This window comes from Acanthochromis polyacanthus, chromosome 9 (genome assembly GCF_021347895.1).
Source record: "Acanthochromis polyacanthus isolate Apoly-LR-REF ecotype Palm Island chromosome 9, KAUST_Apoly_ChrSc, whole genome shotgun sequence".
NCBI classification, from domain to species: domain Eukaryota; kingdom Metazoa; phylum Chordata; class Actinopteri; family Pomacentridae; genus Acanthochromis; species Acanthochromis polyacanthus.
Genome location: NC_067121.1, coordinates 1,198,019 through 1,270,107, shown reverse-complemented (window position 1 = coordinate 1,270,107; position 72,089 = coordinate 1,198,019). Strand labels below are relative to the sequence as shown.

General features: G+C 39.6%; 2 long non-coding RNA genes across 2 annotated transcripts; both read right to left on the bottom strand.

Annotated features, from left to right (window-relative positions):
* Window positions 1-20,087: 20,087 nt before the first annotated feature.
* On the bottom strand, window positions 20,088-61,349 carry LOC127535569 (uncharacterized). Its single transcript, XR_007944421.1, has 2 exons — window positions 59,168-61,349; window positions 20,088-20,263 (listed from the first exon to the last, which is right to left on the bottom strand). It is a non-coding gene; the product is annotated as an uncharacterized LOC127535569 (long non-coding RNA).
* A 9,338-nt stretch (window positions 61,350-70,687) lies between these two features.
* On the bottom strand, window positions 70,688-71,231 carry LOC127535587 (uncharacterized). The gene is made up of 3 exons (XR_007944457.1): window positions 71,129-71,231; window positions 70,964-71,038; window positions 70,688-70,847 (listed from the first exon to the last, which is right to left on the bottom strand). It is a non-coding gene; the product is annotated as an uncharacterized LOC127535587 (long non-coding RNA).
* Window positions 71,232-72,089: the final 858 nt, after the last annotated feature.

Here is a 72,089-nt window from a genome sequence, read left to right as displayed (position 1 = left end):
TCCTTCATATATTCACTGGTAAGTCACATTTTAACTCATCTCTTTCAGTCTGTTTGTCATTTTATTTCTGTTCACAATAAGAGGTAGGTGACATATTTAACATGAACAGAGTTTCACTGAGAAAAACTAGCAGATCACAAAGTTCCATCTATTCTACATGGAATAAAACTCTTAACAGCTGCTGGTTGTTCTCATTTAATCAATCATCTTTATTGATTCATGTTTTTCTCTGCATGTTGTGTTCTTCTCCAGAGTGTAAAGGAGAAGACAAAGTGATGCAGCCATCAGGAGATGTCATTGCTGCTGAAGGAGACACAGTTACACTGGATTGTACTTTTGAGAGCAGTTACACAGCAACACAACTTAATTTCTACTGGTACAAACAAGAAGTAAATGACTTTCCAAAGTACATTTTAAGACGTGGTGCTTATGGAAGCAATGCTCCAGAGTTCCAGAAAGACAGATTTGATGCTACAGTCAACAACAAAAAAGTTCCTCTGAAGATCCAGAAGCTTCAGCTGTCAGACTCTGCTGTGTACTACTGTGCTGTGAGGCCCACAGTGACAGGAAACAGTAAAACTCTGTACAAAAACCTTTGGAGCAAAGACAACAGAAAACTCCACAACATCCACTAGAGGGAGACACACTCTGTTACACTTCAGGTGTTTTTAGGATTCAGTTTAGATTTTTCTGTACAGCTCAGAATAAAGTCAATAATGTCTTCTTGTGTTGTTGCTGCTTCATTTAACTCTATGATTACTGTGAAATCAATTTTAAACTGAAATTTGATGTATATGTAATTGGTGGCTTACAAAGTATTTTCATTCATTTTCATCAACTGGTGGCTTTGGATGGGCTGCACAGTGGAGTAGTGCTTCGTACTTTCGCCTTGCAGCAAGAAGATTGCCGGTTCAAATCCTGGCCTGAGCCTGGGATCTTTCTACATAGAGTTTGCATGTTCTCCCTGTGCATGCGTGGGTTTTCTCCGGGTACTCTGGCTTCTGTATATGTAGCCCTGTGACACGCAACCTGTCCAGGGTGTCCCCTGCCTTCGCCTGAGTCAGCTGGGATAGGCTCCAGCACCCCCGCGACCCTAGTGAGGATAAAGCGGTGTATAGAGGATGGATGGATTATAGTTGGTGATCAATTCAAAAGTTGGCAAATTAATCAATTAATACAATATTACATATATAATTAACAGTAAATGACTGATACCTTGTCTCACATAAGGTTGAAAAAATACTTATTTTTAAATGGAAATTGCAAATTGGGGAAAAAAATGTGATTAGAAAATCACAATGTCTGCAGTTTAAGATGTCTGAGGTTTGGCTGCTAATTGATAAGTATAAAGCTGTTGATCTTTCAGAGGTTGTTTATGTCCATTGATTCATGTTTACAACGTGGCTTAAGCTGCACAGTATGGTTCAACTGGGTCTCAGTGGTTTTATAAAATCAGTGTTTTCTTTCTGTCATTGTAACACCTTTAATTGTGTCTCACATGGTGAAACTCCATCATGTTTTTGCACTATCTTTAAGATTTCCTGGGACTGAAAAGGATAAACTCTGCAATCTCATTATGCATTGTATTGTATCATGACAATAAAGAATATTCTATTCTATTCTATTCTATTCTATTCTATTCTATTCTATTCTATATTTTCAACATACAAGTGAACATTGACTTTAAACAGGATCTGTCAGAACACTCACCATCAGATATTTGATTCAAATCATTCAGTGTTGGACACAAGGTGAAATTCAGGAACAGTCAGAAGGTTTCTGCAAGAGAATCTCAAGCAATCAACAGGTTGACAAAGAGCTAAAAAAAATCTCAAATGTGTAGCGTACTAAGGAGCAGAACATTACACAGTAACAGACAAAGATCCAACGACCCTCTCCCAAAGCTGTAAATTTGGTAAGACACCATTTCAGGAGACAACTAACCCAAAATTCACTTCCAAATGGAATACGTAGTATCTGATCTAAGAGGTGCATTACTTAATAAGTTAGCAGAATAGAATTTGTTTGTTTGTTCTCGGATCTGATCTGAGTTGTGTGTCATAATGTCATCTGACCACAAATGGAACCTGAACTACATGTGTTACTATTTTTACCAATATCATCGGAATGTGTTTTTCAGTCTCAGAAACCCGATGAATTGTTAATTTGGGGGCTCCTATGTCTAGCTAGAAGATAGATGTGGTCCTTTGGGATGCAGAGCCGAGGAGCTCCATTCAAGGGTGGTCTTGTTTTTGAGCAAGGGGTCTTCAAACATGAACCAGATGTTGTAATTCTATCCTTCACCAGAAGGTATAAAGTGACCTGATTTCTTTGTTCGGGGTGAGATTCTTATTGGCTTTTGAATCCTCCATCGGGCAGACCATGGCCCTGATTAGATGCTGTCTTTTTATAATAAAATTATATTATATTGAAGCAATGGTGTCACCGGACATTTTATTCAACATCTACAACTTTGATGTATAAGAGAAACCACAACAAACATCTGCTGATCCGATGTTTTCTACAAAAGAACCAATCATGGCACTCTGAGAGACAACACAATGCCTCCTACCTCCACTAGAATCTGATAAGGGTCATAAAGTGTCAACTGTGAGGAAAACCACGCCTCTGAAGGACTGGCATTCTGACCTTCTGATCTCTCAACCTAACACACAGAACTCCCTACACCGGAATGAAGTGAACAGTTTGAATCAGAACAGTTAAAGAAATGCACCATCATCGGAATGATGATTTGGACCAGATTGATCAGGACCAATATGGAAGAAGAACACATGGAATCTGCAGTGTTTGTGGAAGAAGCACACATATGATCCACAAACACTACCCCCCCCCCCCCCCCCCCCCCCCCGTCTCTCTGTCACAGACCACAGCCATAAAGAGACACAGAGAGACTTTTCACTCTAAGCATATATTCTCCCTGTGCTTTCTTTTTCTTCTTATTACTGAATGTATATGCTTTTATGCTTAACCATGTTATAAGTTTATCTTTATGTAGTCTAAAGTCTACGATTTGTCAGTTTATTCTATCTTTACACATTTTATTATTCTCTCTGGAACCATATGAGAAAAACAGACTGTGCTTGGTGTCATTTTAATCATTTATTTGATGTTATTTCAGATCTGTGATCATCATAAATATTGAACAATTGGAATTCTACATCTAAGAAATGAACTAAGAGTAAGTTCTAAATGGTATTTGGCCTCTGACCTCTCCTGGACAGTGAAGCCAACGCCACCCCTTCGGAGGAACTCATCCATGATTGGTCAGGTGCTGATTTGATTTTTGGCTCCAAAGTTTTCTATGTAGAGGAAAGTAACTGGAATGCAACTTAGTTTAGCTTTGGGCTTTTTCAGAGTTTTGAGTTTTGGGTTTTGGTTTTGTTTTTGACCTTTTTGAATGTAACTTGGGCTTGTAAGAATGGGCTTAAAAGAAACGATCTTAGAAGAATGGAATTTTAGAAGAATCAACTCAACCTAAGAATTACTTAAGAACTACAACAGCACAAATATTTTCTTGATAACTATGAGCTTTGGCTCTTAGTGTTTTTACTTTAGCACACTTTTGCAATCCAAACCTGCCAAAGTGCTTCTTTTCTGTGTTCCTGAACCATCTCATCCAGCAGATCATCACAGCTCCACATTCTGCAGCATCCTCTCTCTCACTGCTTCAAAGGCTACACAAGTATCACTTTCATTCTGCTACATGAAATTTTTTAAATTTGTTTTCCTTTTCTAATGTAATTCTAAATTCATCACCTTTTCTACCAACTGCTTCCAGTGACAATCACGGTTTATCAGTTTATTTATCTGCATTTATTCATTCATTTATTCACTGTCTGTTGTTGTCATGTCATTGTTGTTTGTTGTTTGTTTGTAGTATTAGTTAATAAATGTTTGTATATAATTATCATCGGTTCTACCGTGTATTTCTTTGTTTTGGGTACTGGAGGTCAATGAAATCAGAGTTTATGACTTGCAGAATGAGACTGATCAACTTAATTTTAATCAGTCTCTTTGAAACTGAGGTTAAATTGATATTTTCCTCAGATAAGCTGAAGTGGTGCCCCGAAATTAACGAGTGCAGTTTTAATCATGAAGTATAGTTTCTACCATTTCTACATGTTCCACTACAAATGTCAAAGAGAAACAAGAGTTTAAGGCTTTAAAAACAAGCAATAAAATCTTCAAATCACTTCTAAAACAAATTGGTCAACAGTGAAGTCCAGTAGAAATTGGAGCATTGTTCTTCTAACTCCTGTTATCAAAAATTCATAAAAACAACCTCCATCACAGTTAGTCAAGATGCTGCTACCAGTCTGTAACCAGCAGGAAGAGGAACAGAGAGAAGAAACTACAGATCAAAGAGGAGACGGAGAGATTCAGGGAGGAGCTGAGCTGTTACTGAACTATAGAAGAGACACAAACTTCCACATTCAACTCACTATCAACAAACATTACTTTGTTCAACATGGTTCTGTTGGAGAATTGTGGGTTTTGTGTGTTGCTTCTCTACATTTTAACAGGTATGTGACCTCATACAATAAGAGAAAATTGTGATTAATTTACATCATCTAATAAGATCAGATAAACTTTATAATGAACTTTATTGTTCCCTCTGTGGAGAAATTTTCAAAAACAACAACATTTATGTCTTCCTTTAGGTGTCAACTGTCAACAACTCACTTCAGAAAAGGATGAAGAGTCCAGTTTAGAAGGCAGCACTGTGACTCTGACCTGCAAATACACCAAAGGAGCTGCTGATTATTTCTTCTGGTATCGACAACATCCAGGAAAAGGACCAGAGTTCCTGATCTCTCATTCGGAGTCTGGAGAAATATTATTAAATCCAGTCCCTAGACTGTCTGTTACAGTGAGAAAAGAAGAAACAAAAATGGATCTGAAGATCTCCTCTGCTGCAGTGACAGACTCTGCTGTGTACTACTGTGCTGTGAAGCCCACAGTGACAGGAAACAGTAAAACTCTGTACAAAAACCTTTGGAGCAAAGACAACAGAAAACTTCACAACATCCACTAGAGGGAGACACACTCTGTTCCACTTCTATGATCTGATTCTTCACCATCATCTAAAACTCTGATTTGTGACTTGTTGGACTGATGACAAAGACAACAGAGAAATGAAGCAGTAAAGATCAGAGACAGAGCTGCTGTGGAAACACAAAACACTTTGATTGGCTGAGCTGACCTGAAAAAATGATGTCAAGAGGTAATGGCCCCGCCCACTGAACTTCAACTCATCCACTCACATTATTTCTTCCTCATTGTGCTGCAGTGGAAGAACATTGTTCATCTGATGTGTGTCTGACTTTAATAACTCCAAAGACATGTTGCTTTACCTCTTTTTGTTTTCATCTCACTTCATAGGTGAGTTTATGAACACATGAATTTCTCTTTAACCTGCTGTGTTCATGTTCACAGTTGAAATCACTCAATATTCTGTCTTTGTCATCAAGTTGTGTACAATCTAGTTGTGATCTGAGCTCCAGTTGAGCTGTTTGTGTCCACAGAGTAACACTGTACAGGTGACATTTTCCACTGTCTTCTCCTCTCAGCCTCATGGACAATGTGAGTCTGATGGCTTCATTTTCTCTACTTTTTCCAGGACTAAAAGCTGAAGACAGAATCTCTCCTGAACGCGATGAAGTCAGTGGAACAGAAGGAGAATCTGTCACACTCAGGTGCAACTATCAGACAGACAGTGGTTATGCTAGACTTTACTGGTACAAACATCATTCTGACCTTCAGGCTCCTCAGTTTATTCTCTGGAAAGAAGCAAAAGGATACACAGATGAACATATTCCTGATAAGCGATATAGATCCCAAACAACAGCTACATCAACTACATTGACCATCAATCAGCTAACCCTGGCAGACACAGCTCTCTACTACTGTGCTCTAGAGACACAGTGATACAAAGTGTAGCAGAGGCTGTACAAAAACCTGAACACAGATATGAGACTCCTCTTCAAAGAGGAGGGAAGTGGTATTGAGAGCACAGCTTCATATCAGATGGATTGAGGTAAATTCCTGTTTTCTCACAGTCACTGTGGTTACAGCTGGTGTGGTGACGCTTCAGGATCCTGAACTTGATGACTTTGTAACTTCCACGCTGCTTGGATTTTTTTATACCTTAAATATTTTATAATTATTGATGTTCTGTTTCAACTTCAAAGTTATTCAAAAGGTAAAAATGGAGTTAGATGAAGCTGAGCTGTCTAGAAAGATCCAAGCACATTTTGATACACAGATTCCAGTCAAACATAACTGTACTGACGACATTACATCAAACTTTTCTTAAATTACCTTTTTTTTGGCTACAGGCAAAAATGTAGGCAACATGAGCATGTTTGGATTTTAATAAATCGGCTCAGAACAATAACTCTGGAAAAGTTCATGGTACAAAATGTCATTCTTCTTAAGACATCACTGGTTGAAATGACAGACGGAGACACAAGACAGTTTGATAATGAAACAAATTGGTGTCATCAGGTTAAAACACTGGGATCCACAGACCTTCTGGGTAGAAAACATTTGACATTTTAACATGTAAAGTGTTAAAACTGGTGTTTATCCAAGATCTGGAATAAAGGCTTTCCAACAAAACTGTCATCATTGTCGATGGGGACAAGAATGAATAATGTGAAAAAAAGAGAAAAACTATAAACCTTAGAAATAAAACAGAAATAACTGATTGCTGACTGTTTCATTTTGTTTATATTTAAAATCAGTTTTAATATTTACATTCCTTTTTTAAATTGACTTAATGTCACATTTTACTGGAATTCCAAAAATATTTGACACTGAAATAATAAACTAATAAATAACGCGACAATGAAATGAGCAAATTATGCAAAATGATAAAAGATTTGAATTTACTTTATTGAAGAAAAATTCAGTTTCTTTGAATCAACACAATGTACTCATGTTTGTTGAAAATAAATTATTTTTGTTGATTGAACATAATTTTATAAGTTGCTGCTAAAACAACTAATCAGTGTCCAACCAATATTCATGATGGTTGTGGTTTTCAGCTAAAGGAGAGTTTCAGTGAGAAGCTGAGCTGTTCCTGAACCACAGAAAAGACATAAACTTCCAGATGCAACACAATTTTGTTGTGTGACTTTTCAATGAGGGAAGGTCACTAAATTTATTTTTCCACAGGTGTTACAAATCAAATCAAATCAAATCAACTTTATTTATGTGGCACTTTTCATACAAAACAGTAACACAAAGTGCCTCACAGAGGATAAAAACAAGAATACCACAATATAAAACACTATGAAAAACCCGAAACCTCCCACCCCCCACAAATATACACACAGATACACAATCACATATACATTCACACACATACATAGACATACGAACAGACATACAGACCCACACACACAAACATACCAACATACACACACCCACATACACCATCTGTCCGTAAGAGATATAGAGGAGACATGGCTGGGCACCGACATCCGAAGTGAGGAAGAGCCACCTTTGGGGGCCACACACACCGAATGTAGTCCTGGACCATGACTGCAGGACACAAGGACCACCCCAGCCCAGGCAGACAAGAGGCTCCACACGAAGGTGTGAAGCTCTCCAGCCACCCGGGCCAGGGCCATCCACGGGCCAGCACCCCCATCAGTGGACCAGAATCAACTCCAGGTGTGGTAGGCCCCCAGGAGGAAACACTGGAAAATTGAGGGACTAAAACAGTAAAACAAATAAATGAATAAAAAATAAATAAATAAATAAATAAATAAAAGGTGCTAAAACTGAGGATAAAAGAATAAGATGTATAAAGTAAAAATGTATATATAAAATAGTAATAAAAATGTAAGAATAGAGGTCAGCTTAAGAAGTTATAAAAAGTTAAAATGAGTCAGTTAAAAGCCTGATTAAAAAGATGGGTCTTGAATCCATCCATTCTCTATACACTGCTTTATCCTCACTAGGGTCATGGGGGGTGCTGGAGCCTATCCCAGCTGACTCGGGCGAAGGCAGGGGACACCCTGGACAGGTCGCCAGTCTGTCACAGGGCTACATATACAGACAAACACTCACATTCACACCTACAGGCAATTTAGAGTAACCAATTCACCTCAGCGTATTTTTGGACTGTGGGAGGAAGCCGGAGTACTTGGAGAAAACCCACGCATGCACAGGGAGAACATGCGAACTCCATGCAGAAAGATCCCAGGCCCAGACTGGGATTTGAACCGGGGATCTTTTTGCTGCAAGGCGAAAGTGCTAACCACTACCCCACAGCCCCCAACAAATACACAAATAACAAAATAAAATGACTGCAGTAAAACAAAATGAGAGCAAATCTCATGATAAAAGACCATTTTCAGTCATTGTTGAACAGGAAACACTGATGATCTCATTCTTAGATCAGTCATGTCTGCAAATGATTTACACTCAAAGTTACACATGGAGGTTTTAGTCTACTTCTTCTACATCAGCCCAGTTATCTCATAAACTTTAAATGGACAGCATGTTCCACACAGTTGATGTAAACCTGCTCAGAGTCAGAGTGATGAAGAACAGAGAGAAGAAACTACAGATCAAGGAGGAGACAGAGAGATTCAGGGAGGAGCTGAGCTGTTACTGAACTATAGAAGAGGCACAAACTTCCACATTCAACACATTTCAACACTCAAACCAGAAACATTAACTTTGTTCAACATGCTGTCACTGGAATATTGTGATTTTTTTCTTTTATATCTCACCATTTTAACAGGTGTGTTACTTCATATGACAAAAAAAGGTTGAGGTTTACTTAGTTGGCTTTTAAAACATCTAATAACAGAATCCTCTCTTCATTTAGGCGTCAGCTGTCAACAAATGACTGCAGTGAAGGATGAAGAGTCCATTTTAGAAGGAAACACTGTGACTCTGACCTACAATAACTCTCAACTCTTATCTAGTGATTATTACTTCTGGTATCGACAACAACCAGGAAAACCTCCAGAGTTCCTGATCTCTCACTATGCTTCCGGAAAAGCAATATTAGAGCAAATATCTGGACTGAAGATTCAAGTGGAGGAAAAGCAAATCAGTATGGAGATCTCCTCTGCTGCAGTGACAGACTCTGCTGTGTACTACTGTGCTGTGAGGCCCACAGTGACAGGAAACAGTAAAACTCTGTACAAAAACCTTTGGAGCAAAGACAACAGAAAACTCCACAACATCCACTAGAGGGAGACACACTCTGTTACACTTCTATGCCATGTTTTCATGTTGGTAGTGTCTACAGATACGGACCCGTACCCGTAGCCTGTGGGCTACGGATACGGCACTTTCCATTTGCCAGACAGATACGGACCTGTACGCGAGTCTCGCGAGTCAGAAGCTGCTAACCACTGCAAACTGTTGAAAGGTAAGCAAAACTTCAGTGTACCGCCGGCGGTACACTTACTAATTTGCATAGGAATTTCAAGAATGTCCGACGGCTGCAAACGCGATTATACAAACACTACACGCCGATGGAAAGTATAGATTCTCATGAATCCGCCGGTATAAACCACTTTCAGATGCGATTACCACAGCGGGTGAGAAAAACACATTTGTCCGACAAAAACGAATATCCATCCATCCGTTCTCTATACACGGCTTCAACGTACACAGCGCGACTCACATTTCCGGGTTCATTATTACACACAGATGAAAATATTCCACAAAAAACGGCCATAATCCAACCTTTTACATCCAGACAAAACAAGCCAGTAAACTATTTTGTCCAAAACATGTCCTGAAGTCAGTATAAAATCCACGAATCGGTCGCTTTCAAGGAAATGCACCTCGCGATGCGCGTCCAATATTCCCTGTATTTTTCGTCATTTTTTTAAATTTAAAAATAGAATATTAGCGATTTTTTGTTCTGAAAATGGCTGGAATTGACTGCAGCTTAAAGGGTTAAGGTTAGGGTTAGTGTTAGGGTCAGGTTTCGGGTCCGTACCTGTAGTACCGATGCTACGGGTCCGTACCGCTAGCGTCTACCGGGAGTCACGTGACCAGATCTCGTGTATCTGTCTTCCAAATGGCAAGTGCCGTATCCGTAGTCCACAGGCTACGGGTACGGGTCCGTACCTCTAGCAACAACCTTTCATGTTTGTTCAGACTGGATTATGATGTACAACAAATTGAATCACTCATAGCGTACAATAAGGTTACCATAGTAACAATGAACAACATCTCAAACTCCAAAATCCAAGACTTAGATATGTTGATATATATATTTAACAAATGAGTCCATTTTATGTACAGATTATTTAGGTGTGATCATGAAACGTGTTATCATGGAAGCATACACGTTTAAACTGAAAGAGTGTCTCATATGTAGAACGAGGAGACAAATGACTGTTGCTGTTTATGTACATTTTAAATCTGAATGATTCAACCTGCTGAATCTGCAGGACATTCTGGTGATGTGAATAAATTCAATGAGAACAAATCAACCACAGTCACTGAATGATGCTGCTTATCAGAGTGATGTGACATCATGTAAAGTTCAATGATACTAAAGATGGATTCAGTTTTCTCTGAAAGGGTTTGATTCTTCAAGGCCAAAGGCAGGATTTGATATTAACATCCACTGACATTGAGCTCAGAAAAAACTTCAGGTTTTTTCACAGCAACTTCTTTCACTCCAGTGATATGAGAGGAGGAACATGTTGAGGGAGGAGCAACACTGTCAAAGAGCAGAACAGAAAAGGACTCCCACTGTCACATACATTCAGTCTGTGAACCAAACATAACAGATAGTGTGTGGAAGATGCTGTCACTGCATAACTGTGTCATGTTTCCTTTGTTTGTGATCACACTGAAAGGTAGGTTAAAGCAGGAAGAAGAAATGTCTTTAATGGATCTGTTTGCTGAAAGTCAACTGAAAAAGTACTCAAACATCAATATGGTATTTATCATTTCTCTCTTCTTTAGGTGTCAAAACATACTCCCAAGCTGCTACTTATAATGATAATTTCTTCTGGTATCAACAACATCCAGGAAAACCTCCACAGTTCCTCATCTATGATTTGGGAACACAAAATTAAACAAAAGCTGGACTGTCTGTTTCTGTGAGTTCCGATTAAAAAAAAACCTCTGATTTGTGACTTGTTAAACTGAAGGCAAAGACAACAAAGAAATGAAGCAGTAAAGATCAGAGACAGAGCTGCTGTGGAAACACAAAACAATCTGATTGGTTGAGCTGAACTGAAATAAATGATGTCAAGAGGTAATGGCCCCGCCCACTGAACTTCAGCTCATCCACTCACATTATTTCTTCCTCATTGTGCTGCAGTGGAAGAACATTGTTCATCTGATGTGTGTCTGACTTTAATAACTCCAAAGACATGTTGCTTTACCTCTTTTTGTTTTCATCTCACTTCATAGGTGAGTTTATGAACACATGAATTTCTCTTTAACCTGCTGTGTTCATGTTCACAGTTGAAATCACTCAATATTCTGTCTTTGTCATCAAGTTGTGTACAATCTAGTTGTGATCTGAGCTCCAGTTGAGCTGTTTGTGTCCACAGAGTAACACTGTACAGGTGACATTTTCCACTGTCTTCTCCTCTCAGCCTCATGGACAATATGAGTCTGATGGCTTCATTTTCTCTACTTTTTCCAGGACTAAAAGCTGAAGACACAATCTCTCCTGAACGAGATGAAGTCAGTGGAACAGAAGGAGAATCTGTCACACTCAGGTGTAACTATCAGACAACCAGCGGTTATGCTAACCTTTACTGGTACAAACATCATTCTGACCTTCAAGCTCCTCAGTTTATACAACATGGATCCCAAACAACATATACATCAACTACATTGACCATCAATCAGCTAACCCTGGCAGACACAGCTCTCTACTACTGTGCTCTAGAGACACAGTGATACAAAGTGTAGCAGAGGCTGTACAAAAACCTGAACACAGATATGAGACTCCTCTTCAAAGAGGAGGGAAGTGGTATTGAGAGCACAGCTTCATATCAGATGGATTGTGCTAATTCCTGTTTTCTCACAGTCACTGTGGTTACAGCTGCTGATGAAACACCGTGGGAGGATTGACAGGAGCAGAAGATGCAACATCAGCCACAATCACACCACAGGAAAGTTTAAACACAACATAGAAAATAAAGAAAAGAGAAAGATTGACAAAAACCAATAATGAGAAAAATTCATATTATATCTGAATAAGATTCACCAGGATAATTGTTGGTAAATTTTGAGCTTTGTGGGTCATATCAGACATTGTGTTCAGAGGATAGCAAACACTGCACATCATCACAAACACACCATCTCCTCTGTGCATGGTGGTGGCAGCATCATGTTGTGAGAATGCTTCTCAGCAGCAGGTTCATAATGCCTCATGAAAGTAAGAAGAGTAAAATGAAAACAGTAAAGTGAAGAAAATTTGCATGAACAACCAGCAACCTGGTTGTGATTCTGCTGAGTACCACAGCTCACAGAAACATGAAACACCAAATTCAACCTGACATACAAGTTTGATACGACTTAACTGTCATGTAAAAGCAGCTCTCTGCAAATGTTGGATTGAAACATTGACCTGCCTTGAAACTAACTGTAAGGATCATTCCAGAATTGGAGGACATTTTACATCCCACACATCAAATTTCAAATAATCCATGTACAAAATACTAAAACATGCAGTTTTTGTGGAAATTTACTTGTCTTGAGACCAAATATTAAAAATCTCTGAGAAAAGAATGTTTGAAAATATTTTATAAAATATCAAAGAAGTCTGGAGTCCGTCCTAAAAATCAACTTTTCTCTTGTCCCACCCTGCTGATGACCAACGTGAATCTCAACTAAAACAGTTAAAATGAAATTTAAATTTAGTTCTGGGAGAAATATTTTCATGAACATAATATTTTAAACCATTATTATTCTGTATGGAATGTGTTTCCCACAGAACCTTTTTAGCTGGCAGAAGAAGAAAAAGAAAACAGTAAATTACTTGAATTGATATCACCAAACAGTTTTCCTAAACAATGAATGGGTACAACAAAGCTACGTCCTCTCTTCTATTTTTCATATTTTCATGACATTATCAGCCTTTACTGAATGTTTTACTCTACCTCATACATCCCTGTTATGCATATTATCAGGATACAACTAATTCTTTTTACAGTTTTATTTGCTTTTTTTTTCATCAATGAGTTCGTCCTCTTGCTCAGCAGTAACAGCTAGTTAATAATGTTTAACTTCTACTCTCAAGAAAAAGTGAACAATAGCATGGATTAGCAACCCTGTTACTGTGATTAGGTCAGGGTTAGCAAACAACAAATAAAACATGGAACAAAAATGTTGCGATTGATGGTTAAGCTGAGCCATTCAAGCCTTTGACAGTTTATTACCTATTATTGATAAATATGCCGCAGAACATAGTAAAAGAGAAGGTGTATTTTTCAGAAATTTTAAAGCCCAAATGTCCTCCAGTTCTGAATGACTCATAAACCAATGAGTGTAAAAGAGAAATCAAGAGTCTCATGAAACAAGGGGTTGGACATCAACACACTCCATCATACAGTGACTTCATGAGGAGGAGGGTCTTCCTGTACAGATGTTGGAGCCCAGCTGTCTCCATCACAAACTCTGCAGACTCCACAAAGTTCAGTTTGAGGATCACTGAGTGTTTTTGTTAGAACATGATGCTCTTCATTCCAGTGCTGCTCCTTCATATATTCACTGGTAAGTCACATTTTAACTCATCTCTTTCAGTCTGTTTGTCATTTTATTTCTGTTCACAATAAGAGGTAGGTGACATATTTAACATGAACAGAGTTTCACTGAGAAAAACTAGCAGATCACAAGTTCCATCTATTCTACATGGAATAAAACTCTTAACAGCTGCTGGTTGTTCTCATTTAATCAATCATCTTTATTGATTCATGTTTTTCTCTGCATGTTGTGTTCTTCTCCAGAGTGTAAAGGAGAAGACAAAGTGATGCAGCCATCAGGAGATGTCATTGCTGCTGAAGGAGACACAGTTACACTGGATTGTACTTTTGAGAGCAGTTACACAGCAACACAACTTAATTTCTACTGGTACAAACAAGAAGTAAATGACTTTCCAAAGTACATTTTAAGACGTGGTGCTTATGGAAGCAATGCTCCAGAGTTCCAGAAAGACAGATTTGATGCTACAGTCAACAACAAAAAAGTTCCTCTGAAGATCCAGAAGCTTCAGCTGTCAGACTCTGCTGTGTACTACTGTGCTGTGAGGCCCACAGTGACAGGAAACAGTAAAACTCTGTACAAAAACCTTTGGAGCAAAGACAACAGAAAACTCCACAACATCCACTAGAGGGAGACACACTCTGTTACACTTCAGGTGTTTTTAGGATTCAGTTTAGATTTTTCTGTACAGCTCAGAATAAAGTCAATAATGTCTTCTTGTGTTGTTGCTGCTTCATTTAACTCTATGATTACTGTGAAATCAATTTTAAACTGAAATTTGATGTATATGTAATTGGTGGCTTACAAAGTATTTTCATTCATTTTCATCAACTGGTGGCTTTGGATGGGCTGCACAGTGGAGTAGTGCTTCGTACTTTCGCCTTGCAGCAAGAAGATTGCCGGTTCAAATCCTGGCCTGAGCCTGGGATCTTTCTACATAGAGTTTGCATGTTCTCCCTGTGCATGCGTGGGTTTCTCCGGGTACTCTGGCTTCTGTATATGTAGCCCTGTGACACGCAACCTGTCCAGGGTGTCCCCTGCCTTCGCCTGAGTCAGCTGGGATAGGCTCCAGCACCCCCCGCGACCCTAGTGAGGATAAAGCGGTGTATAGAGGATGGATGGATTATAGTTGGTGATCAATTCAAAAGTTGGCAAATTAATCAATTAATACAATATTACATATATAATTAACAGTAAATGACTGATACCTTGTCTCACATAAGGTTGAAAAAATACTTATTTTAAATGGAAATTGCAAATTGGGGAAAAAATGTGATTAGAAAATCACAATGTCTGCAGTTTAAGATGTCTGAGGTTTGGCTGCTAATTGATAAGTATAAAGCTGTTGATCTTTCAGAGGTTGTTTATGTCCATTGATTCATGTTTACAACGTGGCTTAAGCTGCACAGTATGGTTCAACTGGGTCTCAGTGGTTTTATAAAATCAGTGTTTTCTTTCTGTCATTGTAACACCTTTAATTGTGTCTCACATGGTGAAACTCCATCATGTTTTTGCACTATCTTTAAGATTTCCTGGGACTGAAAAGAATAAACTCTGCAATCTCATTATGCATTGTATTGTATCATGACAATAAAGAATATTCTATTCTATTCTATTCTATTCTATTCTATTCTATTCTATTCTATTCTATATTTTCAACATACAAGTGAACATTGACTTTAAACAGGATCTGTCAGAACACTCACCATCAGATATTTGATTCAAATCATTCAGTGTTGGACACAAGGTGAAATTCAGGAACAGTCAGAAGGTTTCTGCAAGAGAATCTCAAGCAATCAACAGGTTGACAAAGAGCTAAAAAAAAATCTCAAATGTGTAGCGTACTAAGGAGCAGAACATTACACAGTAACAGACAAAGATCCAACGACCCTCTCCCAAAGCTGTAAATTTGGTAAGACACCATTTCAGGAGACAACTAACCCAAAATTCACTTCCAAATGGAATACGTAGTATCTGATCTAAGAGGTGCATTACTTAATAAGTTAGCAGAATAGAATTTGTTTGTTTGTTCTCGGATCTGATCTGAGTTGTGTGTCATAATGTCATCTGACCACAAATGGAACCTGAACTACATGTGTTACTATTTTTACCAATATCATCGGAATGTGTTTTTCAGTCTCAGGAACCCGATGAATTGTTAATTTGGGGGCTCCTATGTCTAGCTAGAAGATAGATGTGGTCCTTTGGGATGCAGAGCCGAGGAGCTCCATTCAAGGGTGGTCTTGTTTTTGAGCAAGGGGTCTTCAAACATGAACCAGATGTTGTAATTCTATCCTTCACCAGAAGGTATAAAGTGACCTGATTTCTTTGTTCGGGGTGAGATTCTTATTGGCTTTTGAATCCTCCATCGGGCAGACCATGGCCCTGATTAGATGCTGTCTTTTTATAATAAAATTATATTATATTGAAGCAATGGTGTCACCGGACATTTTATTCAACATCTACAACTTTGATGTATAAGAGAAACCACAACAAACATCTGCTGATCCGATGTTTTCTACAAAAGAACCAATCATGGCACTCTGAGAGACAACACAATGCCTCCTACCTCCACTAGAATCTGATAAGGGTCATAAAGTGTCAACTGTGAGGAAAACCACGCCTCTGAAGGACTGGCATTCTGACCTTCTGATCTCTCAACCTAACACACAGAACTCCCTACACCGGAATGAAGTGAACAGTTTGAATCAGAACAGTTAAAGAAATGCACCATCATCGGAATGATGATTTGGACCAGATTGATCAGGACCAATATGGAAGAAGAACACATGGAATCTGCAGTGTTTGTGGAAGAAGCACACATAGGATCCACAAACACTCCCCCCCTCCTGTCTCTCTGTCACAGACCACAGCCATAAAGAGACACAGAGAGACTTTTCACTCTAAGCATATATTCTCCCTGTGCTTTCTTTTTCTTCTTATTACTGAATGTATATGCTTTTATGCTTAACCATGTTATAAGTTTATCTTTATGTAGTCTAAAGTCTACGATTTGTCAGTTTATTCTATCTTTACACATTTTATTATTCTCTCTGGAACCATATGAGAAAAACAGACTGTGCTTGGTGTCATTTTAATCATTTATTTGATGTTATTTCAGATCTGTGATCATCATAAATATTGAACAATTGGAATTCTACATCTAAGAAATGAACTAAGAGTAAGTTCTAAATGGTATTTGGCCTCTGACCTCTCCTGGACAGTGAAGCCAACGCCACCCCTTCGGAGGAACTCATCCATGATTGGTCAGGTGCTGATTTGATTTTTGGCTCCAAAGTTTTCTATGTAGAGGAAAGTAACTGGAATGCAACTTAGTTTAGCTTTGGGCTTTTTCAGAGTTTTGAGTTTTGGGTTTTGGTTTTGTTTTTGACCTTTTTGAATGTAACTTGGGCTTGTAAGAATGGGCTTAAAAGAAACGATCTTAGAAGAATGGAATTTTAGAAGAATCAACTCAACCTAAGAATTACTTAAGAACTACAACAGCACAAATATTTTCTTGATAACTATGAGCTTTGGCTCTTAGTGTTTTTACTTTAGCACACTTTTGCAATCCAAACCTGCCAAAGTGCTTCTTTTCTGTGTTCCTGAACCATCTCATCCAGCAGATCATCACAGCTCCACATTCTGCAGCATCCTCTCTCTCACTGCTTCAAAGGCTACACAAGTATCACTTTCATTCTGCTACATGAAATTTTTTAAATTTGTTTTCCTTTTCTAATGTAATTCTAAATTCATCACCTTTTCTAACCAACTGCTTCCAGTGACAATCACGGTTTATCAGTTTATTTATCTGCATTTATTCATTCATTTATTCACTGTCTGTTGTTGTCATGTCATTGTTGTTTGTTGTTTGTTTGTAGTATTAGTTAATAAATGTTTGTATATAATTATCATCGGTTCTACCGTGTATTTCTTTGTTTTGGGTACTGGAGGTCAATGAAATCAGAGTTTATGACTTGCAGAATGAGACTGATCAACTTAATTTTAATCAGTCTCTTTGAACTGAGGTTAAATTGATATTTCCTCAGATAAGCTGAAGTGGTGCCCCGAAATTAACGAGTGCAGTTTTAATCATGAAGTATAGTTTCTACCATTTCTACATGTTCCACTACAAATGTCAAAGAGAAACAAGAGTTTAAGGCTTTAAAAACAAGCAATAAAATCTTCAAATCACTTCTAAAACAAATTGGTCAACAGTGAAGTCCAGTAGAAATTGGAGCATTGTTCTTCTAACTCCTGTTATCAAAATTCATAAAAACAACCTCCATCACAGTTAGTCAAGATGCTGCTACCAGTCTGTAACCAGCAGGAAGAGGAACAGAGAGAAGAAACTACAGATCAAAGAGGAGACGGAGAGATTCAGGGAGGAGCTGAGCTGTTACTGAACTATAGAAGAGACACAAACTTCCACATTCAACTCACTATCAACAAACATTACTTTGTTCAACATGGTTCTGTTGGATAATTGTGGGTTTTGTGTGTTGCTTCTCTACATTTTAACAGGTATGTGACCTCATACACATAAGAGAAAATTGTGATTAATTTACATCATCTAATAAGATCAGATAAACTTTATAATGAACTTTATTGTTCCCTCTGTGGAGAAATTTTCAAAAACAACAACATTTATGTCTTCCTTTAGGTGTCAACTGTCAACAACTCACTTCAGAAAAGGATGAAGAGTCCAGTTTAGAAGGCAGCACTGTGACTCTGACCTGCAATACACCAAAGGAGCTTGCTGATTATTCTTCTGGTATCGACAACATCCAGGAAAAGGACCAGAGTTCCTGATCTCTCATTCGGAGTCTGGAGAAATATTATTAAATCCAGTCCCTAGACTGTCTGTTACAGTGAGAAAAGAAGAAACAAAAATGGATCTGAAGATCTCCTCTGCTGCAGTGACAGACTCTGCTGTGTACTACTGTGCTGTGAAGCCCACAGTGACAGGAAACAGTAAAACTCTGTACAAAAACCTTTGGAGCAAAGACAACAGAAAACTTCACAACATCCACTAGAGGGAGACACACTCTGTTCCACTTCTATGATCTGATTCTTCACCATCATACTAAAACTCTGATTTGTGACTTGTTGGACTGATGACAAAGACAACAGAGAAATGAAGCAGTAAAGATCAGAGACAGAGCTGCTGTGGAAACACAAAACACTTTGATTGGCTGAGCTGACCTGAAAAAATGATGTCAAGAGGTAATGGCCCCGCCCACTGAACTTCAACTCATCCACTCACATTATTTCTTCCTCATTGTGCTGCAGTGGAAGAACATTGTTCATTCTGATGTGTGTCTGACTTTAATAACTCCAAAGACATGTTGCTTTACCTCTTTTTGTTTCATCTCAACTTCATAGGTGAGTTTATGAACACATGAATTTCTCTTTAACCTGCTGTGTTCATGTTCACAGTTGAAATCACTCAATATTCTGTCTTTGTCATCAAGTTGTGTACAATCTAGTTGTGATCTGAGCTCCAGTTGAGCTGTTTGTGTCCACAGAGTAACACTGTACAGGTGACATTTCCACTGTCTTCTCCTCTCAGCCTCATGGACAATGTGAGTCTGATGGCTTCATTTCTCTACTTTTTCCAGGACTAAAAGCTGAAGACAGAATCTCTCCTGAACAAGATGTAGTCAGTGGAACAGAAGGAGAATCTGTCACACTCAGGTGCAACTATCAGACAGACAGTGGTTATGCTAGACTTACTGGTACAAACATCATTCTGACCTTCAGGCTCCTCAGTTTATTCTCTGGAAAGAAGCAAAAGGATACACAGATGAACATATTCCTGATAAGCGATATAGATCCCAAACAACAGCTACATCAACTACATTGACCATCATCAGCTAACCCTGGCAGACACAGCTCTCTACTACTGTGCTCTAGAGACACAGTGATACAAAGTGTAGCAGAGGCTGTACAAAAACCTGAACACAGATATGAGACTCCTCTTCAAAGAGGAGGGAAGTGGTATTGAGAGCACAGCTTCATATCAGATGGATTGAGGTAAATTCCTGTTTTCTCACAGTCACTGTGGTTACAGCTGGTGTGGTGACGCTTCAGGATCCTGAACTTGATGACTTTGTAACTTCCACGCTGCTTGGATTTTTTTATACCTTAAATATTTATAATTATTGATGTTCTGTTTCAACTTCAAAGTTATTCAAAAGGTAAAATGGAGTTAGATGAAGCTGAGCTGTCTAGAAAGATCCAAGCACATTTTGATACACAGATTCCAGTCAAACATAACTGTACTGACGACATTACATCAAACTTTTCTTAAATTACCTTTTTTTTGGCTACAGGCAAAAATGTAGGCAACATGAGCATGTTTGGATTTTAATAAATCGGCTCAGAACAATAACTCTGGAAAAGTTCATGGTACAAAATGTCATTCTTCTTAAGAACATCACTGGTTGAAATGACAGACGGAGACACAAGACAGTTTGATAATGAAACAAATTGGTGTCATCAGGTTAAAACACTGGGATCCACAGACCTTCTGGGTAGAAACATTTGACATTTTAACATGTAAAGAGTTAAAACTGGTGTTTATCCAAGATCTGGAATAAAGGCTTTCAAACAAAACTGTCATCATTGTCAATGGGGACAAGAATGAATAATGTGAAAAAAAGAGAAAACTAAAAACATTAGAAATAAAACAGAAATAACTGATTGCTGACTGTTTCATTTTGTTTATATTTAAAATCAGTTTTAATATTTACATTCCTTTTTTAAATTGACTTAATGTCACATTTTACGAGAATTCCAAAAATATTTGACACTGAAATAATAAACTAATAAATAACGCTACAATGAAATGAGCAAATTATGCAAAATGATGAAAGATTTGAATTTACTTTATTGAAGAAAAATTCAATTTCTTTGAATCAACACAATGTACTCATGTTTGTTGAAAATAGATTACTTTTGTTGATTGAACATAATTTTATAAGTTGCTGCTGAAACAACTAATCAGTGTCCCAACCAATATTCATGATGGTTGTGGTTTTCAGCTAAAGGAGAGTTTCAGTGAGAAGCTGAGCTGTTCCTGAACCACAGAAAAGACATAAACTTCCAGATTCAACACAGTTTTGTTGTGTGACTTTTAAATGCTGGAAGGTCACTAAATTTATTTTTCCACAGGTGTTACAAATGTATGGTTTGTCACCTGTGTGGATTCTCATGTGGAGTAATAAATGATCCCCACGACTAAAACCGTTTCCCACATATTTCACTAGAAAATGGCTTCTCCTCCTTTGTGGATTGCTGCATGCCTTTTAAACACTGATGTGTCAGAAAACCCTTTTCCAGGTGTTACAAACAAAAGGTTTATCACTGTGTGAATTGACATGTGCTTTCTCAGCCCATTATATTCCACTATATCTTCTGAAACAGATGTTACAAGGGTAAGGTCTCTCTCCTGTGTGAGTTCTCATGTGGACTTTCAAACTACCACTTTGACTGAAACTTTTCCCACAGGTTGTACAAGAGTACAAGCTTCTCACCTGTGTGAGTTGCTGAATGCTTTTTAAATGCTGAAACATCACTAAATCTCTTTCCACAGATGTTACAAAGGTACGGCTTCTCACCTGTGTGAGTTCTCATGTGGACTTTTAATTTACAACTTTGACTGAACACTTTTCCACATGTTTCACAATGAAATGGCTTCTCACCTGTGTGAATTCTGTGATGTTCCTTCAATTTGGACTTACCTTTAAAGGTTTTTCCACAGATATGACATGGTACTGACTTTTGCCTGTATCAGTATCACAGTGACTCTCTGACATGGGAGAGGTGTCCTCCACACGTGGACAAAATTGTTGGTACCCCTCAGTTAAAGAAGGAAAAACCCACAATTCTCACTGAAATCACTTGAAACTCACAAAAAGTAACAATAAATAAAATGTATTGAAAATTAAATAATCAAAAACAGCCATTACTTTTGAATTGTTGAATGAACATAATTATTTAAAAAAACAAACTAATAGAAACACGCCTGGACAAAATGATGGTACCCTCTATAAAATTGAAACTATTTGACCAGAGTGACATGATTAACTCAAGGTGTGTCATTTAATTGACATCACAGTGTTTCCAAACTCATAATCAGTCAGTCTGCCTATTTAAAGGGAGACAAAGCTACACCCTGCTGTTTGGTGAAAAGGTGTGTACACACTGAACATGGACAACAGAAAGCGAAGGAGAGAATTGTCCCAGGACATCCGAAAAAAAATTATAGACAAACATCTTAAAGGTAAGGCTATAAGACCATCCTCTAAACAGCTTGAAGTTCCTGTGACAACAGTGGCTCATATATTCAGAAGTTCAAGACCCACGGGACAGTAGCCAACCTCCCTGGACGAGGCCGCAAGAGGAAAATCGATGACAAATTGAAGAGACGGATCGTTGGAATTGTATCCAAAGAGCCCAGAGAACCTCCAAAGAATTAAAGGTGAACTCCAAGGCCAAGGTACATCAGTGTCAGATCGCAACCATTCGTCGTCGTTTGAGCCAAAGTGGACTTCATGGGAGACGACCAAGGAGGACACCACTGCTGAAAAAAACTCATAAAAAGCCAGACTGGAATTTGCAAAAATGCATGTTGACAAGCCACAAAGCTTCTGGAGAATGTCCTTTGGACAGATGAGACCAAACTGGAGCTTTTTGGTAAGGCACATCCAACTCTATGTTCATAGACTCAAAAACCAAGCATACGAAGAAAAGAACACTGTCCCTACGGTGAAACATGGAGGAGGCTCAGTAATGGTTTTGGGGACTGCTTTGCTGCATCTGGCACAGGGTGTCTTGAAAGTGTGCAAGGTACGATGAAATCTGAAGACTATCAAGGCATTCTGGAGAGAAATGTGCTGCCTAGTGTCAGAAAGCTTGGTCTCAGTCGCAGGTCATAGGTCTTCCAACAGGACAACGATCCAAAACACACAGCCAAAAACACCCAAGATGGCTGAGAGAAAGCGTTGGACTATTCTAAAGTGGCCTTCTATGAGCCCAGATCTGAATCCCATTGAACATATGTGGAAGGAGCTGAAAACATGCCATTTGGAGAAGACACCCATCAACCTGAGACAACTGGAGCTGTTTGCTCATGAGGAGTGGGCCAAAATACCTGTTGACAGCTGCAGAACGCTCATTGACAAATACAAGAAATCGTTTAATTGCAGTGATTGCCTCAAAAGGTTGTGCAACAAAATATTAAGTTATGGGTACCATCATTTTTGTCCAGCCTATTTCATTAGTTTGTTTTTTTTCAATAATTATGTTAATCAACAATTCAAAGTGATGGCTGATTTTGATTATTTATTTTCAATAAATTTTATTTATTGTTACTTGTTTGTGAGTTTCAAAGTGACTTTCAGTGAGATTGTGGGTTTTTTTTCCTTCTTTAACTGAGGGGGACCAACAATTTTGTCACGTGTGTACATTCTTACTGTGACTGCTGTTTCTGTCACGTCCTCTGTTGACCTTAGCACTGCATTTCTAGTTAATTGTGGGTCTGCCTGCTTGATTCCTTCCTGACTGGACTCTCAGCTACAGAGGAATTTGGAAGAGAGGAGCTGGTCACTGTTTGTTCTGGTTCACTGTGGTCACTTTCCTCATAAGTAACAGTCACAATAAAGGTATCAGTCTCCTGCTTCACAACAAGCTGCTCTCCCTCCTGATTAGTAACAGAATTCCTCCTGTTCCTACTGTAATCATTGGAGGCTCCAGGTCCTCCTGGTCCAGGCTGGTGCAGAGTTCTTCCTGTTCATCTGTAATCAGGGGAAGCTCTTGGTTGTCCATGATCCAGATTGGAGTTACTCTTCTGGTTACTGAGTTGCTGGTCAGACAAACCTCATGCTCCTTACAAACATGTTGCTGTGGGAGACCTGGAGGGACAAAGACACAAGAAAAAAGTCCAGTCATGTATGGTCTGCAGCTGAGCCGACACAAGTCTAGACTGTCCAAAGTATGAAAATCAGACTGCATCTGTGAGTGGCACTGACATTCTCTCAGCAACCTCGGAGTACAAAACATTTAACTTCTCATTTTAAGTCATTGTTTATATCACTGTTTTCAGTTGAAGTGACAAACGCAGGTCAGTCAGCTGTTTATTCATCTTACCATATATCCATGACATATTAATGACTGAACAAAATGAACCTTTGCTATTTTCAGGTTTGTGTCTCTGTAATTTGGCAGAGAACAAGACAGAGAATCAACACCAAATATTCTGCCCTCAACAATGGTTATTTAAGAGGCAGAACGAAGCAATCACTCTGTACATCACAGCACAATCAGAGTAGACCAAGTGTATCTGTAGTTCCAATGACTCCAACAGCATCTGCTCTCGTAAAATCATCTTGTCAGTTTTCAGCATTATAAACTTCAGTCAAAATTTACTTCAGATCTTACAAGCCCATTTCAAACAAAGTAAATGGAAGAAGTTGGGACGACCACAACTCTTCCTAGACCTGGCCGTCCAGCCAAACTGAGCAATGGTGGGAGAAGCCTTGGTGAGAAGTAAAGAAGAACCCAAAGATCACTGTGGCTGAGCTCCAGAGATGCAGTCAGAGATAGGAGAAAGTTCCACAAAGTCAACTATCACTGCAGCCCTCCACCAGTCGGGGCTTTATGGCAGAGTGGCCCGACGGAAGCCTCTCCTCAGTGCAAGACACATGAAAGCCCGCATAGAGTTTGCCAAAAAACACATGAAGGACTCCCAGACTATGAGAAATAAGATTCTCTGGTCTGATGAGACCAAGATTGAACTTTTTGGTGTTAATTCTAAGCGGTATGTGTGGAGAAAAGCAGGCACTGCTCATCACCTGCCCAATACAATCCCTACAGTGAAACATGGTGGTGGGAGCATCATGATGTGGGGGTGTTTTTCAGCTGCAGGGACAGGACGACTGGTTGCAATTGAAGGAAGGATGAATGCGGCCAAGTACAGAGATATCCTGGAGGAAAACCTCTTCCAGAGTGCTCAGGACCTCAGACTGGGCGAAGGTTCACCTTTCAACAGGACAATGACCCTAATCACACAAGGCTAAAATAACAAAGGAGTGGCCTTCAGAACAACTCTGGACCGTTCTTGACTGCGCCCAGCCAGAGCCCTCGCACCTAACCAATCAGCCATTACTTGCGAGAGACGCTCAAAATGTCATGCTGCCACCAACGTCTCACCCATTCCAAACCTGACAGAAAACTGGAGAGGATCTGCGAGGAAGAATGGCAGGAGGAATCCCCAAATCCAGGTGGTGAAAAACTTGTTGCATCATTCCCAAGAAGACTCATGGCTGTACGAGCTGAAAAGGGTGCTTCTACTCAATACTGAGGGTCTGAATACTTCTGACCATGTGATATTTCAGTTTTCTTTTTTAAAAATTTGCAAAAATTTCTACATTCTGTTTTTTTTCTGTCAAGATGGGGTGCTGCAGTGTCACATTAATGAGAAATAAAATTGAACTTTTTTTGATTTTGGCAATGGCTGCAATGACACAGAGTGAAAATTTCAGGAGTCTGAATACTTTCTGTACCCCACTGTATTATAATGGGTCTCTGTTGAATAGTCTCACCCTCCACAACATTTAGGCATTAGTTCATTCACGTCAGTCTTTAGAAAATGGTTGAACAAGTTGTCAGAATATGTCAAAGACATTTCCATACATTTCCTTTAGACTTTTTTCTAAATCTGTCCTGATTGGTAAATTGCTCCCAGGGGAATCTTGACTTTCTCTAACAAAGGGAAATGTGTGAAGGTTTAGAGTTTTCTGAATAGCTCAAAGATGCAAGAGAAGATCTTCATGATGAGGATGAGAATTTGTGTCCCAACAGACAGGAACATCAGGAGGTGTAGGAAGACTGAACTGTAATTCCTGCAGCACTGCATGCACAGTTTTTCTGAAGGAGACTGTCCTATGTTCACATTTCTACTTTTGTCTTGTTTTTTTCTTTGTGCTATGCAGCGCTGTTTTCCTTTCTGTATCACAATGACGTGGTCTGTCAACAAATTACAGACAGTAAAAGCATAAATGTGAATCTAGTCCAATCAATCTCCCAACATACACTAAGATGTAACTTACAATTTACAATAACTGTCATCAATAATTTATCCATAGTTTACATCAGAACATCCCTCCAGAGTACAGTGTTATAATGACAACATGACTCAGCAATCTGACTGTTTTATCCACACAATGACACAAGGACTGATCATTCTGACGACACTGACATGTTCACTGACACAGATAAACTGAGGATTTGAGCAAGAGACTGCTTTTGCAGGTAATCTGTGGTCTTTTGCTATTTGTACCAATTGTTTTGAGAAAATCGCGTTTACTGTTTGGCAAATGTCGAGGACACGATTGGAGAATGTACCAAACTGACTGAGAAAACTGTAAAACGAGATTTTTTTTCAATGTTGTTTCTGTCTGAACAACAACTGCAGCTGTAATTTCTGTCTGTGCAGCTAAAACTAAATGTAGCTCAGAGCTCTGATCAGGATCCTACATGAGTCTCATTCATCAGTTGGTGCATCACAGTTCTACAAACCTGCTGTGTGTTGTGTTATCTGTGGTTTCAGATGTTATCCAGCAGTCTGCGCGGACGATCGGTCTCCTCCTCGTACTGGACGATGGTTTCTCAAACTCCGTGAATATTTCTCAGCAGCAGCAGTTAGTCGCTGTTGATCAACTCTCTCAGATTCTGATCAAATATTCATCTGAGAACACGATAAAACAACCGTCCTCCAGCGTCAGTCCACACATCAGGAAAACTAACGCAGCTGGAGGCTTTTATTTGTTTACTTCCGCCTGGTGTTACATCGTGAAAGCTCGGCAGGAAACACTGAGTTAACAGTTGTTTTGTTCCGTCTCGGATCGTTAATTCTGCATTCATCAAAACAGGCTAGAAAAACATCTGATCAAATTCTGTACAGCAGCAACAGTATGGACATGACTATACAGATACAGGTAGATAAAAACAAAGTACATGCATGTAGTAAAACTAAGACATAAAACATTTTATGTGTCACTGTCATTGTGTTGCATTTCATTTAGGTTTTAATAAATGAAACACATCGATTGTAATAGAAATATGCTGCTGAGAAGGAACCATTAGATTTATTTCAGATTTCATGTATGCTTATTGTACGATAATCATCTGAACAGTTAAATCATAAAATGTGGATGAAACTGTAGGATCTTATTCTTAATATTTTAAGGTGTCAGATAAATTTACAAGTTATGCTATACTTCTCTACTGGTGAGCACAACAGATGCTTTAAATTGCTGCATAAATAATGGATGCTTACTTTAGCAACAGAAAACTGCATTTTCAACTCTTGTTTTGTTTTTTGTAAGTGTGTATCAGTAAATATCAATAAATCACTCTGGCCAAGTGTATTGAAGACACGAGTCATCTTTTAAGTCCTGTTATCAATAATCACTAGAAGAACCTCCATCCTCACAGTCTTGTACATGAAATAAAACTCTCTACAGCTGCTGATTGTTCTCCTTTAATCAATCGTCTTTATTGATCAGTGTCTTTCTCTGCATGTTCTGTTCTTCTTCGAATGTAAAGGGAGCCGAAAAAGTGATACAGATGTCATGGCTCTGAGGAGACACCAGTTACAACTGAATTGTAGTTTTTGAAACCAGCAACCTGTACCCCTATTGTTCTGGGTAAAAGAAGAAGTGAATGATGACCCCATAAAGTAGATATGAGGGAGTTACTCGAGGAATGTGGAAACAGCTCCAGAGTGATAGATAGATAGATAGATAGATAGAATAGATAGATAGATAGATAGATACTTTCTTCATCTGCTTGGAAATTCAAGATGGTTTGAAACCTCTCCTCCGAAATTCTGCTCCATGGTGATCCAACATCTATCTATCTATCTATCTATCTATCTATCTATCTATCTATCTATCTATCTATCTATCTATCTATCTATCTATCTATCTATCTATCTATCGATAAACTTCAACAAAAATCTTACAATCTTCCTCTGAACAGTGCCCAGAAATGATGATTTGCCAAAATAAAGTGAAAGTAAAAACCAACAGAAATTCCATCAGGAATACTGTAAGTTTGGGTTCATGTGTTTGTGTCTAAAGCTGTAAAATACATTCAGGTGTGGGTTTTGGTGTTGAGAACATCCAGTGTATGAGAGGAGGAACATGTTGAGGGAGGAGCAACTCTGTCAGAAGAGCAGAACAGAAAAGGACTCCCAACGTGTCACATACATTCAGTCTGTAAACCAAACATAACAGATAGTGTGTGGAAGATGCTGTCACTGCATTACTGTGTCATGTTTCCTTGTTTGTGATCACACTGAAAGGTAGGTTAAAGGAGGAAGAAGAAATGTCTTCAGATGATCTAAAAAGAATCACCGGAACAGACGTTCAGTCTTTAATATGGTCTTTTTGAACATTTACCTCTTCATTTAGGTGTCAACTGTCAACAAACTGACTGCAGTGAAGAATGAAGAGTCCAGTTTAGAAGGCAGCACTGTGACTCTGACCTACACATACTCCCAACAAGCTACTGGTAGCGATCAGTTTTACTGGTATCGACAACATCAGGAAACCTCCAGAGTTCCTCATCTATCACTATGGAACACAAAGTGAAACAAAAGCCAGACTGTCTGTGCTGTGAGTGATGATAAAAACAAATCAGTATGAAGATCTCCTCTGCTGCAGTGACAGACTCTGCTGTGTACTACTGTGCTCTGAGGCCCACAGTGACAGGAAACAGTAAAACTCTGTACAAAAACCTTTGGAGCAAAGACAACAGAAAACTCCACAACATCCACTAGAGGGAGACACACTCTGTTAAAGCTCTGATTTGTGACTTGTTGGACTGATGACAAAGACAACAGAGAAATGAAGCAGCAAAGATCAGAGACAGAGCTGCTGTGGAAAACAAAACAATTTGATTGGCTGAACTGAAAAAATGATGTCAAGAGGTAATGGCCCCGCCCACTGAACTTCAGCTCATCCACTCACATTATTTCTTCCTCATTGTGCTGCAGTGGAAGAACATTGTTCATCTGATGTGTGTCTGACTTTAATAACTCCAAAGACATGTTGCTTTACCTCTTTTTCTTTTCATCTCACTTCATAGGTGAGTTTATGAACACATGAATTTCTCTTGAACCTGCTGTGTTCATGTTCACAGTTGAAATCACTCAATATTCTGTCTTTGTCATCAAGTTGTGTACAATCTAGTTGTGATCTGAGCTCCAGTTGAGCTGTTGTGTCCACAGAGTAAACTGTACAGGTGACATTTTCGCACTGTCTTCTCCTCTCAGCCTCATGGACAATGTGAGTCTGATGGCTTCATTTTCTCTACTTTTTCCAGGACTAAAAGCTGAGACACAATCTCTCCTGTACAAGATGAAGTCATTGGAACAGAAGGAGAATCTGTCACACTCAGGTGTAACTATCAGAACAGGGTATTATAATGTTTACCTTACTGGTACAAACATCATTCTGACCTTCAGGCTCCTCATTTTTATACTCTATAAAGGAGCAAAGGGATATACAAGTGAACATATTCCTGATAAGCGATATAGATCCCAAACAAACAGCTACATCAACTACATTGACCATCAATCAGCTAACCCTGGCAGACACAGCTCTCTACTACTGTGCTCTAGAGACACAGTGATACAAAGTGTAGCAGAGGCTGTACAAAAACCTGAACACAGATATGAGACTCCTCTTCAAAGAGGAGGGAAGTGGTATTGAGAGCACAGCTTCATATCAGATGGATTGTGCTAATTCCTGTTTTCTCACAGTCACTGTGGTTACAGCTGCTGATGAAACACTGTGGGAGGATTGACAGGAGCAGAAGATCAGTGATGCCTCCAGAAGAGAAGCTGCAGAGGATTTGAGGGGGAAACGTTTATCCACATCTAAACATCCAGATATTTTTATCTATTTATTTATTTACTTATTATTTACAATCAAACAAAAAAAAAAAATTAACATCTGAGATGGTGGGTTAGGGTTACTATTACAGAAGGCTGATGTGTGTACGTTAAATTTAAAGTTTTGAAGAAGGAGCCATTTAGAAATGTGTGCAGTCATCATCCAAAATATTGAGCTTACAGTATCAGTTGCACTAATAACTGTACAAAATAATGAGAGATTTTGGGATCAATACTGACTTCAAACATGTCTCTGTTCCTTCTCTGCTCCATCTTACAGCTGCAGTAAATCCTGTCTACAGCTCACTTCTAATATAACAAATCCTAGAATCAGATGGGTTTCATCTTCCTTTAGATGTTGTTTTTCCTTTTGGTTCTTGCTGTTAGAAACAACAGAGGACTGGAATCTTGTATCCTGGAAGATATTCAGTTTAACAAAAACATGCATCTGCTTGGTGATGTTGTCAAGAAACACTTGTATGCAGACGACACACAGTTGTACATGTTACTCTCCTCCAATGATCTTAAGTTAGAGAGTGAATGAGATCATCATCAGAGACAAACACTCTGTTAGTCAGAGCTGTGAGAGGAAGGAGGAAAGGATGAAGGGAGGAGCTAAACTGGGACTCAAGTACAGAAAAGACACAAACTTTCACAGTGGAGTTTGATCCAAGAACAGACAGATTGTCTTCATCTTCAAGATGCTGTCAGTGAACTTCAGTCTGTTTGTCACTTTCTTTGTGCTCACAATAAGAGGTAGGTGACATATTTTAACATGAACAGAGTTTCACTGAGAAAAAAAATAGATCACAAAGTTCTATCTGTTCTACTTTGAATAAAACTCTTTACAGCTGCTGATTGTTCTCTGTTAAACAAAAGTTTTGATTGATTCATGTCTTCCTCTGCATGTTGTGTTCTTCTCCAGAATGTAAAGGAGAAGACAAAGTGATGCAGCCATCAGGAGATGTCATTGCTGCTGAAGGAGACACAGTTACACTGGATTGTGCTTTTCAGAGCAGTACCACAAATAATGTTTTGTTCTGGTACAAACAAGACGTAAATGGCTTTCCAGTGTACATTTTAAAACGTGGTGCTTATGGTGATGTTAATGCTCCAGAGTTCCAGAAAGACAGATTTGATGCTCAAGTCGACAACAACAAAGTTCCTCTGAAGATCCAGAAGCTTCATCTGTCAGACTCTGCTGTGTACTACTGTGCTCTGCAGCCCACAGTGACAGGAAACAGTAAAAACTCTGTACAAAACCTTTGGAGCAAAGACAACAGAAAACTCCACAACATCCACTAGAGGGAGACACACTCTGTTAAAGCTCTGATTTGTGACTTGTTGGACTGATGACAAAGACAACAGAGAAATGAAGCAACAAAGATCAGAGACAGAGCTGCTGTGGAACAAAACACAAAACAATTTGATTGGCCGAACTGAAAAAAAATGATGTCAGGAGGTAATGGCCCCCGCCCACTGAACTTCTGCTCATCCACTCACATTATTTCTTCTCATTGTGCTGCAGTGGAAGAACATTGTTCATCTGATGTGTGTCTGACTTTAATAACTCCAAAGACATGTTGCTTTACCTCTTTTTGTTTTCATCTCACTTCATAGGTGAGTTTATGAACACATGAATTTCTCTTTAACCTGCTGTGTTCATGTTCACAGTTGAAATCACTCAATATTCTGTCTTTGTCATCAAGTTGTGTACAATCTAGTTGTGATCTGAGCTCCAGTTGAGCTGTATGTGTCCACAGAGTAACACTGTACAGGTGACATTTTCCACTGTCTTCTCCTCTCAGCCTCATGGACAATGTGAGTCTGATGGCTTCATTTTCTCTACTTTTTCCAGGACTAAAAGCTGAAGACACAATCTCTCCCGTCGAAGATGAAGTCAGTGGAACAGAAGGAGAATCTGTCACACTCACATGTAACTATCAGACAGAGAATGATGGAGCAAGACTTTACTGGTCCAAACATCATTCTGATCTTCAGGCTCCTCAGTTTATACTCTGGAAAGAAGCAAAAGCATGGACAGGTGAACATATTCCTGATAAGCGATATAGATCCCAAACAACAGCTACATCAACTACATTGACCATCAATCAGCTAACCCTGGCAGACACAGCTCTCTACTACTGTGCTCTAGAGACACAGTGATACAAAGTGTAGCAGAGGCTGTACAAAAACCTGAACACAGATATGAGACTCCTCTTCAAAGAGGAGGGAAGTGGTATTGAGAGCACAGCTTCATATCAGATGGATTGAGGTAATTCCTGTTTTCTCACAGTCACTGTGGTTACAGCTGCTGATGAAACACTGTGGGAGGATTGACAGGAGCAGAAGATCAGTGATGCCTCCAGAAGAAATGCTGCAGAGGATTTGAGGGGGAAAAGTTCATCCACTTGAAAATATCCAGAGTTTATGATTCAAACCCTGAGAATTCTGTCCATGATGATAAGTTATCAAACTACAGCAACATGTGGTACAATAAAATGTTTTTTGTTCGTTTTTACTTTCTCATCCTGTTCCTCTCCATCTTTGTCAGTGGTGAATCCAGCCTCCATTTACCGTCAGATGAATCATTCAAGTGCTCTCATCTGATGATATCTGATGATTTCAAATGCAATTAGGAAGATAAGACATTGCAAACTGGACATTAAGTCCAACACAGACGTTGTAATGGGTCTTTGAAATGTGATTTCTGCAAATAAATGGAAAGGTGAATCCATTGAGGAATGAGGCCCCCAGATTTGTTCAGTTTGAACTTGAAGACAGCATGCGAAGCAATTTTTTAACAGCACATATTTACTAGTAATATATACAGACCCCTATTCACACCAGTTTCTTTGGTCCTACAAATAACGTCCACATCACCATTGTGACATGTCTGAACAGCAAAACACTGAACCGTCCACATTATGATACCTGGGGATACATTAGATTTGGCTGATTTGTGAGACCTCCATGCCAATGGCAACATTCATTCTTATAGATCAGTGGTTGGCAACTGGCGGCCACGGGCCAAAACTGGCCCGTCAGGAATAATATCTGGGCCCGCCAGATGATTTTGAAAATTTAATTTGTCACGGACCCAAGCCAGTCCATCACGAAACTCGCGTTGTGTCGGCTGCTGCCGCGGCATTTCCGCGTTTGCGCTACGGTAGGTCGGGACACGATTGTACCAGCCAGACTCACTGAGCAACAGTGTGTGCAAAACGTGTGTCTCGGGAGTCATTTTAATACATTTGTGATCAGAATTGAGATGTGTGTCCCATGGGCCGTAACGGACGCGGGGGTACGCGTGGGACATGTCCCCCGCACTTTCCACATCTGTCCCTGCACTTTTTTCAACCGTTACAACAGCTAAAACCCGTTATTAGCATCCAGTAACGTGTTTTCCCGAGCCGTCTTTGAATGCACCATGAGCGCATGCTAACGCAGGTGTTCCACAGGAGACGTGCTGCTGTGCTGAGCAGTGCTGAACGTGCGTCTGGAGTAATGTTAGCAAACCAGCCAGAGCCAGCAAAGAAGCAAAAAACTTTACAGTTTTTCCAAACAAACCATGTAAGTTGTGTGACCTTGTTGGATGCAAACAATGTTAGACTTGTTAGCTAAATATGGACAAGGTAAACGTGGCAATATATCAATATGTTAAGCTAGTTAACAATAATTCAAATGTGGTTGCCTCTGTTACATTACTGCTAATTAGTTTATTCTTGGAATAAACCCAGTCCTCTTTAGTTTCTGGGCAGAAGATGTGCTCACAATTGCTCTCCATGTATTTAAGTCTTTTGGTCCCAAAAGAGGAGAGTCAGGGAGGGAAAAAAAAAAAAAGAATAGGCTATCTGGTATAGAATTTTACAACTGTTTTTTACTCCTCCTCTTTCTAATTCTGTCTCGAATTTTGATTTTCAGATTTTTAATGATTATTTCCATGACAAAGAGCAGAGTCAGGCAGGAGATGGACCAGAGGCGACGGCCAGCAGTAATGGTTGACCATGCAGGGTCTGCAGAGGTGAAAAAAATATAGAAGTGGCTGAGAAAAAAATATGTATCTGTGGGTTAAAGTGATTTTGAGGTCAATTCTACTGCAATTTTTACTCTTCTTAATGCTATTTCAGAATTTTTCTTACCACATTTTTTATGTTTATTGCCATAACAGAAAGAGCAGAGTCAGGGAGGAGATGGATCAGAGGCCAGCAGCAGGGACAAGGATGTAGGGTCTTTACAGGTAAGGAGAGATTATAACTTCCTGAAAATAAGAGATCTATTGCAGGAGAAACCAGGCAGTACTGATCATTTCATGTTCAGTGTTTGGCTCCTTTGGCTACTCGTCCAGTAGATGTTCAAGGGACATTGTTGTCAACTCACTAGAGTTTGGCAACTAAAACTTTAGATTTTATAGTTTAAAGTTTTATACTTTATAGTTTAAAGAACTAGCCTAGTTGGTTCCCTGGTATTGTACTGTGGCTGTTAGGGATTATGTGGTTCTTTAGCCACTAAGGACGGTGCAATTAAATGTAAGAGAATGATAAATCGCTCTGAAAATTTGTCCCCCTCCCTTCTGAGATGGTGGTTACGCCCATGCGTGTGTCCCAAGCAGCGGCGATCAGCTGTAGAAGCTCCGCTGCTCGCGGTATCGCCGCAGCCCGCTGCCCCTCCTGCGGATTCGGAGCGCACCCTGCAGCATGTTAGCCCGCTGTTCGATTGTTTTACAAACATTTTGGCCGGAAGCCACATCTACTTGCCGACCCCTGTTATAGATGATATGGACACTTTCAGATAGCAATCCTTCCATGAAATTCACAATGTTACAATCGCCAGCAATTCTCACTAATTCAATAAAAAAAATCACTGATTGACAAACGGTTTTCTAATGCAAAACATATTAGGAGAATGGTTTAAATGAGACGACCACAGACCAGACCCATCACCGTGATAGATGCTGTTGTGTCTAGATCTGCTGGAGCACTGAAAAATGAAAATGAGTTTGATTAATTACTTCCCCAAGAAACATTGTGAAGTTATGTGACGATCAACATACATGAATCCTTCCTCTGTTAGCAACGTTACTCAAAAACTGACGAACAGATTTGGATGAAATTTTCAGGTGAGGTCATAAATGGCACAAGGACCAAGTGATTAGATTTTGGCAGTGATGCGGCTTATAGTCTGGATCCACAAATTTGTGAAGAATTTCACATTGAAGGACAAGCACGACATCTGATAGCGGCACGGTAACCATGACAACAAATGTACGCTACCTCATCTACCTGCTGACAATCACGAGTGCAATCCTGCTAAAAAATCCCCCGCTGTGGACTTATCGGAAATGATACAAGGAAAAACGGATTAAATTATGGGGGTGTTTCTGAGTCTCATCAATTCCCGCCTCCTGCTACATATTTAGGTCACAAGATTTGGTATCCGTACATAATGTACACATGCAAAACACACGCCTGTGTCAGCACAAGATCAGGGAATGAACAGTCTTTGGGGAGTACTGTGCTCTCTGAGTGCTTTCCTTGTTAATTGATGTGACAAACTGTGAGGGGTGTGTTCAATATGTATGAGCCAGGATGTGAAATTACCACTGACAGATATGTCCAAATGTGATTCATTCAATAGTAAATTATCATTTTGTGCCTTAAATCTGCCAACCACTGCATGCTAAATCAGTATCTGGCTGCTGCTAATTTCCCACTGTGGTGTGTGAGCGTTTGTGTAAATAGATTGGATCACGTTTCAAAATAATTGTCAATTAAAATGTTGAAACATGTTCTAAAAGCTGAAAAAAATGCAGCTTTTAAAGCAACTCTCACTGTTCTCTCACAATTACATGGCAACAAATATACTTAAAACATCGCAACTTACATCAAAAACTTTTAGAAAAGCTGTGGCAAATTCATGCATTTTAGGCCGCAACAATCTCGAAAAACGCCTGTAAAATCCTGGAGGGACTGATATAAATACACCTACATGAACTTTCATCAGCCCAGTATCACTCGTGTTTAAATGTTCAAGGGCCAACATTTAAATATATGCCCTCTGCTGGAGACATTTTTGTTGATCTGGCTCAGCTTCATTGTAAGTCTCTAAGTGACTTCGATCAGCTTTTCTATTATGATTTGTTCTTTAAGTTGTAAACAGAAACATATTGGCACCAGAGTCCTGGAATGTTCAATCATAGAATCTCTTTAGTTTAACATATACATGTTCTGCTTGGTGATGTCATGAAATCTGCAGACGACACACAGTTGTACATGTTACTCTCCTCCAGTGATCTTAAGTCAGTGAATGAATGAGATCATCATCAGAGACAAACACTCTGTTAGTCAGAGCTGTGAGAGGAAGGAGGAAAGGATGAAGGGAGGAGCTAAACTGGGACTCAAGTCCAGAAAAGACACAAACTTTCACAGTGGAGTTTGATCCAAGAACAGACAGATTGTCTTCATCTTCAAGATGCTGTCAGTGAACTTCAGTCTGTCACTTTGTTTGTGCTCACAATAAGAGGTAGGTGACATATTTAACATGAACAGAGTTTCACTGAGAAAAACTAGCAGATCACAAAGTTCTACATGGAATGAAACTGTTTACAGTGGATTGTTCTCCTTCAATCAATCATCTTTATTTATCCATCTCTTCCTCTGCATGTTGTGTTCTTCTCCAGAGTGTAAAGGAGAAGATAAAGTGATGCAGCCATCAGGAGATGTCATTGCTGCTGAAGGAGACACAGTTACACTGGATTATACTTTTGAGACCAGTTCCAATACTCGTACATTGTTCTGGTACAAACAAGAAGTGAATGACTTTCCAAAGTACATGTTAAAACGTGGTTATTATGGAGATGACAACAGTCCAGATTTCCAGAAAGACAGATTTGATGCTAAACTCAGCGAGACATCAGTTCTTCTGAAGATCCAGAAGCTTCATCTGTCAGACTCTGCTGTGTACTACTGTGCTCTGCAGCCCACAGTGACAGGAAACAGTAAAACTCTGTACAAAAACCTTTGGAACAAAGACAACAGAAAACTCCACAACATCCACTAGAGGGAGACACACTCTGTTAAAGCTCTGATTTGTGACTTGTTGTTGATTGGCTGAGCTGAAAAAACAAAACACATCGGCTGAATCCCAAACCGCCCCCAACACACTCCCCCTCCACTACCGAGTGTCACTCCAAAGAAGTCACACTCGCAGCTGTGGAGGGCACTTTAATTGAAGAGGGAGGGTATAAATACGATCGTCAGGAATGGGACACCCTGTCGCCTCACCAGAAAACGGAAGATTTCATCGCCATGGTAACACAAAGACGCCAACTGTGCATGTCTGTAGCGCTGTGGCACAGGTTGCAGGTAATGATGTAGGGGCTACATTCTGCTTCAAATAATTTGAAGTCATCCCACATGTTTTCCAATCCTATTATCTGGCATTTCAAATCCAACAAAAAAATAAATAAATGAATTCTGTCAGTTGTGATCAAATTGTAAGGTGTCAGGGGGTGCACAATTAAATCAAATGTCAGCAGAGAAGAAGATTTGTTTCTTTTGTTTTATCTTTTTACATCACTCTTTTTGTGATGTTCTGTCAGTGTGAAAAAGGCGTGGGAGAAATAAAGGACGCATGTGGAACTTACATCGATATGTTGTTTCCTCCTCCATTTCGATGTTGCACTTCCTGAAAAAGTTGTCCAGAGTGAGCATTGATGCAGACTCGCTATTTAAGGGCTGAACAGTCCAATCTCCCTCCGCACTACGCGGTTTGGGACGGCCCTTAATATGGAGGACCCTCCGCGGGAACGTGCAAACGGAGGGGTAGTGTGTTGGGGGCAGTTTGGGATTCAGCCATCATGTCAAGAGGTAATGGCCCCGCCCACTGAACTTCAGCTCATCCACTCACATTATTTCTTCCTCATTGTGCTGCAGTAGAAGAACATTGTTCATCTGATGTGTGTCTGACTTTAATAACTCCAAAGACATGTTGCTTTACCTCTTTTTGTTTTCATCTCACTTCATAGGTGAGTTTATGAACACATGAATTTCTCTTTAACCTGCTGTGTTCATGTTCACAGTTGAAATCACTCAATATTCTGTCTTTGTCATCAAGTTGTGTACAATCTAGTTGTGATCTGAGCTCCATTTGAGCTGTTTGTGTCCACAGAGTAACACTGTACAGGTGACATTTTCCACTGTCTTCTCCTCTCAGCCTCATGGACAATGTGAGTCTGATGGCTTCATTTTCTCTACTTTTTCCAGGACTAAAAGCTGAAGACACAATCTCTCCTGAACAAGATGAAGTCAGTGGAACAGAAGGAGAATCTGTCACACTCAGGTGCAACTACAGAACTGGTGGTTACCTTCACTGGTACAAACATCATTCTGACCTTCAGGCTCCTCAGTTTATACTCTGGAAAGAAGCAAATGGGGGCTCAGGTGAATATATTCCTGATCAGCGATATGGATCCCAAACAACAGATACATCAACTACATTGACCATCAATCAGCTAACCCTGGCAGACACAGCTCTCTACTACTGTGCTCTAGAGACACAGTGATACAAAGTGTAGCAGAGGCTGTACAAAAACCTGAACACAGATATGAGACTCCTCTTCAAAGAGGAGGGAAGTGGTATTGAGAGCACAGCTTCATATCAGATGGATTGTGCTAATTCCTGTTTTCTCACAGTCACTGTGGTTACAGCTGCTGATGAAACACTGTGGGAGGATTGACAGGAGCAGCAGATCAGTGATGCCTCCAGAAGAGAAGCTGCAGAGGATTTGAGGGGAAACAGTTCATTTACATCAAAAATATTTTCGTGTTTTTTATGATTCAAACAAAAATAAATTATCCACATCTGAGATGGTGCTACATATTTCTTGAATACTATATATACTATACTATATATATATATTGTAGCCCTATAAGCTGCAGTCAATTCCAGCCATTTTCAGTACAAAAAAATCGCTAATATTTTATTTGTAAATAAAAATATGAAGAGAAATGCAGGGAATATTGGACGCGCATCGCGAGGTGCATTTCCTTGAAAACGACCAATTCATGGATTATATACCGACTTCAAGACATGTTTTGGACAAAATATTTTACTGGCTTGTTTCGTCTGGATGTCCAAGGTTAGATTATGGCCGTTTTTTGTGGAATATTTTCATCTGTGTGTAATAATGAACCCGCAAATGCGAGTCGCGCTGTGTGCGTTGAAGCCGTGTATAGAGAACGGATGGATGGATATTGGTTGTTTGTCGGACAAATGTGTTTATATTACCCGCTGTGGTGATCACATCTGAAAGTGGTTTATACCGGCGGATTCATGAGAATCTAAGCTTTCCATCGGTGTATAATGTTTAATCGAGTTGGCAGTGTCGTTCTATTTCGAAAAATGCTTATGCAGATATCAAAACGGCCCTCGGGTTAAAACAAGAATTTTCATCGATTGAGTTCAATAATAATATTCTCACAATCAAAATCCTGCTCCAGTAGCATTTATTGAATCATCTGAGGTCAGAGATGTCAGTCAGAATGTTACTTTAACATTTTCTCATCTTCTCTGACACAGAAGAAAGAGGAAGAATTTGGTTTTCAAACTGATGACCACAAGAAATAAAATAATGATTTGGGAAAATTTTTAGAACAAATAAAAGAGAAATCCAGCAAAATAAAAGAGGTTCATGTGTTTGTGTCGAAAAGTGTAAAACATTAAAGCTTTTGTTCCAGATTGATCACACCTGTTCTGATTTTACAGAGAACTGCCTGGAAGAAAGTCTTTTCTCAAATGGAGTAAAACTTAAAAAACTTCTTATATTCTTCTGAAACATTGGTAGGAAATGATGATTCACTAAAATGAGTCAAAAGCAAAACAGAAAACAGAAAATCCAGAAGAATATTGTTCAGATTCACGTGTTTCTGTCTAAAGCTGTAAAATATCTTCATGTGTGGTTTTGGTGTTGAGAACATCCAGTGATATGAGAGGAGGAACATGTTGAGGGAGGAGCAACTCTGTCAAAGAGCAGAACAGAAAAGGACTCCCACTGTCACATACATTCAGTCTGTAAACCAAACATAACAGATAGTGTGTGGAAGATGCTGTCACTGCATTACTGTGTCATGTTTCCTTTGTTTGTGATCACACTGAAAGGTAGGTTAAAGCAGGAAGAAGAAATGTCTGGAAAGGATTTGTTTACTAGAAATCAATGGAACAGATTTATAGCAAACAATAAATAATATGGTCATTAACAACATTTATCTCTTCATTTAGGTGTCAACTGTCAACAGCTGACTGCAGTGAAGAATGAAGAGTCCAGTTTAGAAGGCAGCACTGTGACTCTGACCTACACATACTCCAAACAAGCAACTGGTAGTGATCAGTTTTTCTGGTATCGACAACATTCAGGAAAACGTCCAGAGTTTCTCATCTTTCACCTGGGATCACAAAATGAAACAGAAGCTGGACTGTCTGTTTCTGTGAGTTCTGATAAAAACCAAATCAGTATGAAGATCTCCTCTGCTGCAGTGACAGACTCTGCTGTGTACTACTGTGCTGTGAGGCCCACAGTGACAGGAAACAGTAAAACTCTGCACAAAAACCTTTGGAGCAAAGACAAAAGAAAACTCCACAACATCCACTAGAGGGAGACACACTCTGTTACACTTCTATGGTTTGTTCAGATTCAAACTGTCTCCAGTCTTGAGACAACGTTGTGATGAAGAATGTTAGAAGTGAAGATAATGTGATGAGTCTCCTCCTCCTGACTGCAGAGGTGCTGCATTAACATCACATCAAACATTTCAGCTTTTTAAACTTGGAAAACCTGGTTTTGACTTGGATCATGTCACCTCTCATAGCTCTAAATGTTTCTGACAAGAAATCCATTTTTAGAATGTCACATAATCAGTTTCCATTTTCTTTCTATGATCACTAGTGTTAGGCCTCATCTAGTCAAAGCAGTGTGTTCAGATGGAAAGCTATTTAATCACCTGGAGACGATATGACGCTTCAGTTCTGGCATTCCCGGTTACCCTCCCACCTACATGGTAGACTTTTCTATGTCCTTTGAGTTTCGCTCGTTGCTACACTCCCAGTTAGCCACCATGTTCTTTGATGAAGTCGTAAAGCAGAATGTTGGTGCGTTTGAGCGGCGAGCCTGCAAGCTCTACGGCCCAGAGACTCGTATCCCACGAGAGCTGATGTTTCACGAGGGGCACCAGACGTGTTCTCAGCAACTGTACGTCCTCATCTGGCCTTTAACCATACCAACCTTTATTCCCTTTATACACTCAGACCTGCATGAAGCGGCTTAGTCGGCCCCGACATCACGTCTCCATCACGTAGAATCATAGCGGCTGCTGAGGACGCAGGACATTTAACTCTTGTTAGCATAATGTTGGAATTCCTGCCACAACAAGTTCTTGCTTATTTCCCTTCTCCCTGTGTTAAGTGTGTTCATTTTCTGTCTGAAAAATGAGATAAAAACAAAGTTTGATTACAGCTTTGGAAAAAAAATTGGAGGACTGTTTGTGAATCAACGTTTGTTTCAAATCCAAATATCTTTACTTTCAGTAGGATGTCATCTGAGTTACAAACAAAAATTACCATTAATGTTTAAACTAAAAGAGAACACCTTTGAAGACATTACTAGCAGCATTTAGATGTTTGTATTTTGTCACACAACATGATCAGAATGAACTGCTGTTGGATAGTTTCTGTATAAACTGAGATGTTTCTATAAATGAGAGAAAATCACACAACAAATCCTCTGACAACCAAACTAACTGCTGAGAGACATCAACCACTGAACATGTGTGAAATAAAGAGAATCCAGTCTGTAAATTTAAATATGTGGAAAACAGGCAGGACTCAGGAAATCATTTAGAAAACACAATCATTAATTGATGACTGACTGATGATCAATAAATATGTGAGAGAGTGAATGAGATCATCATCAGATACAAACACTCTGTTAGTCAGAGCTGTGAGAGGAAGGAGGAAAGGATGAAGGGATATTTAACAGATTTAACATGAACAGAGTTTTAATTTGAGAAAACATAAATCAAATTTCCATCTGTTTTACATATAAGAGAAAACTTTGCAGCCAATGACTGTGATTCGATCATCTTTGCTGATTAATTTCTTTCTCTGCATGTTGTGTTCTTCTCCAGAGTGTAAAGGAGAAGACAAAGTGATGCAGCCATCAGGAGATGTCATTGCTGCTGAAGGAGACACAGTTACACTGGATTGTTCTTTTGAGAGCAGTTCCAAGAGTCATACACTGTTCTGGTACAAACAAGAAGTGAATGACTTTCCAAAGTACATTTTAAGACGTGGTTATTCTGGAGATGACAACAGTCCAGAGTTCCAGAAAGACAGATTTGATGCTAAACTCAGCCAGACATCAGTTCCTCTGAAGATCCAGAAGCTTCATCTGTCAGACTCTGCTGTGTACTACTGTGCTCTGCAGCCCACAGTGACAGGAAACAGTAAAACTCTGTACAAAAACCTTTGGAGCAAAGACAACAGAAAACTCCACAACATCCACTAGAGGGAGACACACTCTGTTACACTTCTGTAGTTTTTAGTTCAGATTTTTCTGTACAGCTCAGAATTTTATTATTATAAAATTATCATGGGACACATAGAATCGATGCATTACATATAGAGTGTGTAGCATAGAGCTAATTTACAACACCCATCTCTGGTTGGGCTTTAAAGTAAATGTATTCAAAGACCAACAACACAAATAAAAACAGCACAGACAACATTAAAAACAGATGACCCCCCCCACACACACACACACACCCACACACACACACACACACACACACACACACACACACACACACAATAACACAATCCACAGACAGTCAGGCCTTATAGATTTCATAGGTGGGTACATTCTTGTGAACAGAAGATAATTCCTTTAATTTGGCCCACAGACAGTTAGAGACTACTTCCAGTCCTGCATTCAGTGTTTTTGTTAGGCCTGCTGAAGCAGGCTCTAGATAGGGCCCCTCCCTCCCTGTGTTTTTTTCTTTTCTTTCAGGTGCACTGGGTGCTGTGGGGGCAGGTGAGGCCAATCACTGATTGCAAACAACTGAAGCAGGAGCAGGTGCACCAGTGCCACTCAACTCACCTTGTCTCACAGTAACCAGGCTTCAGTCAGCTCTTAGAGGCTGGATTGTAAACATCCATTGTCAGTTCTCTGCACATGGTTTGTTCAGTTTTTCTCTATGGGACCTCAGTAATTCTGTTTTTTCTCAGTTGCCCTTCCTCCTGCTCTGGCTCACCTTCGTCTGGATATCTGGTTTTGTCTACGGCCCAAACCCATTCCTCCCTCTGGACACGTTGCCTGATTCATCTCCGTCCTCTTCACAGCTTCCAACCCCGTCAGCCTTCCCCTGCCGTCGCAGCCCCCTCCACAGCTCCTTGGACCCTAAGCCCCCCCCCTCCTCCAGCGTCTCAGTTTTCCTAAACTCTGGTCATAGTAAGCCATGCCTCAGTCGGGGCGGTTCATTGTTCATAGAAGTCCAGTTTAAGAAAAGTTGTAGAATTTAAGTTTTATAGAATTTTGAGATTTGTCCTGCAGTTATCATCGCTCTGTGACTTCCTTAGTTTAGCCCTGTACAATCTTGTGCTGTTTTTGCCTTGTTTTTTGAGACCCTCCTATTATATTGTCCTTGAGTATTTTCCTTGCTTTGAGCAGTAATTCTTTTGAGCTGCTCTCTGACCTTAGTTAGTTATCAGCACAGTTGTAGTTCCTTGTATAATTCTAGTAATCGCAATTAGCTTGAACTTAGTTTTAGTATTATTTTGCACACAACATTCCTTCCCAGGTTTTACCTGCTGAGGGCTTGTTTGGAGTTCTTTTTTTTTTTTTTTTTTGCCCAACCCCTAGGGACACTGTAGTTTCCTGAAGAGTTTTGTGCCTGGGATTTTCCTATTATTGGGAATTGTAGTTCTGTATCCTAGCCTTTTGAGAATAAATCATTATTAATACATCACCTGTCTCTTTTGCTCTCTTTTCCTGTGCCTGAGCTCACTCTACAAAAAACCTAACAGTTTTGTTGCATGTTTTAAGAGTTCGTATGGACTGAAAACACCGATGCAAATAATTCTTTCCATATTTATTTTAAATAACAGAATCGTTATTCACATAACCATTTCTACAACAAAGATTCAACAACAGATAAAACCAACATTTTGTGTAAATACAGTGCCTATCATAAGTATTCACCTCCTTTGATGTTTTACCCTTTTATTGCTTTCATAAATCAATCATGGTCAATAAAATGTAGCTTTTTTAACAAAAAAAAATTATTGGAGAAAACTCTTTAATGTCAAAGTGAAAACAGATTTCTGTAAAGTAATGTCAATGAAAGAAAATTATATAAATGAAAATAATTGTTTGCATAATTATTCACCCCCTTCAAGTCAGTATTTAGGAGATGCACCTTTGGCTGCAATCACAGCAGTGAGTCTGTGTGGATAGGTCTCAGTCAGTCTTGCGCATCTGCCCACTGCAATTTTGCTCCATTCTTCTTTGCAAAACTGCTCAAGCTCTGTCAGGTTGCGCGGGTATCGGGCATGAACAGCCCTTTTCAAGTCCAGCCACAAATTCTCTATAGGATTGAGGTCTGGGCTTTGACTCGGCCACTCCAGAACATTTACCTGGTTCTTTTTTAACCATTCCTGTGAAGCTTTTGCAGTATGTTTTGGATCATTGTCTTGCTGGAAAATAAATCTTCTCCCAAGACGTAGTTCTCTTGCAGACTGAAAAAGATTGTCACCCAGGATTTCAGTGTATTTTGCAGCATTCATTCTGCCCTCTATCCTTACAAGCCTTCCAGGTCCAGTTGCTGAGAAACATCCTCACAGCATGATGCTGCCACCACCATGCTTCACAGTGGGGATGGTGTGTTTTTGGTGATGTGCAGTGTTCGGTTTCCGCCAAACATGACATCTTGTCTGATGGCCAAAAAGCTCAATTTTGGTCTCATCAGACCAAAGAATCTTCTTCCACTTGACCATGGAGTCTTCCACGTGCTTTTTGGCAAACTCTAGTCGAGATCTAATATGACTTTTCTTCAACAGTGGCTTTCTCATTGCCACTCTCTCATAAAGCTTTGACCGGTGAAGAACCCTGGCAGCAGTTGCTACATGCACAGTCTCTCCCATCTCAGCAGCTGAAGCTTGTAACTCCTTCAGAGTAGTTGTAGAGGTCTTGGTGGCTTCTCTCACTAGTCTCCTACTTGCACGGTCACTCAGTTTACGAGGGCGGCCTGATCTAGGCAGATTCACACAAGTGCCATATTCCTTCCATTTCTTGATAATTGATTTCACTGAACTCCGGGGGATGTTCAGTGCCTTGGAAATTTTTTTGTAACCATCCCCTGAATTGTACTTCTCAATAACCCTTTCCCTGAGTTGCTTAGAGTGTTCTTCTGTCTTCATGGTGTAATGGTCGCCAGGAATACTGATCAGCCACTCTCTGGACCCTTCAGACACAGCTGTTTTACAACTCAATCACTTGAAACACACTCACACCACTCAGGTGATCTTCATTTCACTAATTGTGAGACTATTGGCAACAATTTGATGGACCTCTATTGAATTAGACCATTAAATTAAAAAGGGGGGGGAATAATTATGCAAACAATTATTTTTATTTATATAATTTTCTTTCATTAACATTACTTTATAGAAATCTGTTTTCACTTTGACAGAGTTTTTTCCAATTTTTTTTTTTGTTAAAAAAGCTAAATTTTATTGACCATGATTGATTTATGAAAGCAATAAAAGGGTAAAACATCAAAGGGGGTGAATACTTATGATAGGTACTGTACATTCAAAGCTCTAAACATGACCTCATCCAGACCAGGTTAGTGATGCAGCATAAGTTACCATGGTGATCCAGTCAGCTTAAAAGAGAACCACCTTTGTGACATGCAAAGCTCTGACTTTAGGCTCAATGTATCTGTTCTGACCCGACTGTCTGGAGCAGCCGGTTGGCAACAATGAAAGATAAATCCAACGCTGAGTTATGGAGCGAATGGCTGCAGTTTATCTTAGTAAAAGTAGATTCACGCAAAAACAGAGAAATACAGCAAAACAATGTGAAAGTTAAATGCAGACAGCTCCTACTGAAAAGAAAAGAACACAACATAACCTAATTGAATTGAATTGAAGAACCCACAAGTTGATGTTAACCTACTGAAACGAAATAACAGATAATTAATGTAAAGTAAACTCCTAACCAAAAATACAGGGCAGTAGCTCTCCTACCTAACAATGAGTTCTGTATATATCAGGCGATACCAAAGATCTGCTCACACACACAAAAAGCACAACAATCAACATTCATTCATCACTATCCAGACAGCTCAACTTCCTCTTCATCATGATGGTCCAGTACAATGACACAATACTACAAATGCAGCACCAGGCCTCCTGTCCATCTCATGCCTCATTTTCCCATCAGTGGAGGAGCAAATCTTGACCCAAAAAGGATTTTACTGTTGAAGCTTCTCCCATCATCTTCTGAGAAAGCAGGAGGAAGAGTTTGGCTTTCAAATCAGTGACCATAAGAAATAAAATGATGAGTCTTGAAAGTGATTTAAAAGCAATGCAACAGGAAATCTAAAAGAATTACAGAGTTTGATGTGTTTGTGTCTAAAGCTGTAAAATATCTTCAGGTGTGGTTTTGGTGTTGAGAACATCCAGTGATATGAGAGGAGGAACATGTTGAGGGAGGAGCAACTCTGTCAAAGAGCAGAACAGAAAAGGACTCCCACTGTCACATACATTCAGTCTGTAAACCAAACATAACAGATAGTGTGTGGAAGATGCTGTCACTGCATTACTGTGTCATGTTTCCTTTGTTTGTGATCACACTGAAAGGTAGGTTACAGCAGGAAGAAGAAATGTCTGGAAAGGATTTGATTGTGAGAAATCACTGAAACAGATGTTCACACTTCAATATGGTCTTTAACATTTTTCTCTTCTTTTAGGTGTCAACTGTCAACAACTGACTGCAGTGAAGAATGAAGAGTCCAGTTTAGAAGGCAGCACTGTGACTCTGACCTACAAATATTCTAAAACCATAGATGGTAATGATAATTTCTTCTGGTATCGCCAGCATCCAGGAAAACCTCCAGAGTTTCTCATCGTTAGCTATGGAACACAACCTGCAACATCAGCCAGAATGTCTGTTTCTGTGAATGATGATAAAAACCAGATCAGTATGAAGATTTCCTCTGCTGCAGTGACAGACTCTGCTGTGTACTACTGTGCTGTGAGGCCCACAGTGACAGGAAACAGTAAAACTCTGTACAAAAACCTTTGGAGCAAAGACAACAGAAAACTCCACAACATCCACTAGAGGGAGACACACTCTGTTACACTTCTATGGTTTGTTCAGATTCAAACTGTCTCCACTCTTGAGACAACGTTGTGATGAAGAATGTTAGAAGTGAAGATAATGTGATGAGTCTCCTCCTCCTGACTGCAGAGGTGCTGCATTAACATCACATCAAACATTTCAGCTTTTAAACTTGGAAAACTTGGTTTTGACTTGGTTCATGTCACCTCTCATAGCTCTCTGTGTTTATGACAAGAACACATGAAATACATTTTTAAAACATCACATTAGCAGTTTCCATTTTCTTTTGGCTCAAGATTAGACTTTAATATTTCACTGATATAAATCTTCCTGATAGCTGGACCTTTTCACTTTCTAGTTTGAAGCCATTTGAGATGCAAACTGGATCTGAAAAGTGAGATAAAAACAAAGTTTAATATTACAGCTTCAAACTGTATTGGAGGACTGTTTGTGAATCAACGTTTGTTGAAAAATATTTTTACTTTCAGTACGATGTCGTCTGAATTGCAAACAAAACTTAAAAAGTATGACTCAATTACAAGAGAACACCTTGGGAGACGTTACCAGCAGCATTTCGGTGTTTGTATTTTGTCACACAATATGATCAGAATGAACTGCTGTTGGATAGTTTCTGTATAAACTGAGATGTTTCTATAAATGAGAGACAATCACACAACAAATCCTCTGACAACCAAACTAACTGCTGAGAGACATCAACCACTGAACATGTGTGAAATAAAGAGAATCCAGTCTGTAAATTTAAATATGTGGAAAACAAGCAGGACTCAGGAAATCATTTAGAAAACACAATCATTGATTGATGACTGACTGATGATCAATAAATATGTGAGAGAGTGAATGAGATCATCAGCAGAGACAAACACTCTGTTAGTCAGAGCTGTGAGAGGAAGGAGGAAAGGATGAAGGGAGGAGCTAAACTGGGACTCAAGTACAGAAAAGACACAAACTTTCACAGTGGAGTTTGATCCAAGAACAGACAGATTGTCTTCATCTTCAAGATGCTGTCAGTGAACTTCAGTCTGTTTGTCACTTTGTTTGTGCTCACAATAAGAGGTAGGTGACATATTTAACATGAACAGAAGTCAGAGCTTGTAATTAACAGCTGCTGACTGTTTGCCATTAATCAATCATCTTTATTGATTCATGTCTTTCTCTGTATGTTGTGTTCTTCTCCAGAGTGTAAAGGAGAAGACAAAGTGATGCAGCCATCAGGAGATGTCATTGCTGCTGAAGGAGACACAGTTACACTGGACTGTACTTTTGAAACAACTGCTACAAATCCCTATTTGTTCTGGTACAAACATGAAGTAAATAGCTTTCCAGAGTACATTTTACAGCGTGATACTTTAACTGGAGATAATGCTGCAGAGTTCCAGAAAGACAGATTTGATGCTCAACTTAAAAAGCCATCAATTCCTCTGAAGATCCAGAAGCTTCATCTGTCAGACTCTGCTGTGTACTACTGTGCTGTGAGGCCCACAGTGACAGGAAACAGTAAAACTCTGTACAAAAACCTTTGGAGCAAAGACAACAGAAAACTCCACAACATCCACTAGAGGGAGACACACTCTAGCTGGGTTTCCATTACCCTTAGATATGTGCAAAATGTAAATAGTGCAATATGAAAACTGGTAATGGAAACACCTGAATTTCAAAAAAGGACTAAAATATCGCTAAAAAGTTTTTATGCTCTCATGAAGTGGTTTTTCAGACGTTTCAATATTGAAAAATATCGCAAAAGCGCAATGGAAACACTTTTTCCGTAATTATATGTCACTGGACGTGACGTACCTGGTCACATGACCAATTCTCTCGGAGTAAACAAGGCGCGGTACGTGTAGACAGCAGAGGAGACCGAGACTTTTCTTGGCATTATTCCTGAGAAAAACATGACTGCCATACAGCAAACAGCAGAGGAATGCAGAGTGTTATAAAGAGATAGAAACAGAAATGAGGGAGTGCAGTGAAATCTCGCGGGATGATATTTTACGAGAGTTACGATGCTTCTGCCCAGAACAACCTTCAATGGAAACACGTTCAAAGCGCAAATATGCTTTGTCGAAATTTTAGAAATATCACTTTTATTTTGTGAAAAACTGTAATGGAAACCCAACTTATGTTACACTTCTATGATCTGATTCTTTACCATCATCTCCATCTTTATCTTCTCTGTGAGCTCCAGTCAGACATAGTGGGTCTCTGTGAATTCCCTCCTCTGAGGTTTCAGTCATTTGTTTTATGTTAACAGAGGATTTTCTGTTTCTTAATGCTGCTGGACTGTAAAGCCCACTGAATTACTGGATGCTTTATTGGACTGTACAAACAAACTGACTTGGTTTGAGCATCCAGAGGGCTACAGAACCACTGCTACAGAATGGCTCCACATCAGGACCAAACATAAAAGCACATTTATGCAATTTCTGCATCACCAGATGAATACATGTTGGGTTCCTATGGCAACACAATGCATACAGTGTGAGATACTATAACTACCTGACTTTAATAGAATTAGTTATGCACAGTTCAACAGGTTTGCAAATATAACATTTTTTTCCCTCACCTGAAAATCTGCATCGCTCATTGCAAGTCATCAGGAAAAAATTTCTTCAAAAGGGAGCCGAGTTACATTCGAAGCTCTAAACATGACCTCATCCAGACCAGGTTAGTGATGCAGCATAAGTTACCATGGTGATCCAGCCAGGTTTAAAGAGAACCACCTTTGTGACATGAAAAAAATCTGACTTTTGGCTCAACGTAGCTGACGAACCAACCCGGTCTCACGGGGATTCGTGAAACTGTCACGTAAGTTTTAGTTTCGGTTTCGTGCGCACCAACACGATTTCGTCATGTTTTTCGTGCCGCTCACCACGAAATGTTTTTCGCTGTGGTAATCACATCTGAAAGTGGTTTTTACCGGCGGATTCATGACGATCTAAGCTGTCCATCGGCGTATACTGCTTGTGTGATCGCGTTTGCGGCCGCCAGCCGCCTGGGAAAAAAGGGTAAGAAGAAAAAAAAATCAGGGGTGCCTGCTGGGTTCTTGGGTGGCTGGATCATTCTGTGTATGAACTAGTTGGTTAGAACCCAAGCAGCAGGCAAAAACAGGCAGGCAGGTGAATTAAGAAGGGATTTAATGACGTATATAATGCAAACAAAAAACACTCCAAGTGGGAGGCACCGGGAAATAAACAGGACAGGGCAAAACTAAACTAAACTAAACTGAGGGCGACCGCGCGGGGCCGTGATGGGGGCTAAACTAAAACTGAGGCTAAGCTACGGGGAAGAAGTGATTCACTCAATGTCCAGAGAATCGGGAGATGAGGTGGGGGGCAGAGCTGAGGGAGCCGGTAGAGGGGACGTGGTGAAGACAGTGGAGCAGACCGACCAGGAACAGACGGAGGAGGGGTGCTGAGTGGAACAGGGGCGACAAGCAGACGAGGTAATTCAGGTTATCCATGGAGCAGTGTGTGTGTGACAGAGAACAGCTTGCATGTGGCGGTGTGCAGCGTGTAATGATCAAACAGTCAGCTGAGAGGAGAGCCAGGCTTTTAACTGCAGCTGATTATTGATTGAGAGCAGCTGTGATCCGTCACAGCTGCTGGCAATTAGCTGGAGTGCAGTGTAGGAGAAGGCGGGGCCATGACATTGACTGACAATCGGAACCATCCATCCATCCCTCCATCCATCTTCTACTTATTCAGGGTCTGTTCTGCTGGAACTTCTTCCTGGGGCCTCCTGAGATGTTTCAAGGCCAGATGAGATATATAATCCCTTCAGTAAGTTTTGACTCTATATTCAGTGTTTCCTCCCAGGTGAACATGCTCAGAAAACTTCCCAAAGAAGTCTCTCCAGAAGCATGTCTGAACTCCCTCAAATAGCTCTGTTTAGAGTGAAGCAGCAGCAGATCCACTCCAAGTTCCCCCCAGATGTCTCCTCATCTTATCTCTACGACTGAGACCAGTCACCCTGTGGAGGAAACTCATTTCAGCCACCTCTAACCATGATCATGTTCTTTTGGTTACTATCCAGATCTCATGACCTTAGATGACAGCTGGAAAGTAAATTAAGTGGTACATTGAGAACTTTGTCTCCTGGCTTAGCTCCCTCTTCATCATGACGGTCCAGTACAATGCCAACAACACGGCAGATGCTGCTCCAGGCCACCGATCCATCCTACGCTCAATTTTCCCATCACATGAGAAGAACATCTTGATCCAAAAGGGATTTTACTGTTGAAGGTTCTCCAATCTTCTTCTGAGACAGTTGTAGGAAGAGTTTTGTTTTCAAATCAATGACCAGAAGGAATAAAACGATAATTCTGCGAAGATGATTTAAAAGAAAAGCAACACGAAATCTGAAAGAATAACAGAGTTTCATGTGTTTGTGTAGCTGTAAAATATCTTCATGTGTGGTTTTGGTGTTGAGAACATTCAGTGATATGAGAGGAGGAACATGTTGAGGGAGGAGCAACTCTGTCAAAGAGCAGAACAGAAAAGGACTCCCACTGTCACATACATTCAGTCTGTAAACCAAACATAACAGATAGTGTGTGGAAGATGCTGTCACTGCATTACTGTGTCATGTTTCCTTTGTTTGTGATCACACTGAAAGGTAGGTTAAAGCAGGAAGAAGAAATGTCTTCAGATGATCTAAAAAGAAATCACCGGAACAGACGTTCAGTCTTTAATATGGTCTTTTTGAACATTTACCTCTTCATTTAGGTGTCAACTGTCAACAACTGACTGCAGTGAAGAATGAAGAGTCCAGTTTAGAAGGCAGCACTGTGACTCTGACCTACAAATACTCCCAACAAGCTACTGGTAGTGATCAGTTTTTCTGGTATCGACAACATTCAGAAAACCCTCCAGAGTTCCTCATCTATCACTATGGAACACAAAGTGAAACAAAAGCCAGACTGTCTGCTGCTGTGAGTGCTGATAAAAACCAGATCAGTATGAAGATCTCCTCTGCTGCAGTGACAGACTCTGCTGTGTACTACTGTGCTGTGAGGCCCACAGTGACAGGAAACAGTAAAACTCTGTACAAAAACCTTTGGAGCAAAGACAACAGAAAACTCCACAACATCCACTAGAGGGAGACACACTCTGTTAAAGCTCTGATTTGTGACTTGTTGAACTGAAGACAAAGACAACAGAGAAATGAAACAGCAAAGATCAGAGACAGAGCTGCTGTGGAAACACAAAACACTTTGATTGGTTGAACTGAAAAAATGATGTCAAGAGGTAATGGCCCCGCCCACTGAACTTTAGCTCATCCACTCACATTATTTCTTCCTCATTGTGCTGCAGTGGAAGAACATTGTTCATCTGATGTGTGTCTGACTTTAATAACTCCAAAGACATGTTGCTTTACCTCTTTTTGTTTTCATCTCACTTCATAGGTGAGTTTATGAACACATGAATTTCTCTTGAACCTGCTATGTTCATGTTCACAGTTGAAATCACTCAATATTCTGTCTTTGTCATCAAGTTGTGTACAATCTAGTTGTGATCTGAGCTCCAGTTGAGCTGTTTGTGTCCACAGAGTAACACTGTACAGGTGACATTTTCCACTGTCTTCTCCTCTCAGCCTCATGGACAATGTGAGTCTGATGGCTTCATTTTCTCTACTTTTTCCAGGACTAAAAGCTGAAGACACAATTTCTCCTGAACAAAATGAAGTCAGTGGAACAGAAGGAGAATCTGTCACACTCAGGTGTAACTATCAGACAGACAGTGCTTATGCTAACCTTTACTGGTACAAACATCATTCTGACCTTCAGGCTCCTCAGTTTATACTCTGGAAAGAAGCAAAAGGATACTCAAGACAATATATTCCCAATAACCGATATGAATCCCAAACAACAGCTACATCAACTACATTGACCATCAATCAGCTAACCCTGGCAGACACAGCTCTCTACTACTGTGCTCTAGAGACACAGTGATACAAAGTGTAGCAGAGGCTGTACAAAAACCTGAACACAGATATGAGACTCCTCTTCAAAGAGGAGGGAAGTGGTATTGAGAGCACAGCTTCATATCAGATGGATTGAGGTAATTCCTGTTTTCTCACAGTCACTGTGGTTACAGCTGCTGATGAAACACTGTGGGAGGATTGACAGGAGCAGAAGATCAGTGATGCCTCCAGAAGAGATGCTGCAGAGGATTTGAGGAGAAAAAGTTGGTCTACAAAAACACATCTAGAGTTTATCTATGATTTAAATACTGAAAATTGTGTCCATGATCATAATTTATCAAACTACAACAACATCAGGTGCAATAACACATGTTGTTATTGACTGACTTGATGACATGTTTTTATCATTCTGATCCTCTTCATCTTTGTCAGTGGTGAATCCAGCCACCATTTACCATCAGATCAATCATTCCAGTGATCTCATCTGATGATATGTGTCGTTTCCAATATTACATATTCTGACACACAGCCAAGATCCAACTTTTAGAAAGGAAAGAAAATACAAACTTGACATTAAGTCCAGCAGAGATATTGTCATGACTATTTAAAATGTTGTCTGCTCATCAATGAAATGTGAATCCATGGAGGAATGAGCCTCACATGTTGTTAAATCTCAACATGAAGACAACATGGAAGCAACTTGTAACTTTGCACACATGATGACAATATATAGACATCTATGGACACCAGTTTATGTGATCCAATGAATGAGTCCACATCATTATTTTAGCATTTCTGGAGATACTGAACCCCTTTAAATAGTTTTGCAAATAGAACTTTATTTGTGTGTAAAATTGCCACAATTCCCCAATCTGAAAACAAATGAAATGTTTCTATTCAGCCACTATAACTTACTATACCCGCATCAATAAGGAACAACATCTAAGACGGTTCAGTGAATTCTTTCTGATCTGACATGAGTTGAATCACATGTCAAAGGATCAGCTTTTATATTTTCAGCCAATAACAAAAGTCTCACATTCAGAAGGACTGCTTCAGTTTCCCTTTCTGAAATCATCTGGACTCAGAGCATCAGACTGTTCCATTATAGAAAAAGAAATAAATTCTCAAAAGGGATATTGCAATGGCAACTTGTCCCTCGTTCTTCTGATACAACAGTAGAAACCACTGGGTTTTCAATTTAATGTCTAGAAGAAATAAAATTAATCTTCAGCAATGTGATTTAAAAGCAAAGCAGCAGGAAATAACAGGATTACAGAGTTTCATGTGTTTCTGTCTAAAGCTGTTCACAATCCAATACGGTCTTTAACAACATTTATTTCTTCATTTAGGTGTCAACTGTCAACAAAAGAATCTCTTTAGTTTAACATATGCATGTTTCTGCTTGGTGATGTCAGGAAATCTGCAGACGACACACAGTTGTACATGTTACTCTCCTCCAATGATCTTAAGATAGAGAGTGAATGAGGTCATCATCAGAGACAAACACTCTGTTAGTCAGAGCTGTGAGAGGAAGGAGGAAAGGATGAAGGGAGGAGCTAAACTGGGACTCAAGGACAGAAAAGACACAAACTTTCACAGTGGAGTTTGATCCAAGAACAGACAGATTGTCTTCATCTTCAAGATGCTGTCAGTGAACTTCAGTCTGTTTGTCACTTTGTTTGTGCTCACAATAAGAGGTAGGTGACATATTTAACATGAACAGAGTTTCACTGAGAAGAACTAGTGGATCCAAAAGTTCCATCTATCTTACATGGAATAAAACTGTTTCCAGTTGCTGATTGATCTCATTTAGTTCATTGTCTTTATTGATTTATGTCTTTCTCTGCATGTTCTGTTCTTGTCCAGAGTGTAAAGGACAAGACAAAGTGATGCAGCCATCAGGAGATGTCATTGCTGCTGAAGGAGACACAGTTACACTGGATTGTACTTTTGACAGCAGCGATCCAAGTCCGAGTTTGTTCTGGTATAAACAGGAAGTACGTAGCATTCCAAAATACATTTTAAGACGTGGTGGTTATGGAAGTGATAATGCCCAAGAGTTCAACAAGGACAGATTTGATGCTGAATTCAAAAAGCCATCAGTTCCTCTGAAGATCCAGAAGCTTCATCTGTCAGACTCTGCTGTGTACTACTGTGCTCTGCAGCCCACAGTGACAGGAAACAGTAAAACTCTGTACAAAAACCTTTGGAGCAAAGACAACAGAAAACTCCACAACATCCACTAGAGGGAGACACACTCTGTTAAAGCTCTGATTTGTGACTTGTTGAACTGATGACAAAGACAACAGAGAAATGAAGCAGTAAAGATCAGAGACAGAGCTGCTGTGAAAACACAAAACAATTTGATTGGATGAACTGAAATAAATGATGTCAAGAGGTAATGGCCCCGCCCACTGAACTTCAGCTCATCCACTCACATTATTTCTTCCTCATTGTACTGCAGTGGAAGAACATTGTTCATCTGATGTGTGTCTGACTTTAATAACTCCAAAGACATGTTGCTTTACCTCTTTTTGTTTTCATTTCCCTTTACGGGTGAGATAAGTTCAGGGATAAAATTTTACTTTGACGTGCTGCTTTAACAACATACACAGACAGCTTTTGAAAAGTTTTTCTGATTCTTGTTCCAAGACAATGAAATTATGTTTTGATCATCTTCTGAATTGAACTGACAGAACTACACTTTTATTGCTTGTAAATGTCACATTTTCCACTGTCTTCACCTCTCAGCCTCATGGACAATGTGAGTCTGATGGCTTCATTTTCTCTACTTTTTCCAGGACTAAAAGCTGAAGACAGAATCTCTCCTGAACGAGATGAAGTCAGTGGAACAGAAGGAGAATCTGTCACACTCACATGTAACTATCAGACGGACAGAAATTATCCTGCCCTTTATTGGTACAAACATCATTCTGACATTCAGGCTCCTCAGTTTATACTCTGGAAAGGAGGAAAATCAGAAACAGATGAACATATTCCTGATAAGCGATATGGATCCCAAACAACAGATACATCAACTACATTGACCATCAATCAGCTAACCCTGGCAGACACAGCTCTCTACTACTGTGCTCTAGAGACACAGTGATACAAAGTGTAGCAGAGGCTGTACAAAAACCTGAACACAGATATGAGACTCCTCTTCAAAGAGGAGGGAAGTGGTATTGAGAGCACAGCTTCATATCAGATGGATTGAGGTAATTCCTGTTTTCTCACAGTCACTGTGGTTACAGCTGCTGATGAAACACTGTGGGAGGATTGACAGGAGCAGCAGATCAGTGATGCCTCCAGAAGAGATGATGCAGAGGATTTGAGGGGAAGAAGTTCATTTACATCAAAAATATTTTAGTGTTTTTTATGATTCAAACAAAAATAAATGATCAACATCTGAGATGGTGCTACATATTTCTTGAATACTATATATACTATACTATATACATTTTTTAAAACAAGAGTTTTCATCGATTGAGTTCCATAATAAGATTCTCACAATCAAAAACCTGCTCCAGTAGCATTTCTTGAATCATCTGAGGTCAGAGATGTCAGTCAGAATGTTACTTTAACACCTTCTCCCGTCTTCTCTGACACAAAAGAATGAGGAAGAATTTGGTTTCAAACTGATGACCACAAGAAATAAAACAATGATTCTGGAAAATTTTTAGAACAAATCAAAGAGAAATCCAGCAAAATAAAAGAGGTTCATGTGTTTGTGTCTAAAAGTGTAAAACATTAAAGCTTTTGTTCCAGATTGATCACACCTGTTCTGATTTTACAGAGAACTGCCTGGAAGAAAGTCTTTTCTCAAATGGAGTAAAACTTCAAAAACTTCTTATATTCTTCTGAAACATTGATAGGAAATGATGATTCATTAAAATGAGTCAAAAGCAAAACAGAAAATCCAAAAGAATATTGTTCAGATTCATGTGTTTGTGTCTAAAGCTGTAAAATATCTTCATGTGTGGTTTTGGTGTTGAGAACATCCAGTGATATGAGAGGAGGAACATGTTGAGGGAGGAGCAACTCTGTCAAAGAGCAGAACAGAAAAGGACTCCCACTGTCACATACATTCAGTCTGTAAACCAAACATAACAGATAGTGTGTGGAAGATGCTGTCACTGCATTACTGTGTCATGTTTCCTTTGTTTGTGATCACACTGAAAGGTAGGTTAAAGCAGGAAGAAGAAATGTCTGTAAAGGATTTGATTGCTAGAAATCAATGGAACAGATTTATAGCAAATACTTCAAAATGGTCATGAACAACATTTATCTCCTCTTTTAGGTGTCAACTGTCAACAACTGACTGCAGTGAAGAATGAAGAGTCCAGTTTAGAAGGCAGCACTGTGACTCTGACCTACACATACTCCCAACAAGCTACTGGTAGTGACGAATTTTACTGGTACCAACAACATCCAGGAAAACCTCCAGAGTTTCTAATCGTTAGCTACGGAACACAACAGGCAACATCAGCTAGACTGTCTGTTACTGTGAGTGCTGATAAAAACCAAATCAGTATGAAGATCTCCTCTGCTGCAGTGACAGACTCTGCTGTGTACTACTGTGCTGTGAGGCCCACAGTGACAGGAAACAGTAAAACTCTGTACAAAAACCTTTGGAGCAAAGACAACAGAAAACTCCACGACATCCACTAGAGGGAGACACACTCTGTTAAAGCTCTGATTTGTGACTTGTTGGACTGATGACAAAGACAACAGAGAAATGAAGCAGCAAAGATCAGAGACAGAGCTGCTGTGGAAACACAAAACAATTTGATTGGCTGAACTGAAAAAATGATGTCAAGAGGTAATGGCCCCGCCCACTGAACTTCAGCTCATCCACTCACATTATTTCTTCCTCATTTTGCTGCAGTGGAAGAACATTGTTCATCTGATGTGTGTCTGACTTTAATAACTCCAAAGACATGTTGCTTTACCTCTTTTTGTTTTCATCTCACTTCATAGGTGAGTTTATGAACACATGAATTTCTCTTCAACCTGCTGTGTTCATGTTCACAGTTGAAATCACTCAATATTCTGTCTTTGTCATCAAGTTGTGTACAATCTAGTTGTGATCTGAGCTCCAGTTGAGCTGTTTGTGTCCACAGAGTAACACTGTACAGGTGACATTTTCCACTGTCTTCTCCTCTCAGCCTCATGGACAATGTGAGTCTGATGGCTTCATTTTCTCTACTTTTTCCAGGACTAAAAGCTGAAGACACAATCTCTCCTGAACAAGATGTAGTCAGTGGAACAGAAGGAGAATCTGTCACACTCAGGTGTAACTATCAGACAGATGATACTTATGTGTACCTTTACTGGTACAAACATCATTCTGACCTTCAGGCTCCTCAGTTTATACTCTATAAAGGAGCAAAGGGGAACACAGGTGAACATATTCCTGATCAGCGATATGGATCAGAAACAACAGCTACATCAACTACATTGACCATCAATCAGCTAACCCTGGCAGACACAGCTCTCTACTACTGTGCTCTAGAGACACAGTGATACAAAGTGTAGCAGAGGCTGTACAAAAACCTGAACACAGATATGAGACTCCTCTTCAAAGAGGAGGGAAGTGGTATTGAGAGCACAGCTTCATATCAGATGGATTGAGGTAAATTCCTGTTTTCTCACAGTCACTGTGGTTACAGCTGGTGTGGTGACGCTTCAGGATCCTGAACTTGATGACTTTGTAACTTCCATGCTGCTTGGATTTTTTTATACCTTAAATATTATATAATTATTGATGTTCTGTTTCAGCTTCAAAGTTATTCAAAAAGTAAAAATGGAGTTAGATGTAGCTGAGCTGTCTAGAAAGATCTAAGCACATTTTGATACACTGATTCCAGTCAAACATAACTGTACTGACGACATTACATCAAACTTTTCTTAAATTACATTTTAGTTTTAGCTCGAGACAAAAATGTAGACAACATGAGCATGTTTGGATTTTAATAAATAGGTTCAGAACAATAACTCTGGAAAAGTTCATGGTACAAAATGTCTTTCTTCTTCAGACATCACTGGTTGAAATGACAGACGGAGACACAAGACAGTTTGATAATGAAGCAAATTGGTGTCATGAGGTTAAAACACTGGGATCCACAGACCTTCTGGGTAGAAAACATTTGACATTTTAACATGTAAAGTGTTAAAACTGGTGTTTATCCAAGATCTGGAATAAAGGCTTTCAACAAAACTGTCATCATTGTCGATGGGGACAAGAATGTATAATGTGAAAAAAAGAGAAAAACTAAAAACATTAGAAATAAAACAGAAATAACTGATTGCTGACTGTTTCATTTTGTTTATATTTAAAATCAGTTTAAATATTTACATTCCTTTTGTTAATCGATTTAATGTCACATTTTACTGGAATTCCAAAAACATTTGACACTGAAATAATAAACCAACAAATAACGCCACAATAAAATGAGCAAATTATGCAAAATGATGAAAGATTTGAATTCCCTTTATTGAAGAAAAATTCAGTTTCTTTGAATCAACACAATGTACTCATGTTTGTTGAAAATAAATTACTTTTGTTGATTGAACATAATTACCTCCGCCAAGGAGGTTATGTGATACCCAGCGTTTGTGTGTCTGTCTGTCCGTCTGTTAGCAAGATAACTCAAAGACGCCTTCGCAGATTCAGATGAAATTTTGAGGGGATGTCGACTATGGTAAGAGGAAGAGCTGATTTAATTTTGGTGGCAATCCGGAAAGGATCCTGGATTCTGGATCACTTTGAATTTTTTAGTATGTGGTTTAGTATGTGGTTCAAAATATGACAAAAACATCATAGGTTAGTATGTCGTCCAACAAACTGGAACAAGGTGTCCAGATAGCTCAACTGATTAAGAAGGTGATTCATAAACAGAACTGTGTCGGAGATGCAGGTTCAATTCCAGCTCATGATCCTTTACTGCATGGGTTTCCTGTTTTCCTCTCTATCCTTGGCGGAGGTCTGCACTCTCTGAGTGCTTTTCTTGTTTTACAAGTTGCTGCTAAAACAACTAATCAGTGTCCAACCAATATTCATGATGGTTGTGGTTTTCAGCTAAAGGAGAGTTTCAGTGAGGAGCTGAGCTGTTCCTGAATCACAGAAAAGACATAAACTTCCAGATTCAACACAGTTTTGTTGTGTGACTTTTAAATGCTGGAAGGTCACTAAATTTATTTTTCCACAGGTGTTACAAATGTATGGTTTGTCACCTGTGTGGATTCTCATGTGGAGTAATAAATGATCCCCACGACTAAAACTGTTTCCACATATTTCACTAGAAAATGGCTTCTCTCCTTTGTGGATTGCTGCATGCCTTTTAAACACTGATGTGTCAGAAAACGCTTTTCCAGGTGTTACAAACAAAAGGTTTATCACCTGTGTGAATTGACATGTGCTTTTTCAGCCATTATATTCCACTATATCTTCTGAAACAGATGTTACAAGGGTAAGGTCTCTCTCCTGTGTGAGTTCTCATGTGGACTTTCAAACTACCACTTTGACTGAAACTTTTCCCACAGGTTGTACAAGAGTACAGCTTCTCACCTGTGTGAGTTGCTGAATGCTTTTTAAATGCTGAAACATCACTAAATCTCTTTCCACAGGTGTTACAAAGGTACGGCTTCTCACCTGTGTGAGTTCTCATGTGGACTTTCAATTTACAACTTTGACTGAACACTTTTCCACATGTTTCACAATGAAATGGCTTCTCACCTGTGTGAATTCTGTGATGTTCCTTCAATTTGGACTTACCTTTAAAGGTTTTTCCACAGATATCACATGGTACTGACTTTTTGCCTGTATCAGTATCACAGTGACTCTCTGACATGGGAGAGCTGTCTACATTCTTACTGTGACTGCTGTTTCTGTCACGTCTCTCTGTTGACCTTAGCACTGCATTTCTAGTTAATTGTGGGCCTGCCTGCTTGATTCCTTCCTGATCTGGACTCTCAGCTACAGAGGAATTGTAAGAGAGGAGCTGGTCACTGTTTGTTCTGGATCACTGTGGTCACTTTCCTCATAAGTAACAGTCACCATAAAGGTATCAGTCTCCTGCTTCACAACAAGCTGTTCTCCCTCCTGATTAGTACAGAATTCCTCCTGTTCCTCTGTAATCATTGGAGGCTCCAGGTCCTCCTGGTCCAGGCTGGTGCAGAGTTCTTCCTGTTCATCTGTAATCAGTCGAAGCTCTTGGTTGTCATGATCCAGACTGGAGTTACTCTTCTGGTTACTGAGTTGCTGGCCAGACAAAACCTCATGCTCCTTACAAACATGTTGCTGTGGGAGACCTGGAGGGACAAAAGACACAAGAAAAAAGTCAGTCATGTATGTCTGCAGCTGAGCCTACACAAGTCTAGACTGTTACCAAAGTATGAAAATCAGACTGCATCTGTGAGTGGCACTGACATTCTTCTCAGCAAACCTCGGAGTACAAAACATTTAACTAGCAGCTTCTCACTTTAAGTCATTGTTTATTATCACTGTTTTCAGTTGCAGTGACAAACAGCAGGTCAGATCAGCTGTTATTCATTTACCATATATCCATGATATATTAATGACTGAACAAAGTGAACCTTTGCTCTTTTCAGGTTTGTGTCTCTGTAATTTGGCAGAGAAACAGACAGAGAATCAACACTGATGTTTGCCCTCAACAATGGTTATTTAAGAGGCAGAAGAAGCATCACTCTGTAACCTCACAGCACAATCAGAGGAGACCAAGTCTGTCTGTAGTTCCAATGACTCCAACAGCATCTGCTCTAGTAAAATCATCTTGTCAGTTTTCAACATTATAAACTTCAGTCAAAATTCACTTCAGATCTTACAAGCCCATTTCAAACAAAGTAAATGGAAACAAAGGCAGAATGTGACAATCAATGAAACTAATCATTAAACGCTAAATTTACATGAAACTAGTACAAAAACATCATATCACATGTTGAAACCAAGAAATGTTTGTGTTTTTTGAAAATAACGCTCTGTTAGCCTGCAACAACTTCATAAAGCACAAATCTGTGGCATGTGAGCAGAGAAGACAGAGGAGTTGAAGATATCATTATTCATCAGCTTATTGTAAGTGCAATGAAAAATTCCCAAGAAGTATTAATCAGTCTAAAATCCAAGACAGACATCTGCTCCAATAATGTCAATATCCAACATATGCTGGTATACAGGCATTAATGCGATTTATTACAGTTACCGTCTAGACTGGTGCAGAGCTCCTCCTGTTCCTCTTTAATCTGTGGAGGCTCTGGGTCCTCCTGGTCCACATTTTTTTTCTAAATCTGTCCTGAATTTGTAAACTGCTTCCAGGTGATTCTTGACTTTCTCTCACAAAGGGAAATGTGTGAAGGGTTAGGGTTTTCTGAAATAGCTCAAGGACGCAAGAGAAGATATTCATGATGAGGATGAGAATTTGTGGTCCAACAGACAGGAACGTCAGGAGGTGTAGGAAGACTGAACTGTAATTCCTGCAGCACTGCATGTACAGTTTTCCCTCAGGAGACTGTCCTATGTTCACATTTCTACTTTTGTCTTGTTTTTTCTTTGTGCTATGCAGTGCTGTTCTCCTTTCTGTATCACAATAACGTGGTCTGTCAACAAATTACAGACAGTAAAAGCATAAACGTGAGCATAAACAACCTCATAATGAGGTACTGCAACACACACTACTGTAAGAACACTTTCACAAAGTGAGGTTTGCATAATATGTCACCTTTAATTCTGCATTCATCAAAAAACAGGCTAGAAAAACATCTGATCAAATTCTGTACAGCAGCAACAGTATGGACATGACTATACAGATACAGGTAGATAAAAACAAGTACATGCATGTAGTAAAACTAAGACATAAAACATTTTATGTGTCAGCTGTCATTGTGTTGCATTTCATTTAGGTTTTAATAAATGAAACACATCTATTGGACTCGAAATATGCTGTTGAGAAGGAACCATTAGATTTATTTGAGATTTCATGTATGGTTTTGTACGATAATCATCTGAACAGTTAAATCATAAAATGTGGATGAAATTGTAGGATCTTATTCTTAATATTTTAAGGTGTCAGATAAATTTACAAGTTATGTTGTATTTCTCTACTGGTGAGCACAACAGATGCTATGTGCTGCATAAATAATGATGACTTTACTTTAGCAACAGAAACTGCATTTCAACTCTTTATTCTTGTTTTGTTTTTTGTAAGTGTGTATCAGCTGATATCAATAAATCACTCTGGACACGTGTATTGAACAAACGAGTCATCTTTTAAGTCCTGTTATCAAATAATCACTAGAAGAGCCTCCCTCCTCACAGTCTGTACATGAAATAAAACTCTCTACAGCTGCTGATTGTTCTCCTTTAATCAATCGTCTTTATTGATCAGTGTCTTTCTCTGCATGTTCTGTTCTTCTTCAGAATGTAAAGGAGCTGAAAAGTGATACAGCCAATAGCAGATGTCATGGCTGCTGAGGAGACACAGTTACACTGAATTGTAGTTTTGAAACCAGCAACCTGTACCCCTATTTGTTCTGGTACAAAGAAGAAGTGAATGATGACCCAAAGTACATGATGAGGAGTTACTCTGAGAATGTGGAAACAGCTCCAGAGTTCCAGCAAGAAAGATAGAGATAGATAGATAGATAGATAGATAGATAGATAGATAGATAGATAGATAGATAGATAGATAGATAGATAGATAGATAGATAGATAGATAGATAGATAGATAGATAGACAGACTTTTTTGACTTTTAGCAAACTTTAATTATACGACATTCTGACAATATTTCAAGACATTTACATTCTTACATGTAAATTAATACAACAATATTAATTATGACACACACTGTCACACACACACACACACACACACACACACACACACACACACACACACACACACACACACACACACACACTCTCAAAAAAACAAAAACAAAAACTAGTCCTTCAGAAATTGAGTACTAAAGAGCCATCCTTCTCCAGCGAGCACAGGACCTGCCTGACAGCCCACACATCCCTAAAACCATCCAAGTTGTTTGTCAATTTATAAAATGCGTGTTCAATTCTGAGTCGAGCTGCTACCAAACCCTTCAAACAAGAGACTGGGTCAGTCCAGCCCACCCCCACAACTTTGTTCTTTCGACTTTTCCATATTGCCAGTTTGGCACTAGCAAAGACAAAATTAATCAACACCAGAGTTCGCTTTTTCTTGGGAGTGTATTTGGGACCAAAGATGAAAAGGGGAAAAGAAAACACCTCTCCCAAACCCCCCACCCACTCCTGCAACGTTCCAAAAAGCAGCTAGTCTGGGAAAGGACAGCACCAGGTGTTCGGTGGTCTCTGTGTGTGAGCAGAAAGGGCATCCATCCCCAGTGCTTGGATCAAGGTGAGCTCTGTATCTGTTTGTAGCTATTACTCCATGTATAATCCTCCACTGGAGATCAGCCACACGTTTCTCCACAGATGTCACATGCTTTTAAAGCGGCCCTGTAATTTGAAAGCACTTATCTGAATGTACATGAACTATTTCTGTTTGAAATTGTTTGAATGTTCCATGTTAAATGTTTAAATATCAACTATCAGTTTACAGTACTGTTCCAACTGTACTAATATTTAAGTACATATTTTTATTGCGGCTGCACAGCGGCGTAGTGGTTAGCACTTTCGCCTGCAGCAAGAAGGTCCCGGTTCAAATCCCGGGGTGGGCCTGGGATCTTTCTGCATGGAGTTTGGATGTTCTCCCTGTGACAGACTGGTGTCCTGTCCAGGGTGTCCCCTGCCTTCGCCCAAGTCAGCTGGGATAGGCTTCAGCATCCCCCGCGATCATCCAGGCGGTTTATCCATCCATCCATTCTCTATACACCTCTTTATCCTCACTAGGGTCGCGGGGGGTGCTGGAGCCTTTCCCAGCTGACTTGGGCGAAGGCAGGGGACACCCTGGACAGGTCTCCAGTCTGTCACAGGGCTACATATACAGACAAACAATCACACTCACATTCACACCTACGGACAATTTAGAGTAACCAATTAACCTCAGCGTATTTTTGGACTGTGGGAGGAAGCTGGAGTACCCGGAGAAAACCCACGCATGCTCAGGGAGAACATGCAAACTCCATGCAGAAAGATCCCAGACCCACCCCGGGATTCAAACCAGGGACCTTCTTGCTGCAAGGCAAAGTGCTAACCACTTACTCCACTGTGCAGCCCCCAGGTGGTTTAGAGTTCACTAAATACTAACACTTTAGCCTCATTTAGTAGCTTACTAATGTACTAACGTGTAGAATAGTTTCAGATGCCTCAATAATTATACAGACACTACACTCATAAAACCATAAACATGAAGAATTTACTTTGAGCAGGAAGCAATTGTTTTATACCCTAAAATGTGTTATTCCATGTGCATGTAAAGGATACTTCTTCAAAAATGTTTGGCCACATGAACAATTTCTTCCATGGTTTTCTAGAACCAACTAACCCACAGACTCTCCCCTAAGGGATATTTTCAAAAGGTGAAATTTTTAAATATGTGATTCTGTTCAAGGTGTCAAAGTACAGTCATCGCAATCCTTAAGATCCAGTAATTATTCAGGGCTAGTAACTCTTGATGCTTCAAAATCATTAAAATAACTTGATTTTAATCTGTATGAAGCTAAAATTAGGTTAAAATAGGCTTAATTAAAAACTCTCCACTGCAGTCTGTTGGAATGACGTGCACTAACTGTGTTGTGTTGACACTTAAAGTAGAGAATCACAGGAGTATTATAACCACACAATGAAAGACATAAGCTCAGTGTTGTTTGTTCACAGCAATACTATGTGATGTAGCACTGAATCACTGCAGTGTACTCACCTGACTCTGTATCCTCATTGGGATTTATAACATTTTACTCTCGTGAAATTCCTCACAGCTGCAGTTACATGGTGGGAAACTCAAGCACTCTCACAAATGTTTGTACTTAGCAAAAAATGAACACGACTGTTTGCATCAATCTTGTCAAGAAATGATGCTCAGTCAGATAAACTACACTGAGGAATTAGCTGTTCTTCTACAATCAAAGGTATTTTTAATTACTTAATGTTTGGTAGCACAAACACAAATTGAGAGATAAAGAATAAGTTGTTTAATGGACTTTTCTACATTATTTGAAATGAATGTTTGAGTGTTGTGTAGTAAGTTACTACTGTTCTTTAGCTTCTGATAAATTCATTTTTTTCTAAATAATATAGGACCACAATGAAGAAAAGAGGAAAATCCAGCCTTTAATTAAAAAAAAAATCACACATTAATAAATAATTCTTTTACATCAAATCATGTGTGTCACAATTATTAGCACCACTAATGTTAATACATTGTACAACCCCCTATTTACCAACAAAACAGCAGCTAATCTTCTCCTATAATACATTTTTCTACAATTTTCAGTGTGAGAGCATGCTTCTGCAATAAAAACTGAATTTATTTTAAGGTTTTCAACACATCTTATCCAGGGACGCCAATAATTATGGAGGGCGCTGTAAGTTTTTTGGAAAGTATAATGGCTGGCTAAAATATTGAGCTTTTGGGGTTCATTTTGATTTTATAATTTTCTTTATCTAACGTGAGACAAAAATCTACAGTATGCAAAAATCCATTCTAATAAACCTCCTTCCATTTACCACAATATAAAACTTTGTCATTAGTGTGGTATCAGTGTGGAGAACAACTGTCTTCCTGATAAGGTCACACTTGTTTTTCGTCTCCCGTCCTGCAGCTGGGTGGAAGCAAAGCCCAGGCTGTGCTCTGCTGGTTTTGCTGCATGTATGCATATAAAATCATCTTTTTCATCTTGTCTGTTACAGTATACGCTTTCCGTTGTCACAAACCAAAAGTTTGAGTTCCAGGAGGTTAGTTTTCAAAAAAGGTTCACACATAGAAGAAACTGCTTTCTCCAAATGCTTTTGTTGTTGCCACATACTATTCATTTTGAAGAGAAAGGACACATTTTGAACTCAGTTTTTTCTTTCTATTGTCACACTGCTTTCAGATGGACATGCCTTTGATACGGAAGTGGTGGTGTCTTCTTCTCATGGAGCGTTTCCAAACAGAGGGGTACGACAGCCTGAAACAAAGCGTGGATATAAATTTTAGTTGCAACTTAGGGGTTCACTTCCACTTCTACAAAGTGATCACACACTATCAGTGCCATGTCACTAGAGCATCTGGTAACTACATTAAGTTCATCAGACTGTGGATGGCAGTCTTTGTCCAGAGTATTTGTGCATGTCATTTTTTTCATCACTGTGTTGTCTTTTTTCCCCATTATTTATCTTGGATGAATTTTGTCGTTTGAAAGGTATGGCAAGAGGTTCGCTTTCTGGACTAATGAAGCCAGAAGCCTGCTCCAAGGAACCCTGAAGCCCGTTTACAGAGTGCCAAGGCGGGGTGCTGTCACTGAGGAAGTTCTTCTCCATACACAGGCTGAGACTGAGCGCACTGCAAAGGAAGCAAGACTGGTGGACTTCATCATCCAGTCACAGGGAGCTGAGCAGCATTTGGTGGTACTTGGAAAATGTTCCTGTTTTCTCATCATTGCAGACTGACTCAGAAAAGATTCACTTAGGGCCTTTGTTAGTAATATCAGTGGACAGAACATTTTTTGGCTGCGTTTTGAAAGAATTCCTGAGTTCCAGAAATTCATTGTTTCTGTACTTTGGGTTGCCCTCAGGATGTACTTTGGCAAATGCTCTACCTGGATTCATCAGGACTCTTGTTTTTTTTTAAATTTACACAATGCACTAAAATGTTTTTTAACTGTTTACTAACATAAGTTGTTGCCACCTTCGTTAAAGTGTACCAATGTCTGTGAATGTATCCTCTTTAAGTGTTACCAGTATTTCTGTCAAGCCTGCAGTGATAATGTTGTCTGACTACTATTTCAGTGAAGTGGAGGAATTCTCTGGAAGGATCAAAAAGTCCTGAAGAAAGCAGGCAGACTGTTCAGTTGGTACGTGCTGCTCATTTCAAAGGAGGTGTATTGGCTTGAAATGTTAAAATAAAATATATTTTATTAAATAAGTGAAATCTGTACAGTTTATCAGATAAATCAGTGCTATATCTACTTATGCTTATTAATGTCTGTCTGTGTGTCTGTCAGGAGGAAGTGAGATCAGACGTTTTGCAGCGGGAGTCACACTTTTGTGTGTGTGTGCAGCTTTTATTTTTATGTCATATTATCGTGTAAAATAAATATATATCTGTCTTAAGAGTTGCCCTTGCATTTTGTCTCTTTCCTGTTAGATCTAGACTCCGCAAAGGCCATTACAGATAGATAGAACATGAAGTAGTACTTTGTGTGGAATACTTAGTGTGGTCCAGAAAGAGCAGCCTCCGGCTCTGTAGAAAAACTTACAGGGGTTAAAATGAACGGGGAATTTTCCTTGAATAAGCTTTTTGCGTTGTAAGTATATTCTGAGTGAAATCGCCAGAATTTTTCTTCCCACATTTTTTATGTTTATTGCCATAACAGAAAGAGCAGAGTCAGGGAGGAGATGGATCAGAGGCCAGCAGCAGGGACAAGGATGTAGGTTCTTTACAGGTAAGGAGAGATTATAACTTCCTGAAAATAAGATATCTATTGCAGGGAGAAACCAGGCAGTACTGATCATTTCATGTTCAGTGTTTGGCTCCTTTGGCTACTCGTCCAGTAGATGTTCAAGGGACATTGTTGTCAACTCAACTAGAGTTTGGCAACTAAAACTTTAGATTTTATAGTTTAAAGTTTTGTACTTTATAGTTTAAAGAACTAGCCTAGTTGGTCCCCTGGTATTGTACTGTGGCTGTTAGGGATTATGTGGTTCTTTAGCCACTAAGGACGGTGCAATTAAATGTAAGAGAATGATAAATCGCTCTGAAAAATTTGTCCCCCTCACTTCTGAGATGGTGGTTACGCCCATGCAGCAAACAAACAAACATGGTGGAAAAAAAGAAAAGAGAGGAGAACCTACTGGAACTGTAGTTTGACAGCAAAAGGAATGAGTGGATAACAAAAAATTCAATAATAATTTTTTTTTTTTTTTTGCTTTGAAAATGTGGTTGTTTTAGATTTGTAATTTGTTTTTCTTTGGTTTGGGGAAGTCCGACCGTCAAGACGACAGCAGAGGAAATTGTGTTTTCAATAACTATTTTTTTCAATGGTAAATTCTTTTTTTTTTCAATGACAACCAATACTGTCTCTATTTTAGCTCCATGAGGAAATGCCTGACCGTCTGAGCAAACAATGAGCTCCGCAAAATTAACTGCACAACGAAAATGTAAAGGATTACAAATGATTAAGACTGATAGTTATGGGAGACTTGTAAGTTGCAGAGTGCAGGAAAAATAACTTCATCACTCATTGCAATGAGATGTGCTTGTCCCTTTTAACCCTTGTAGCACCACTTTGTTTACAAGGCATGTTTTGTTTTTAAAAATCTTCAAAATGCACACTCTTTTTAGAGCCAGAAACTGTAAAAATGGAAAGAGTGGTTCAACTTTCCCACTGTTTGTCATAAATACCATCAGTTTTGTGTGGTTACATAGAGAAAGCATCTTGAAAATAAGCCTAAAATTGTCAGATTTCATTGTAGTCACTTTATTTAAAATGTCAAATTTAAAAATTCACCAAAAATAACGATGGAAATTGTAAATAAAAAAAGAAACCCAAAGACTCTCTGCTCTGCACGGCAACTGAGAAGCCACGACTGACTCAGGGCAGTTGTGAGCATCAACCATGTGACCAAAATCCAGACACTTTTTAGGTGAAACTTTCAATTCATTTTCAATACATTTTATTCACCAGTTCAAATGGGTCATCACAAGACACTTCAATGAGGAAAGTAAAAACAAAATAATACAGAGAAATCCAACAAATCCAAAGTTTCCTTTGGATTCCCTGTCTGAGCAAGCACTTGGCGACAGTGGGGAGGTAAAACTCCCTTTTTCAGGAAGAACCCTCCGGCAGAACCAGGCTCAGACAAGGCGGCCATCTGCCTCGACCGGTTGGGGTGAAGGTAAACCCAGCGAACGATGCTGAGGTCAGGAACTGATACGGACTTTTATTGATTTTAAAACAAAAAAAACAAAACAAAAAAAAAGGAACTGTGGATCCAGTCCATTAGTGCTGCTCAGTTCATCACATCAGACGTATCACATCCTTAAACTTGGACACAGCAGCAGCAGCAGAACGTCTTCTTTCTCCAGGAGAAGATGCGTTCGAAGCAGTTCTTCTTCTTTGTCTTTGTCCTTCTCTGGTCCTTCTCATTGCCTTTAGTGTCTTCATCATTGTTTCTGTCTTTGCTGGTCTCAGTGTCTTTAGCAGTGTCACTGTCCTCAAGCTTACTGCTCTTCAGGTCACTTTCATCATCAGGCAAGCCTGTCAGGTTGATTCTGTTCTCTGGATCTGCAGGCTTAACCGTGATGGACAGGCTGGTGGAGGGTCTCGGTTCATCGCTAAAAAAGAAAACATACACGGTTGGGTTTACATCCGACAAGCAGAGAATGTAAACATGAAAATCAACAAAAGTCCATATCAGTCTTTTGTCACCTGCTGGGCTGCTAATGTCTCACAACCTGTGTACAAAGTAAACAGAAACACACTTACCAGCTGCTGGTGGGGGAGTTGCTGCTGAGGTAGCTTCTCGTGATAAAGGGATGCTTCAGGATACCACTGGGGGTGATTCTGTCTTTCTCGTCCCATTGAAGCATCGCCTTCAGGAGCTCGATGCACTCCTTTCTCTCATCAGCCTCTGCTAGGTTGTCCGTCTCAGAGCACACCTGGTGCAGAAAACATTTTGAAAGTCCAACAGTGGTCAAATCACCTTCCACCGTGAAATGTGAATGTCATAAATGAAGGTGAATTTTCAGCAACTAGCTGCTGCTTCCTAACGTACCGTTTCGATTTCATCCAGAGAGCTGAACTGGTAAACTGCGTCGTCGAAATGGGTCCCAAAACACTCTGTAGGTCTCTGAAAGAAGAAAACAATCATGCTTACTAAAGTCTTTATCTTATTGAGTGAGTAAAGGTCAGAGGTAAAATCACAGTAGGAGTATTGTACCTTCAGCTGCCACAAACCATCAGGCATTTTCTGAAAAAATAATTCTGATCTTCGTCCAGCATCGATGACATGTTGCGGTGGCGGACCCAACAGACCGATCATGCGTAGGAGCTGCAAACAAAACATAACACCATGTTAGACCTGAAGCTAATCCTGTGACGGCTTCTAATGTGTTTCAGCTGCAGTAATTTACTCACTGTCCAGTATTCGGAGTCTGTTCCGAAGAGACCATCTGAAGTCATCATCCTCTCCATCACGCAGCCTAAGGACCAAATGTCGATGGCCTCAGAATACGGCAGGCCCAGGATGATTTCTGGAGCTCTGAAAGTGGAAAAAACATCAAATGAAGATGTTACACAGTAGACAATAAGGAGACAGCGCTGAATTAAAGAAGTTTAAAAAGTATCAGTATTTCATACCTATATGCAACTACTTGGAGGAGCTTTCCCGCTTTGGTTTTGGAGCTGTACTCGGCCTCACCAAAGTCAATGAGTTTGACTCTGAAGGGCTGCTTCACACGATCCACCATCATGATGTTGTCTTCCTTCAGATCAGCGTGGATTATGCCAGCACTCTTTGTCGTATCCAGAGCTACAGCCAGCTGCAAGTAACAACATTTATCAGGAGTTTGTTAAAGAAATCTGTCACATGACAATAAAAGCAGAAGTTGTAAAGGTTCCTGAAACACCCATGTTGATTCTAGCACCACTCAAGGAGAGAAATATAAGGAGACAATAGAAGGTCATACCTGCTCAATAATTGTGCGGACGTGTTCCAGTGGCATTGGCTGTTGTGAATTCCGCAAATAGTCCCACAGGCTGATGTCCAATTTTTCAAACACCAGTTGCCGCTTATTTTTTATGAAGATGTCTCCTTTGTAGTCGATGATGTTTGACTGCTTCGAGTTGTGGCTCACGAGCTTTTTCATGATTTCCGCCTGTGGAGAGACAATATGTTTGCT